This window comes from Magallana gigas, chromosome 5 (assembly GCF_963853765.1).
Source record: "Magallana gigas chromosome 5, xbMagGiga1.1, whole genome shotgun sequence".
NCBI classification, from domain to species: domain Eukaryota; kingdom Metazoa; phylum Mollusca; class Bivalvia; order Ostreida; family Ostreidae; genus Magallana; species Magallana gigas.
The window spans coordinates 35,158,017-35,230,105 of NC_088857.1; the positions used below are offsets into that span (position 1 = coordinate 35,158,017).

Genomic DNA, 72,089 nt, shown 5'->3' on the forward strand with positions numbered 1-72,089 from the left:
GTTTTTTGTTGCAGATTTGTGACGGATTTGGTTCCAAACTATATGTCCAGCCTGGAATAGTTGCTGCGTATCTTGTGATGCACATCCTTCTAGATGTAATAGCATAACAGAGGCCTTATGTATCGAATAAATCTTGCACCAACTCATCAGTAATCCATTTGACAATTAGTCTAAAATAGATAATGGCATATCTTTTTTATAAGTGTGCTTCTATTTGCATTATTATAGATTTGCCTACTAAATACGATGGATGCAATGCACCCTTACATCGTAAAATATGGCGACGGAAAACGATTTTCGGTTCTTTTATTTAACAAGGCAATCGTAGAGCTGTAAGTACATGCAATTTCATACCTTAATTTTTAAAAAAATTCTGTAATATCGATATCCTTTTAGCGTTCGATGTGTCTTCCCTTTTTCGTTGCAGGAAACAACAAAATATAATGCAAAGGGCTTTTTTTATAGTTCATGCTATATCGCTGGTATGTTTAATTCATGTCATCGTTTTTAATTTTACACATTTTTTTCATATACCCACATGACGAGTACTTTACAGAGCTTAGTACCTCTGTTTAACTTCTTTTTGATTCTTTTACTTATGTTTATAGGTTCTTAACCTTACCTTTTGGATAGGACTTCTACTAATGGGACTTATCCCAGGGTATATTCCCAATGAATTTCTTGACATTATATCCAGGATCCCTATCTCGTTTGGGTCTACTGATTTGGAAAGTGCCGTTCTTGGAGTAATGTATTCATTAATAGCAGTTGTTCCCTTGTTTGAAGCAAGTCATGTGGTTGGATTAGTTGGCCTTTTTAAACAAAATAAAGTTATTTTATGGATTGTAAGTATTTAATTCATCTTATTACAGTAACAATTTTCGACTAAGTGTTTTAGCTGAAAGATTACAAACATGTATACTAAGGAATGTTTAAATTTAAATATCTTTTTGTAGTTTATCATAAGTGTTTTCGCCTTTTGCATCAGCGATTTGGTTTACTTGTTATTTGCTTCGGAAATTGCACATTTCGTAAGTGTTTTTTTTTTTTTTTGCATTTTAACTTGTTAATTAAAATTAAATTAAAATTGAAAGTTTTTGAAACAATATTGGTTTTAGATTTTGCCCAAAAGTAGATATCATTTAAGGCACCATAGCGTCATTGTACCCAAGCTTCGTAATGAATTTGAATTTTTTTTTTTTTATGTAACATTAATACAGAGGACTTGTGTCTGTAAAAAAGGAAATAATTGCATCGAATACAACTTATTGACAACAGAACAAAACAGTACCGGATACAATTTAACGCTAACAAAAAATGAACAGAACATAGTAAGAATATCAGCAATACCGTGTTTATTTGTATTTTTTGATTACTTTTGTTTCCATTATTTTCAATTTCAAAGACATTTCTTTTATAATATTTACATGTTTTGCATTATTTTAGGTTTGTGGTGATTTGTTTTTAAACTCTTCGAGTGTGCTACTTGCATATATCTTACTAACAGTTATCATACATGTAAGTTTACTTTATAAGAAAATTAAAATACTGACTTCTAAATTTGAGTTTGTTACTATCAATATGCACTTTAAAAAGAATATAATATCAAAATTTGTTTTGCGTGTTAAATGCATCAACAGATATACGACACAATTTGTAAATAATAGCAATATTAAGAAAAAAATTTGACTTCTTGTTTGTTTTTATTATTATATGATACAGAATAATGATTTTGAAGGTTGTAGTGGAATTTCTAGCCATTAAAATATTAAAAGGATTTGGTAAAACGAGAGTCGGAATTGATGACGAAAACATAAATCTTCACAGAGGAACAAATCCACAGCCATCTTTCAAAATAGAACAAAATAAAGTTTCAAATGAAACTACGGAGGAAAATTTGAGCAACCAGAGCATTACTAAAAACGAAAACATTGTCCCCGAGTCTGAAATTAATGTGCCTTCAAACATAAGTGCCGAAGAAAATTTGAACAATCAACAACACGAAGTAAACTCTGAAAACAAGAAAAAGAAGAAAAAGAGGAAGAAGAAGAAGAAAAAAATAGTAACTGAAGAAGAACTGTAACACAATAACTGTAACATTTGAGCGGTACTTTTGTTATTTACTAAATCTGGCACATAGACTCGTTTTTGAAACTGGGAGGGGGCACACTTATCCCAAAAATTCTTGTGACAAAAAAATTCAAAATCCTAAAAATCATCCCTGCCACCCCCCCCCCCCCTACATGTTACGTGCCTTTAAATGTATTTTTTTTTGCAGTGTTTTCTCTTTCACTTATGGCATGCAGTTTTTTGTGAGTGTGACGGTTATTGTTTAATTATTCATATATTGTAGTACAGTAAACATGTAGAAAACATGGACATTGTCAACGAAAAAGCTTTAAATGAATCTTAAATTACTTGACATTTACAATTGAATCTTGATATCTTGAGTGATACATCAAATCATACCGCAGTTTTTTACTGCTATTTCATATTTTCGTAGCATTTATTTTAAAAAGATTTCTTTGTTTTATGCCAGCTATACTATTTCCAGGTATTGCTTATTATAGTTTTAAATGCGTTTGATATTTAGCACCACAAATGTAATTATCTGTTCTAATAAATGAAGACATTTCACCAATTAACTACAAAACGTCTGTACCAGGGTAACTGCTTACACCTAAGGTATATCAACACGTGTCATATGATGTCCGTTTGCTACTAATGAATTTTACCAGATAAATAATTATTGAGAAAAAAATTAAAAACCAACTTTCATTTTCGATAAACAAGATCAAAATCGCAAATATGAGAGTAAGGTGATGGACACGTTTTGGCGGATCAAAGTCAGTGTGAGTTTGCATCAAAATAAATGCTTGCAATGAACTATAATTGAATGATTGCTTAAAGAGTGAATATATGTACTGAAACATAATTATTTAAGGTTTATGTAGAAATTAAGATTTGACAAATGTTGACAAAATAAAATGAGTGAATTCGTTTCTTAAATGCGATATTTTAGTTTTGATGGATAGACGCTAGCGAAATGCGACCTCTGGTGAGAAAACGGGATAAAAGCTTCCAGAACGGGGTAACCAAAAACGCGGGTTGACAGGACGAGTTTGTTATGCATCGCAGGCAGATACCTTGGATGAGCAATTTAAAAAATTTAATACATGTTTTAGACATATCGTCCTGTTTGAAGGATTTGGCGTACTGTTTATGCACAGCAGGGGATATTGAATTTGGTTGATGGGAATTTAAATTGATCAAACGTTTTGGTAAAGCTGTCAAATTACTCCGTTAACATCAGAAAAAATATTTTATTCAGAGCAGAATAAGGAAGATGAAAGGCACCTGCAAATCCTTTAGAAAATATAGCAGAACATGTTTAAAGAGAATTTCACTGAACTCGGTGCTCTTGCATGGCATTGATAGGACTACTTACAAACTGAAACGGGACAACTGGCATTTTTGTTGGATTCGATAACAAGGAAGGACGTTTATCCTTTATCATAAATTGATGAAGAGATAATTTATCGAGATCCAATTGCTTGGTACTTTAGATCTTGCCAGTGGTATCTGCTTAGTTGATATGAATAAGTCTGCAAAACAAAAGACAACAATTGAAAGGTCGACCATGATGTCGTTTTAATAAGCCGATTACATTTGATCGACTCATGAATTTTGTTATTTTTTTTTTTTAAATGCCTAGACATAGAAATATTGGGATATTGTAAGAAGTTTTCATTTTAAAGCCAAATTTAGTGGTAATAAAAAAAAACACATTGGATTATGAATTGCAAACTACATTTGCCTAAATTGTTTTTAGTATTCTTAATTTCATGTTTGTATTATTTGGAGGAAATGGTGGACCAAAAATTAAAATCTAGTTTGGTACTTTTTGTCTAGGTAATTGATTAAATGACAAAAACCGAATAAAATCGAATTCATAAATGTCTTTTGAGAAAAAGTTGTTTAATATAACTTAACAGTTCTAATATCATAGCTTTTGAAACTGGCTTTTAATTGATTATCAAATTAAAACTAAAACATTCTTGATAATAAGTTGACTTGGCATATATTGCCAATCTTTGGCATATATAATTTATATATTTTTTTAATTGTATATTTGCCTCTTACTTTTTCATATAATACCCATCGATTAATAATGAAACCATTCTAAATTTACGAGATGGCTTTGTCTTTCAATTAATACATTTTATGCTAGTGTTTCGAATGCATTCGAAACACCTCTTATACAAGTAAATTTAGTGTTCAAGGGTATCAGGGATTTTACATGGGCGAACAGTCTTCAATCGATTTATTTAAAGATCTATATTGCATTTTGTGATATCATTTAGGTGACCCCATGTTACTGAAACTCTACAGAGGGAAATAGATTAGGTGAAATAGAAATTTTATCTAACAGTCATTATGGAAGTAGGGTCAATAAGTTGTTCACATTTTATAGCACTATTGTTATGAAGTTTAAAATGAGACATTGCGAATTTTCTAGTGTGTACAAACTTGAGTAGACACAATGGTAGCTAAACACAGTTTCGTATAAAATCCAGGGGGTTCTTCTCTGGGGAAAAGCATGATGGGTAGGGATTTTCCTGCTATTTTTATGCGGTATACATGAAAATCAAATTTTTAAACTGTCAGTTGCATAATATAGTGAATTATCTTTCGAATACATGAAAAAAGTATGTAGAAAAATTTTAAAAATTAATTTTGTGAGACTCTAAAATAAAGGGCGATAACTCCAAAAACATCCCGATTTTACACATGCAGAATTTCATGAATTTTTTAGCGGGAAACATAGCTCTTTAAAAAGCTGGCGAATGTACCCTGAAAATACTATGAAATGATGCCTAAGGACTTGTTCTTGAAAATGTACAGAAATAAAACTGGCTGGTTTGGTTGCATTCTGCTTTTAGGGGGAGCCTAAAATGCATGGGTGTACTGCATTTAGAGGCATCCTTTTGTCTATTTTCCGCATGTTTTGAGTGCCAAATAAATTCTAGCATTAAGTTACATGTGCATTATTTTTAAATATTTACAAAATTCACGATTTTATCTTTCTATTGATATATAAATATATATGTAACATATTTTAACAATTTATTTCTATAGGGGTCAGTTTTGCTTGCCCCTCATCTGAAAACGTCCTTATAACGTTACATATAAAACTGTGTTTTGCACCCAATACACTCATAATATAATAATATATATCATTAATATATTTATCATGCTATACAGTGAAGTTCGTTTAATGAAATTTAACTAAAACAGAGAATACAAAAGTGTGATTTTTCAACAACTTAAGGATATTTTTTTAATAAAACTTTGAAGAAATTTGAATATTCCGCAATAATAAATATAATGATTATAGTAGTAGCCTTTAACGTATAAGTACACTTTGTCATTGTATGAATCGTTTGGTCTATTTTTTTTGCATTGAGAGTAGATTGGTTGTATAAGGTCTTGTAGAAAAGTGTTTTTGTGTCCTTTTGATACAATTTCAGTCCAATCAGTTTTTATCAGTTTGTAAAAGGTTATTTCATTGTATTTAGTTTGTTCAGGAGTTATTGATTGGACCCCAGTGTAAGAGATTGTTTACAAGAGCTGTTGCCGGAAGAAAGATAAATACATTTAAACCTGAATACCGTTAGAGGATTTTTTTTTTTTAATTCTGTAAAATGCACATATCTATACCATGTTTATCAGTATTGCAGTTTTAACCTTTCATAGCAGTTTTGCTGTGAATAACACAATTAAGAAAGTGATGTCTTAAATAGTGTTGATTACAAATTCAAAACGGAAAAACACTTTTAAAAGGTATGTGCATTTATAGCAGATGTAAGAACTCTAAACATCTTTATTCTATTGAAGACATAGTTTTGATGTTTTGAAAAATGAATTTATGAAATAAATCATCTAAATAGAGATTTTAATCAAACGTGTCTTTAAGTGGAAAGAGTTAAGTTTACGATTTCCACATATGAAAACCTTATTTTGCATTCCAGGAGATATGCGCTTCATCAGAAATCCCTGGGCACGTTGTAAAAACTTGTCCATACTTATCGTATCCTGTACACTTATGATTCGGGTAAAAAAAATTAATAATAAATGTGTTTTTCCAATTTTCATCCTATCGTCTATATATCCATTGATTAATATTGACAGTTTCAATATGTATAAGGTATTAGTTGTGTATAAACCAATAATTTTCTTTTGCAGGTTTTATCAATCGGTTACGTTATTGGTAGTTTCTTGATAAGGTTTCAAGATCCTTTCCTAGGATACACCGGGATCAACCTTCTCAATTGGTGCAACCTGGGAGTTTTCCCTCTGGGGTCTTTTATCAACGCCCTATTATTCTCTCTGATACCTGCATTTATAGTCAATCTTTTCAATTCTGCGATCATACACATCGGCATTTACAAGAGACGGAAAAGTTTCTTACAAATAGTTAGTTTTTATTAGTTTTACACTGGCAAAATAACCTCTTTTTAAATCATAGTTTCTCATTGGAGAAAACTTTTAAGACCCGCCAAAAATATTTGAAACGTTATAAAAACTATCAGTTTAATATTGCGAGGGGCATATAATTTTCATAAAAAATTTTCATCCATACAGATACATTTACCCGGTATACTTAAGTGTCGGACGTTAGACCGTCGCTGTGGTGAATGTATCACAACCATGTCAATTGTTTTTTACGATTTTTTTGGTTGTCTATAATTTTATTTACCTTTAAGTGTTTGGTTCTCTCTCTCTCTCTCTCTCTCTCTCTCTCTCTCTCTCAATTTGGTTGTAAACCAATAATTACATTTTATTATGTTTGATATAGAGCACAACTATAAGCCTATTAATCCTGATATGGTATGTGGTGTTGATCGGGCTGTGGTCATGGCTTGTTGGTGAGGTAAGTTGGACTTTGAATAGTAAATATTTGTAGAGGCTAAATATTTGTGAATATCCCTCACTCAAATATGATAAATATAAAGCATGTGCAATTTCTTCATCTATAATACATAGAGTTAAATCCCAATAAACCTTTAGAAAATTTGTAATCTACAAAAAGTTGCTTCAATGTAATAAAAATGATTTTAAATTCTGATGTCATATATGTATTATTTTACAAATCATAAGTTGTCTCAAATTATATCATACTTTATTACATGCATAGGTGTATTATGGTATTAAAAGGTCCTTCGTAAGCGTATATTCACGTGACCAATATAACTGGAACACGTTCTGGCAAAGTGTGAGTTTTATCACTTAATTTGAACACACAGATACCACGATTTTTTAACTGATTTACAGACTGTTTCTTTTACCTAATTGTATGATATATGTTTAACTTCGGTCACAATTTTCATCTAACCAGATATATTTAGCAATTAATCTTGATTTACAATGACATGATTACTTTGCTCACCAAAAAATGCTTCAGCTAATCTGGGATGACCTTCCAAATCAGCTTTTCTGATTAGATTTTGTATATATGTTGTCTGTCTGCAATTAACATTAAAATTTGGGTTTCGGGGTGGGGATGGGGAGTTTTGTTGGGTTCTAGAATTACTTGGCCAATTTCAACCAAATGTACTTATCACCCATTTGTAAGGGCATTTAGATGTCGTTAAATCAAATCCCAATGCACATTCAAAGTGAAATTATTAAAACTTTGAATTGTCCTCTTTTGTCAAATTCGGGACATATATTTCAGGGAAAACGTCGCATTTTACATGAATATTATAATCAGTTTCTTTAACCACAGTGGTAATTAAACCCTTCAAAAATGAAGAGATGATATTTGATACACAATTCAATATACAATCTATATATAAAGTTAGTAAATAGAAAATTAAAAGTAATAGAATAGTAGAATTTAAAAGTCATACCATAGTTCTAAAGAATGCAAAATGGGTTCAAATGAAAATTGATGTTTATACTATGTATTGGCCGAGATCATCATTGCTTAGGTGAGCAATGTGACCAATGGTTTCTTATATTAAAGAAAAAAGAAAAGTTATGAAAAAATCGGGGAAAAGAAAACTAAAATGTTGGCGTGTATGTGTTATATATATATATATATATATATATATATATATATATATATATATATATATATATATAGTAGATCTACTAAAATGAGATTATAATGAAAATTGTGTTGAAGTTAAAATGTTGTGGCGCTGACGACAGAATAGCCTTTGGAAATTTAGGATGTTCCCTAGTTTCTGCTGATGCATGCTTTGATGTTTTTTCGAACACAATTAATACATACGGAAGCTCATTTATAGCAGTGCTCGTTGTCAACTGTTTGGCAGAGGTAAGTATATAAGAAAATTGTTGAGGAATTAATGTTGTCATGTATTTTACGGAACAAGTTGTTTACAGCGCATCTAATGCCATAGATACTTTATTATATGGAATGCAGTTGAAATACGTCAATATCTAGAAATTAATATATTATATAATAGTACCGATTTGTAAAAGTAATAAAAATAAAATCTATTTGCTTTTTAAATTTTTCATCTTAGTGTAGAATCCTCTAATATCTTGAGTTTTCCTTTGTTTCAATTCTATTAATTTGGTATATGGTAGCACAAGACATTTTTTGAAATAGATACTTATATCCACTTCTACCAAAGAACATGCCCGTCTCCTCAGAGTACTGTCACTAGAAATTAGTCGGTTCTCATTCAACACAAGTAGTTCTGATTCACTCCCTACAAGATCAAACACATATTTTTGAGCTTAATAATTTTTTATCGCAACTGACAATTGCTTCCATTGAGATAGCAAGGCTTAAACGTTTAACATATGAAGAGAAAATTAAACATTAGCTGTATGATTTGATATAGGTTTGAACATAGTTTGGGTAAATATTTGAAATCAAAATGCTCAAAGTAAAGATATCCGTCCTCATTTGATGTGTATTTAAAACTTTTCATGAACTTAGCGACATAACAGACACATTAAGCTATATTATTGAATAAACTGACGTTATAAGCATTTTTTTATTGATATCGTGGTAAAGTAATACTCTTAAAAGAACTCCCCGCAAAAATTTGTACTCTCAGTTTAATAATGGGATGAGTTAAGCTATAACTCATCCCAGCAACTTTACATTGCAAAATCTAAATATTTAGAATATTACAGAGAAAAGAGTACCATGTGATGTTTAAATTTATCAGATGTAAACTTAAAATGACCAAATGGCATGCCATACATTCTACGTTCTCTTTTAAGATTGAACTAAATTTTTGTGCTGAGAACGATTTCAACAGTTGTTCAGTAAACATCCGGTACCGTGCAACGTAACTATAGCTTGTCCATTGCTTACGCAATGAGCCCGGCTATAATAGTTTAAAGATTTCAAACAACATTAAGCTATACACTTTTAAGCTTTGTTTAGGTAATGAAAAGCCCCAGATAAAACTTCAGTTAAAACAAAGTGTCTTAAGTTAACATATAAATGCAAATTAGAATAGCAAAACATATCTTGAGGAAATAACTGCATTTAAAAGTTTTCACATTACATTACTGTCATATAGTATACAGAAATGAAGAGTTGAGCAATTCAATTCATGACATTCTTCATATAGAGAAACTGAAGAGGAAAAAGAAACAAATTTTCAGCGATTATGTCAAAGGACTTTTTCTAAGAAATGTTATTCATTACAAGTGAGATAGTTCCTAAATTTTTATAATCGATATTATATAAAATGTCATGTCTAAATGCATACATACTCATGAACAACAAGGTACATGCAGATGAACAAAATATAACTGACGATGCAAACCTGTAAAATGTAGTATCAAGTTAAAATGATAAATATAACATGCCCTTTTCAGATCATTATGATAGTAGGAATCAGTTCTCTTCACGGGTTTTACGCAGTTCTCTTCAAATCTACATCAGCAAAAAATATGGATTCTAAGGAAATACACAAACTAAAGAATTCGGCGATTGGTTCTGGGTGTTTGTCTCTAAAAGAAAAGTGGACAAGGTATCAAGCTAGATTTGATTAAGAAAACAGAACGAAATATATCAGTAAACTAAAAAAGACATTGATTTCTGTACGTTAAATCATACAATTATCTGTTCAAGCCTTAAGGACATCTTATTTTAGGTATCTAGCTTTTTAAGTTGTAATGAAATCATTTTTTACTTCAATTTCATTTCAGAAACAAAATGTCGACATGTTTTGGATATACGTCAGTGATTTTTTTGGTAAGTGTATTTAAGGGATTATACATGCAAGTTCCATGCTTTACTGTTCTATCAATCCTGTTTTACTCGAAAACTATACACAATACAACAAAACTCAATATAAAGATATGAAATATTTAAACCTAAGTAAATCATTTAATTTTAAATACATGCACTATGCCTTATTGAAGAAAAAGTGAAGTAATGCTCTTGTCAATTGCCAAATATATGCTACATTTGAAATTGTTTTTATTGATTATAGGTAATAGATGGTACAATGGCTATAGCTATTCTGCTATTACGATATAACTATTACGACATTACGCTAACAGGCGAATTCTATCAAGCCAGTGGAGGAAACAATATGAACATGGGTTACACAAAAGATGCCTTGTTAATTACAGCTATATGTGTCCTTTTATGGTCGGTATTAGCAAAAGCAATGTATTTTGGTGGAATGTATTTAAATAAAAGGTGGATGTTTGTTTTGGTAAGTAAAATTTAAAACATCTTCATAAAAGTTATCTCCTTTTTTTTAAATTGATCCAATTTTTACACAGTAACAGGTTTAAACGACTCATATTTGTTATTGTAGCATATCGCTTTTGAAATTACCGTATTGCTGGTGGAATGTATCATTTTTATATTTGCCGTTATTTTAATGAAAGCAGTGAGTATATTGGTCCATGTTTATAAAATTTGCGTTGCTTTATATTATATGTGTGATGATATGTTGATAAATTATAGATTAAAATGGTAATCATTAAAACTCATTTATGTTTACAGATGTATTGTTGTTTATGGAAAGATACGTCAGGATGCAGCGAATATACATACTTTACAACTGTATCTCCGGTAAGGCCTTGCTTTGCAAAGCCAGTTTCAAAGTGGAAAATTTTTAATGTTGATGCAAAATTTTACGGGTTTAAATAAACCTGGATTCTTCTAACTATCGAGATGATTTTAGTTCTCTTATAAGTATTTTTATAGATCATAGGTGTTTGTGAGTCTTGGGGAAATGCTGCACGCTTTCTTTGGACCTCAACTTTAATTTTAGTTGTCCACATTGTGCTAAAGGCAAGTTATCATGACATTCTCGTTTCTAGGATCTCTTTTACGCATGTTTAACCAAAATATTTTTGTTTAACATATATGTTTTCCAGGTCTTATTCATAATAGCATCAGACAAAGTGTATAAAAGGTCTTTTTCAACAACAAAAACATCTCTACCGGAATCGAAACTTTCCCAGAATGGTTCTGTTGGTCTGTTCAAGGAAGCACTCTTGAAGACTAAAAGGTAATGCCACAATTAAACATCCATCGTTATAACAGATAAATTAATCTACCAAGATAATATAACATCACGATGTCATATAATGTAACAAGTATCTTGTATTATTGTAGATACCCGGCGGTTGCAACTGTTGTGGTTATATCGATCGTCTTATGTGTAAGTTAAAATGAAAATGACATACATCTGTGTTTTAAGAGCCATTCACTGTAACGATTTAAACACTTGTATAGGAGGTTCGGCACGCATAGTCACCGATTTTTCTCAAATTTTAATATGATGCATATAATCATATACCTATCATAAAAACACCAAAAGTTGGTTGCTAGGCAACTCTGTTACCATGGATACACATACCCATCATTCTTAGCACAAAATGATCTTGATTTTTACTGAAGAACACACTTTTTCAGCTTAATTATTAATTTCAATTAGATTAGTTTGTGATAAATCTTCATCAAACTCTCAAAGCATCACATCTTAACTATTGAATAATACATTAATCAAATCAAAGTATTTATTTTTCTTTATTGTACCAAGGGCTTAAATGTACTTGGTTAACGACTTTGTAAAAAAAACCTAGAAATGAGGCATTTTTGGTGATGCCCTGTAAATTCTTGCGGACATGTTGATGCAAACCGACACCAATCCTGAATTGACTGGGTCCTCTGTTATCAGAAACAATCAAAACATGATGGGGAAGTTACCTCAAAATTGTTGTTTCCATGGAAACAAAAGTGTATATTTTACAACTTTCAAACTTCATAAAACCCTTACTATGGTTCATAAATATGTGTAAATTTTGTCCTTTTGAGAAAAAAATATGTGAATATTTAAATATGCAATAAATTGAGAGTATTTGTAATATTGGTTTACAAATTATCGAATATAGGTAAGATATATAAACAATCGTTACCATGGAAACATTATAAACAATTTCGTTCAATTTTATGTATAATAAACAGTTTATGTCTTTGTATCTCATTTCATTATGTAACGATTACCAAATTTTGATAAAAAAAGGAGAGCATATTTTAACAAACATATGTTTTTAGCTCACCTGAACTGAAAGCTTTTTGTAGGGCATATGTCTCTGTCTGTCCGTCCATCTGTGAACTTTCCACATTTTACCTTTTTCTCCAGAACCACTAAGCCAATTCTAACCAAACTTAGCACAAATAATCCAGAAGTTAAGGGGGGTTCAAATTTGTTAGAATACGGGTAACACCCTCTTCCAGGGGGGAGTGATAAAGGACTAAACATCTGCTATGATCTTAACATTTGACCTTGAAATTAATTCAAGGTCACTGCACATTTTTTACATAAAAAGTTCTGTTTATGAAAAGTATGAGCCAGACAGAGCTTAAAGGAGGGTGTATATGCTTGGAATTTTTTTTAGAGTAATCTGATATGACCGTCATTAGATTGACAGATGTTTGGATGGATGAATGTACAGACAAACAAATCACCATAGGTCAAATTCAGAGCACGACCCTTATTTATAATTATTAAAAATTTGTAAGCTTTCTTTAAAAAGCTTTTCAAAAATCATATGGCCAAAAAAGCTGAAACTTGTGTGGAAGCATCCTTGGGTAGCATAGACTCAAGTTTGTTCATATTATGATACCTAGGAGTAGGGTGAGCCCACAATCAGAGGCGGTGAATTTTTACATAGAAATAAAATGAAAACATTCAAAATGTTCTTTTCGAAGAAAAAAAATGACGTTTAACATGAGAATATGCGCAAAAAATTTTAAAGATCTTTTTAAAACATGATCGAATTACTTTACTAACTTGTCAAGATACAGTGTTCTAATTTCATCAGTTATGGCTACAGTTGATTAGGTGAGCCATGAGGCCCTCAGGCCTCTTGTTTGCATAACTGATTGGTATGGTAATACATGTATCTTATTTTATGGTAAGAAAGATCATAATGCTACATGTACATGTATTCATTTAGTGCGAAAAAAACAGTTGACCTCTTCCTTCATGTTAAATTTTCGTTCAAATAATTTAATGATTAAGGTATCGAAATACATTAGTTTGGTAATTATTACTCATACCAGTTATAGTTAAATGGTATTCGAATATAAAATTAAATGATCATGACATCCTTCGCCATCTTAATTCTTTTTCAATCCCTCAAGTTATTGTTGCAGCACTAATAAAATCATACATCTGTATTTTATTTAATTATAACTTTAATGAATTAAAAAAATGCATAAAGATGAGAATGCAGAAATTAATTAATTTTTAAAATCAAGTGTATATATATGTGTAAAAATATAATCATGCAAATGTACTTGTAAGTAATGATCCATGTGTTGATTAAGTATATACATGTACTATGTTTATGAATGCTTGCATTTTTCTTAGCTGCAAAATAAAAGTACTTCTAATTATAAATATGCTGGTCAGAATCCCAATTGTTGTAGTGTCTATTTCTCCATTGCTTAAAATGCCAATTCACTCACTCAAACAACTTGAGTTTTTAATTCATGAATGAACCCAGATGCTTATAACCATGCAGTTTGAAGAAAAGTTTAAAGAACTCTTAAAAATTCATCTGGAAACTGTTACTCAGCATAGAAGGTTATTTTTTAGTTACTAGATATACACTTTTAATACCAAATAAGTCATTGTAATAGAACTGTATTTGAAACACTCTATTCCCCTTAGATCAAAGTATTTGCATGGCTGCTAATTTCATTCCATATTTCCTGTTTAACTGCAATCAGGAATTTTCAAATTATCTTCTTTAAAACTTCACAATCTATATTATACAAGTACCTGATATAATGTTATAACTATTAATTTACATGCATTATTTACAAAAATACAATTCCTGCAATTTACCAATGCAGAGAATTTTCAAACATGTTCATCCAAATAGCAAGTTTGTATTTAAAGTTATGTTTACATTTCTAATGCATAATATTTCATTCCTTTCATTGTTTCATACCAATTAACAGTTTTGGCTGAATCAGAATGGCTCATTTATATAGAACTCAGCATAGAAGTTATGCATGAAATATAATTTCTCAGCAGATATCGTCTGTTCACTTGCCTCGGATAGTCTTTTTAAACACCATCACCAGTCCCGTAAATTCATGTGGTGCACTTTGTTTACATGTAAAAATGGCGACTCTCGATCTCGATGTAAATTCAACATACTCGATTTTCCGAGGTCGGTAGCGTGTTTCGGAGAAAGTCTGAGGCAATTAAGAGGCGATATCAGTAGTAAATTGCATGAAGAATTTAATGGTACTAGTTGTTTTCATAGAATTTGCGTATAAATAAGGTAAATCAGTCCAAAACTAGCGCACGTTTTTCTGCGCAATAAATATACAATTTTTTCAAAGGGTGGTCCTGTAGCTCTCCGGTCTGTCAATATTTTTTCCCCGGAGAGGTACAGTTCTGCAGCTATTTGTTGACATGCTGTTTCAACACTTCTCTTTTTGAACTCTCAGCACAAAAGAGTTCTAAATTGCAAAGGGAGATAATTCATTTTCCAAAAATGTAATCATTTTTGAACTTATTATTTCACAATAATAAGGATAGCTTCCCCATCATGTTTTTACATTTTAGATAGATGAAAGATTGATGATTTTAATTCTATGCTTGTTAAACATTGAGCTTGCCGCATTTTTTTAATAACACTGCAGTAAAAATGGCCTATTTTCATCAGTTCATAAAAAATGAAGTTTGGGTCGAGTTTCCATGGAAACTGGTCAGTATATAGACAATTTGGCATGTGCATTTTAGATAGTTTAATAAGGTCTACATTTTGGAAAATTTTCGGCAAAATCCCTTTCTATGCGTGCCGAAAAAGTTTAAATGCTTACAGAGAATGGCTCTTAGAGAATTGTCTTTTTATTTTTTGTAAACTTTGATTCGTTTGCATATGTAAATGAACCTAAATTTTCGTGGTTTAAGTCGAATTGATAAATAGTTGATTACTAAAGCCTAGGTCACATTTAAGCCGATGGGGCAAACAAAATGTCCTCGTATCGTCGGCTGAAGAAACATGACCGCCCTACACTTGTATCTGACGACGCGGAGCAGTCACATTAATTCACAGGAACACTGATATATTCAAAAGTTTAAATATTTATTAGTCAAGGAATCGTCGCTCGATCATCGAACAACGAGCCACCGTTTGATTAATTTGGTCGGTCGACTACAAAGTCAAAACAATTTTGCTATTGATAAATATTAACCTAAAACCACTTGGCCATCGCCTATATTAATTGACGAAAACAGTCTGAAACATGGCGCCATCCGCCTTGTCGCCACGGATCGACCGATAACCGGTAGATGTTTAACATAATTCGCATATAATCAGCTGTCCATTAGCCTATTTGACAAAATCGTCCAATAGACCATTCGACCCTCAATCGATCTTAGGCCGTCTATTGGTGTCTGCCGGTCAACATGGAAAAAATTCCAAATGCCTAAATGTCGACCGACCGACGACAGACATAACAAATTGTCTATCGATGGTCGGACAATGCTCTTGGGTTGTTCGATGGACTTTGAACCATCTACGCAGACAAAATATAACATACGCTTAATATAGGGCTAATTTTGCCTCTTCTATTTTCCTCCCTTCAACACTTGCAAACGGCGATATCCCGTCATTAATGCGTCCAGACGCAGCTTAAAATAGTTCATTTGAATTTACCCAATTTAAAAAAAAAATTGCCCGCTGACAACGAGGTTGAAAAAATTAAAACCGGGGTGAATATTTCCCTGATTGTAGTATCATATTTGATATTCTCTTAATATTTGATAAAACTGCAATCTATTTCTTTTTGGGAACCCTGAACTTTGATAACAATTTGTTTGGATTTAAGGGCTAATGAGCTTGCCACTTACATGCTTTAATTTTCTATTTTAGATCGTTAACTCTGTGTACCTTTGTGGACTTCTCGTTGTCCGATATGGATATTCTTCATATCCCTTTATAGAAGTAGCAGATGCCTTGAATGCTATAAACCTCGGATCTCTTAACATGTCAACTAATCGAGACAACGGATTCATAATATGTATTGCTTCTCTTTCATTTTCCTTTCTTCTCCAACTTGGAAAATTCGTCTCTATCACATGGAAATCACATAAATCGACATTACTGGTAAGTATACAGCTTTCTATAAGCTTTCTATAAGATATACATCTCACACATAATTTGTTTGACAGTTGATTTCTTAATAAACTTCTAATTTGGTCGTTGCGAATGTATGATATGTAAAGTAAACTCATGAGATTAATCCCCGCTATTCATAAAAAAAACTTAATAGGTTTTATAATTGTGTTTCAAAAAATTGTATCAAAATCGAACAATATTATTGAAAATATTTCAAGCTATAATTAACAAAATGACTAAGGAGAGTTTTAAAACATATCATATGAAACTTATGCAAGAGTAATTACATATAATTCAAATAGAAATGTTTGTATATATGGGGTTAGTCAACTAATGTGTAATGTGATCAATGAATATGAGCTTGCGTGCCGGGGGAGGGGATGATGTATATAAGATTATCGTAGATAGGGGTATATGTCTGTGTTGGTCCGTAGGTTATTTTATTAAATAATTTCATTTTATCGAAAAGCAAACCCATTAACAAAAAATTGGTATTGTATGTTATTAAGATAAATTCCCAAAGACTTCTCCAGATAAACTTTACCAACAAATTCTCCGTCAGCTATTCTCATTTTGAAAAAAATGCCCATGGCCCATGGACCACATTGCTAACCTGAATAATATTTCTTCTATCATTCTATTTCAGATATAGTTTAAATATGAGATACTAGATAAGATGTGAAAAGAAGCTATTTTTGATACCATATACTAAGATCCAATATGCATCAACCAGCCAAACTTATTTTCTTAGGCCTCAAATTATTAATTAAAACATTATAAAATGTGAAATGACTATTCATAATTATAAAAGGTGAAAAAATGTCAATGTGACCTTGATATGAGGATGTTACATGTAATACACAGTAAAATATCGTAACTAAATTTAGCAGTGTTTTTCTTGGCAAGATTTTTTTTAAATCCCTATATACATCCATGTTGAACTTTGAATTCATCCTGGGTACTCAGTATTGGTCTGAGGGTCACGGTTTAAATATTTTAGAATCTACCAGTACACTATCTTAAAATGTTTGCATAGTAATCTCTTAAATTGTATTCAGATATTTGAAGGGAGTTGACTTTATTGATTATTAGTTATTTTAAAATTAACGATAATATGTAATTTAGCATAATAAATAGTTTTTTTGGCTGTATTTGAATAATTTCGCATTTTTTTTTTCTATTATGATTTTTCGGGCTTTTCCGACAAGAGTTTTGGGCCATTATGATATTGGAAAAAAAACATATGAACTCTGTTGTGTTATTTTAAAAGATAGAATTAACGCCCTCAAACTCTACGATGCATTGTGTATCAATAGTCGAAACATTTCCGGAAAAAAATATAATCATAGAAATTTTTATTAAAACATTGTAAATAATAGTTAATGGTAAAGCCAGTTCTAGAACTGATTCTATTTTTAAAATGGAAAGGCTGCCCTTGATTCCAAACATTGTCGCTGCAGAAATGCCTCTATTGTAATCAATGACATCGTATCTATCCGGCCATTTCGCTAGGAAGACATAACATTATTTTTCGCCAGCGGAAATGGCAGACTAGTTTAAATTGTGACCGCAAATCAGTCTTTTTGAACTCTGGCGTAGGAATACACACGACTTCAAAAACATCAACATTTTCGTATCATTTAGAATCTGACTATTGTAAAGATTTTAACAAATATGTTTCATTGAAAATCAATGCTTTTGAATACATTACATCGAATTTATCGATTTTTTCCAAGTACGAAGTATTGACAGTTGTGATGATTTGTGCATAGGTCAAAACCTGTCAATTAATAATCTATCACCAACCTCTTTACACATATTTATCTTTTAGTGTAATTCATAGTTAATGTATGCCTTCATGATCTAAAAGGAATACTTTTATCTTGTAGATTCTTTGGCTGGAACTTCTCGTAATAATTCTGCAACTTATTTGCCTTTCTTTGGTTGCTGTATCCTTGAAACTGGTAATTATGAAATAAATCTTACAGTCATAATATGTATGAAAACACGTTTATTTAATACTAAAAGAGCATGAGCGATTGACAGCTATGACGTCACACAAGGTGGCCGCGCATCTAAAGCTTTCAAAATATGCATATCGAAAAATTTCAAACTTTGATGTTCAAAATAAATGCAAAATCGGCTTCAATAGCAATTATTGTTATGGCATCTTAGCTACTAGTATATAAGTACTAAGAAATGTTGCTTAAGTGATAAAACGGTTTTAAGCAATACATTATATTGATTGCAGGTATATTGCTGTTTGGACATGTCAAATTGTGTCTTTTCATTTGATAACCAGTTGGTAAGCAACATTGTATTTTATCATTAAATGCGATTTCTCGATACAAAATATTAACGTGTTACATTTTCTATGTTCTGTTGGAAAATTTTTAGTGTACCTGAAACGAAATGTTACATCGTGCATGAAAAATATTGTTTTGTTTTCTCCATGAAATTTTCACTGAATATGTAAAGTCAATGTTTTACAGTTGTGTGACAATGAACAGAATTTATGGGGACGCTTTACACTACAGTCATGGTTGATGTTTGGATTCAGTATATTGTGTACAGATCTTCAGGTATAACATTCAATGTATTGTTTACAGAATCGCTAAACAGTTACTACGTAAGAATCCTGTCGTCTCAGAGGAAAAAAACTAGACATAAGAATGAAAAATTAATTTATTCAGAATTTTAGTTTAGCTAATGCAATGTATTCCATTGGTTTATTTTCTGATATAGATCTCACAGAGATTTTAAAAGAAAGAATATAAATATAATATAAGACTTAAACATATTGCTATATTATTTACAACAATTTTTTAAAAATTTAAATCATATAACTTTACAACACCCCATTTTATTAAAAAACCTCATAGAAATCACAATCCATCAGATGCTCTTTCATCATATAATAAATTATTTTTATCAATTTCCTCACCTACGTTGTAGACTCGTGTGTGCTATCTTGGTCAATTTGCCTATTGTTATTAGTTAAAACGTTATTAATTGAAAAAGAGCCGAGAAACAAATTATAAATTTTATTAGGAGTTTCGCTATATTTATTAATACATGTACTATATTCCTGAAAATTCCCATAGAAAAGGACTATATATGGTTTGAGCCTAAAATGGCCCCCTTAAATGAACATTGTCATTTTACTTTAATTCTTTGTTTTATTTGAACAAATATACATTTGAAGTTTTTTCACAATTTTCATTTTGATTTTAGTGCCCACAATTTAAAGATATGACATCATAAAGTTGACCTTTTCCCGCCATTTTTGCATTTTTCGCATAAAACGGCTTGTTTTGAAGCAGTTTTTCTTTAAGGAAACATTGAGCGACTGCTTGAACAAACAAAATAATTCCACCAAAGATGTATCTCTCCAGTACTTATGAGTGACAAAAAGTTGGTTCTTGTTCAAAGAGTCGCTCTATATTTCCGATTCAAAAAAAGATTTAAAAAATGTCTATTTTTGACTGTTTTTGATTGAATTATAAAAATAGCGTCATTTCTGACGTCATTTACTGCCAGTGAGTGCGTATTTAATCAAATAAATAGATGAAACACATATTTTATGTCAACTCTTTAAGAAAAATACACAACAAATCAATGTATCTGAATCACTTTAAAATTAGCAAATTATGGGGGCCAAATTTGACTAAAATCATGTATAGTTCTTTGAAGAATTTTTCTTGGCATTTTTTTCCTTTGGGTCATAAGAAATCCAAGCGTACAAATATGTCAAGAAATTGTTTTTAAGCAGAGCTTCAAAAGCGAGCTACTTGATTTGTATCAAATAAATTTTTAGGTAATAAAAAAATGTCTATTTTTTTTTTTTTACAGATATCGTCTATTATATCCGGATACAGATATTTCAAACAGTCTGATGATGGACATTTGGGAATTTTTAAAGGAATTTCAGAACTCTTTAAAAATATTATACATACGTTTTCAAATAACAGGTGTGAAGTCAGTTTAATATATATTAAAGATAAAAACATAATTATCCCATCATCCTTCGATTATTGATTTTTATTTAGCTGATGTCTGCAGTACATGGTTTCTAATACCAGTATATATTATATTACAAGTATTTAATCAAGCTTCCTGAAATCAGAACATATCCGGAAAAAGCGGTGACTGACTATGAAAAATATAAAATTAATAGATTGAGCTGATATTGCAAAGACATTGGGAGTTGAGACAAACAATGATGAAAGATAAATGTTTTGTAGATACATAAACGAGAAGAAGATGCCTAACTACAATAAGACTTATGCATTTTATTGCATTTTATCAACAACCAGTTTGGTAATACATGTGGTTCAATATTTTAGATACGTGAAAAATCAGAAAGTAAACGTTTATTTACTCTCATTTCACAAATTCATAATCTTTTTGCATGTAATATATTCTAAGTCTGATTTTTACAGGCATTGGAATTGGTATTTGTCGTGAGTGTGTACGCGTACTACTTTACTGAGGGAGATTCCAGTTATTTAATTGATGGCCTCAATCGCTTCACATACTATCGCTATTACATGGGTTCATTATATAAAGGTGTCATCATAACCACTCTTACCATAATTCCATTAGCTGCAAGTCTTCGCATAGCTGCCTTTATTTGGTTTGGATTCCGAAAATCGAAGATTCCGTTATATACGGTTAAGTATATTTTTAAAAAAAAGTATTTGACACGATTTGTGCATTGACCTTTACCTTTAGAAATACAAATATTGCAAATAAATCCAATTAATATTACTTAATATTACAGATAGTGGTTTTCATTTCAATCTGGACACTCGGAGAAGTTACGGTGTTAAGTTATGTGTCGTATTTATTACGATTGGTAGGTACTGAGTTATTATTTAAAAACCAAATCATCTTTAGATCATGCAGTTTTTATTTACAAATGTTCAAACAACGGGAAAAAAAATTGGCAAGAATATTGTAATTTGCAAGAAGTTTTTTTGTGCTTCAAATGCACGTTATATTAAACGTAATAAGATTTTAGAGTTAATTTTAGAAGAAGTATCTTTAAAAAATTAAACCAACTGCTAAAAAGTTTATCATACGCTTTAGGCCTACGGATGCATTGATTCCGATTCCTTTACGTTTTCCAACGTTTTCTGGAGACCCGATCGGAACAATGTAATGTATCACATACTTTGTCTTACAAAATGATAAATGACTTGAAGTGAAATACACGTACATTTACATGTAATGTATCTAATTTCTAAGCGTATCTACATGTAAGATCTAAGCTACATAGCATTTTTCCAACATTACACGTATTTGTAATTCTGATTCCAGGTGTGTGCCAGCTTTAATCCCAAAATCTTTGTACAATCTGGATTGACTGTTGCCTATCTTGTGACACACGTCATCCTTGATGTAAGATATAATACAAGATTAGTCACATACATATAAATTTAAATTCAATTTACAGCCAACTACTTCGTTCCCATTTCCCATTGGTTTGAAATTAAACCTTTGAGACTCCCTGAAAAAAAAACACGTATAGAAAATGATATTCTATAGCGACAGATGTTTCACTGGATCGGAAATCATCTATTTCATATTACTTTTTGTATATTTCAGATTTGCATTCTTATTACATTAGATGGCATGCATCCTTACATTGTGGGATACGAAGACGGAAGACGATTTTCAGCTCGTTTATTTTATAAAACAATTACAGAACTGTAAAACCTTCTAAGTCATTTTCTTATCGTTTTTTTTAAATATCTATAACATATATTTTATGTCCATCGTTTGTTCATTTTCCAGGAAAAAGCAAACACACTTACAACGTTTCTACTTCGCCCTACTCAATATATCTCTGGTATTTTTGGTTTATTTCACCATTTATGTCAATAATTCTCATGTTGGGTAAACCTGAAAGAACAGAAGATTAATTAATTAACATTCTCTTTTTTACCCATAAAGGTTCTGAACTTCGCCTTTTGGATAGGACTTATACTGATGGGGCTTATTCCAGGGTATATTCACACCCCCACTGGGTTTCTTAATATTATCTCTAGGATCGCAATCTCGTTTGGATCTATTGATATGGAAAGTGCAGTTCTTGGAGTAATGTATTCATTAATAGCAGTTGTTCCTCTCTTTGGGGCAAACCATGTCGTTGGAATAATTGCTTCCTTAAAACAAAATGGAATTATGTTATGGGTGGTAGGTACCGAATTAAGCGACTTGTAATTTTGATTCAACACAGGGACTGAATATTTGATCAAAAAATTATTTTCTCTTTTTCTCTTTTTTGTAGTTTATCATCAGCTTACTTCTCTGTTGCATTGCTGATATGGTGTATCTAGCGTTTTCTAGCGATATAGTAAACTTCGTAAGTTTGTTGCATCAGTTTTACTTTACAATGTTTTTTCCAAAATAACGAGAATGTTTGTTATGAGAATGTGCTATGAAAAACATTTTTAATTACAGAGACTATGTTTTTGTGAAAAAGGGACGCACTGCACCGAATACAACTTAACAGCAATAGAAAACGAACACCAAAACGTAATAAACAGAATAGCTTCTATTTAGCAAAATTTATTCTTATTGATATCGGATACGTTTCCCTGTTCGTTTTACATGCTGTTTTTTTTTTTAAATACAGGTTTGTGGTGATTTGTTTTCGAACTCATCGAGTGTGTTACTAGCATATATAGTGTTAACATTGATCGTACATGTAAGTACACTGTACGTCATTTTAGATGATAATTTTGTATATCGAAAAGATGAGTATTCATTTTCGTTTATCGTCCTACTGCTCTTAAATATAAGAGTTTGTGGTATTATACAAGTTTTAACAATGATTTGACATGAGAATAATTTTGATACATATAAAGTTTATATTTTGAAGTAAAAAACACCCCTAACAGTATATCTAGAAACAAAGTGGTAGATTAGATTCAATCTTTTTTGTAGATTATAGGATTGTGTTTGGGAATAAAATTTCTGAGAGGAATCCGTAGAACAAGAGTTGGAATTGATGAAGAAGACAACAATTCTTTAAAAGAAACACAGTTAGAACTCTCTATCAACCAAGAACACGGCGGTGTTCCAAACCAAAGAATAGGAGAACATTTAAGCACTCAAAGCCATGCAGAAAACCAGGGAAATGCGTCAGGGTCTGAAAATGCCGGTCCCACAAACGAAAGTATCAAAGAAATGTCTAGCAGTCAAAACATAAAAGAGAGTGAAGAAAGTGTGGCCGAGTATGGAAATACAGTGCCACCAAACAAAATGACCGAGGATAATTTAAGCAGTCTCAATATAACAGGAAGTAACCAAGCTGAAAATACCATGCAAAACGTCGAAACAATAGTTCAATATGAATCAAGTTCTGAAGTAACAGAAAATAACGAAGCAGTAATGGATAAAGGAGATGTTAACAATACAGGACAAGGTATTATTTTGTGTAAAAATATTATTCATAGTTTCAAGCAATACTTATCTCTGTATAACCAAAAATATATATTTTCTTTTATTTTCAGATCAGCCATTGATAATGGATTGATTAGCAACAAGGGGAAATCAAATCGTGATTGTATAATGTAGCTTACATACACTGAAACCATTGGTGAACCGTTTTTATCGCTAGATGCAAAACTACAGATGATATATAGAAACTTTGCAACATTTGATAATCGTTTTGGATGTCATAGAGGATTTCTGGGTGTTTCAGAGCAAACTCTCACTGAAATCAGTAATACCACATTTTATTTCAAGAATTTTTCTTCCAAATGATCAACATTGATAAATATTGCAAGACTTTTTCCAACCATACGTTAGGGCGCAAAGAGGTCTTGTTGTTAAATGAAAATAAGTTCAACAGTTGTATTAAACACGGTCATTTGATGCATGTAATTGCTTTTTTCTCATTTTTAGCCGAGCTCTGCTAAAAGCAGAGTCCTGGCTTACTATAAATAGCACAACTTCAAAAGTAAACAAAAAACCTAACAGCGTCAAGGTAAAAGCTTCCGCTATACTAAATAGTTACACAAAGAGCCTCGTTTTGTCAAAAGTGTTGGCATTTTGTTTCTTTTATTTTAATTTCGAGAGAATTGTCCATCTTTTTTAGTTTTCTTATTAATAACTTGTTTTAAAAACAAGACTATGCATTTTGGATACATACAATGCGCATGAATTTTTATGAACTACTTTGCTGCGCGTTGAAGAAATGGGGATTGAATATACATGTATAACGCTTGTTGCAAAATTCAAGGCAGCAACTGTTGAACTTTTTTCCTACTAGACTTTGCTGTGCGTTGAAGAAATGGGGATTGAATATACATGTATAACGCTTGTTGCACAATTCAAGGCAGCAACTGTTGAACTTTTTTTCTACTAGACAGATATATTTTTGTTTGTAGCCGCTTACAAAATTTGGTCGCTCTCGGACACTTTGCCGACATTAAAAGCACAATAATGAAAGAGAGAGAGAGAGAGAGAGAGAGAGAGAGAGATTAATTTTCAGTCTTTACCACACAATATGCATAAAGACACACCAAAAGAGCCCGGCTTTCAGTACTTCAGTACTTTGACTTAGATAGTTCCTATACGCTTGAAAATATTATAATTGCGTTAGCTAGCAAAATATACAATATTTTTACCTTTAAGATTTGTTCTTTTCATTGGTGTATATTATAAACTGTTTTCTACTTTCTAGCGATTTATAATCAGAATTTTGATACTTTAGTTTAGAACCAAGAAACCTTTGACATGAATTTGTCATGGATAGAGAAACAAGGTTGGATTGTCTTGCATATAAACTATATACCTAAAATATAATGATATGATCTGTCAAGCTATAAACTATTCTTTAGCGAATCCATATATTTTAACTTTAAAATTTGAGTATGTTCCTATATTTTTACATAGAACTCTTATAGAGATCAATACAGTTCAAAACTGGCCATGACCATTGAGCACTCTTAGCCTACTTTTCTGTGATTATTTACATTTTACTACTCGGGCAATTTAAATTTTTTTTAAGATAAGCCTGTTTAATACACACGAATAAAATGAAATAAAAGGTTTTGTTGGCAATTAAACAAAACAGCATTCAACATTTAGCGTTACAGGAGGACATTATAGTATAAATGTCTTTTGAGGTGAATAAATATCGTCATTTACACTATCGATATAAATTTGCTGGCCTTAAAGTATACAAACATGTTGTGACAATTAAAAGTATTCTAAGAATGATAAAAACAATATTGATTTAATTTTGTTGATTTAATCAACAAGAAACCAATAAGTATTTTATAATTGTTGGAAATAATATGATTTTCTTAAATGTACCGGTAACTACGACTACCTTTAACTGCCTTTGTCTGTTTTCTTATCAGTCATGTTCAATATATGCTTTAAATGTGTATGGCATTGTGTGAGTGTTTATATTGTGTGTTTTTTCTTTGCATTTGAGGATCTTGTATTAGTAAATACATAGTGAATTGAAATTGAATGAAAGCTGTTGTTGTTTTAATAAATGATAAATACATTTAACGTTGATAATTTTTTAAATTATATTTTCGGATTCTCTGTAAAAAGATTATTATGCACCTTTGAGAACATGAATTCTGAGGTATCATACAATCAGTTCAAACATATCTTTTACAACATACACCATAGCATACATGTAGCATAGTATTGAAATCTTACAGCATAGCATTGAAATCTCATAGCAAAGCATTGGAATCTCATACCATAGCATAGAATCTCTTTCGTCATATCATACCATAGCATACCGAAGCATAGCATACAACATGATTTCAACTGGGGTTTAAATGGTTTTATTTGGAAGAATAAATGCTCACATTGCAGATTAGTGGTGAATTTTGTCTTTTTATCATTTAACTTCCAAACGTGTGGAACTCTTCTGTGAATGGAGGCGTTTTTGTTCAAATCTCATAGCATACCATACCATAGCATAGCATACCATATCATTAAGCCCTTCATGTCAATTTCTCATAGCATAGCATACAAATCTCATATCATTGCATTGGAATCTCATAACATATCATAAAAATCGCATACCATAGCATTAATTAGTAAAAGATGTGCATGAAATGACTGTACTCCCTATGGGCCCTTGAAACAGGGCCAACATTACTAAAATCTGACCTTTTTCAAACTTTACAACTGAAGGATAATCTTAAGTCATAGTTTTTATAAACCAAGAAACCCTCTACCAGTTTGGGAAAGAATTCTGACTTAAGGACGTGAGCACAGTTGTATGCAGAAACTTTATCGTTTATAACAGAGGAGAATAGGTTCCTTCTTCAGGTTCGGGTCTACACGTTCATATTGTATTGAGAATATAATGTTTAAAAGTTCTTTACTTCCACTGACACTTATTAAAAATTATCTTTAAATGACCATAAGGCTCTTTAAAAAGATTAAATATCATGAAAACCACATGTTAGGGGTTCTTTCTGTAGAGTATGGGAAAAAAAGTTATATAGATCATGTATAATTACATGTACGTGTGAAGTTTAAAAATCTTTTCTTCATATTGAATAAAACTGAATAGAAACTAAATGCATATTCAGAAAGACCATAAAACTGTCTACTTAAATTGTAGATAGGGTAATAAATGAACTCTAAATGTATTCTTATGGAGAATAATAAGTTGTTTTGGAGTTTTATGTATATCCAGAGGATCATAAAATTTCGCGCAAAAATTGTAGATTTCATAGTCCTTATCGCAAAATTTCAGTAAAGGAAGAGGGAACATTACCATATTTTGGACTTTTTTGGAGCTCCTTGGGCGATAGATTATTCATCAATGAATCTTAAATGCATATTAATATAAAAGATTCCCTCAAAGTTCTATTGTACTCACGAGCCAGTTAGAGCTTGTGGGCCTCTTATTTCTTATACACGTAAGTAACTCAACTTATGCATTCAAATGGTATATATCATAAATATCGCTAAATTGAAGAACCACAACTACATAAAATATTTAGAAATATACGTAAGATGTTGATATGATTTAAGTGCAGTATGAGTCCATGTTTTTATATAATTTTTATACTTTTTCTTTATTTTTTTTAATGTTCTGCAAGAAACAAACTTCCTCAATTATTGAAATAGAAATTTTAGCGCATAATTTCACTACATACTTAAATTTTAAGTTACTGATATGCAAAACGTTTAGTATACCATGAAATGAACCAACGCAACACTTTATTTTTTTTTTTGGTCATGTTTGACTGCAAAAAAGAAATAATCAACCCTGAACTAAATAATCCACACACTTTCAATCCTTTTGTTATCGAAAATACGGTAGACTCTAATCAGAAATCGTTCCTGTTGGCAAGTGCACGATTAGAGCAATGTGTTTTACTTTATTGTCTACAATAAATCACATCTGCCACTTTTTCAAACGTTTAAACACATGATCTTAAGCAATACATGCAGCTAGGAGGTTTAACAATCGATAAAACATTTCGAACCACTTGGACAATAAAAGGCATATTTTTTCGATACCGACACAATATTTAACTTTTTTGGACGATAGCTATATCGATGAGGTTAGGACAAATACCTTTGTAGATAATACTTCGTTCACTCTTGTGAGTATATTTGCGTAACTGAATACCATATTGATTTAAATATGGACTTTCGTTTTTTCTGTTATAGTACTGATTTATTCTTTAGCTAAAATGATTTTTTACCGATTTCATCTCCCTTAAACATTCCAGTGGAGGATGAGAGTATACGGATCTTCACACACTTTCTGCATCGACGTAGTCGTCCTCCTTGTTTCAAGTTGTTTGATCTTAAGGGTAATGCTGTTTAAATTTGTCTTTCAATATATTTTTAAAGTATTCCAAATTCTGCATTTCAATAAAATTTAGACTGCTGTGCAGCAATTGTCTAGAATACCAGTCTAGCTTTGCTTTAAATTTTGATTATGGGCAATCAAAGCAAAACTATCCCCGTAAGGAACTCGGATGCATGAAAATAAATTTTGAGGTCCCTACTTTACCTTTGCATAAAGACGATTCTAAAGAATTTATTTTATTAGTATTTCGTATCTAGTTGAATTAAACCAAAGCTGGTCATAAAAGTCATGATTTTTAACTAAAAGGCTAAAGGCTTAAGGTATTTGATGTAGTATTTTTTTACATATCACAAATACCACAATTATGATTAGCTACAAAGAATTTTGCCACATGAAATTGTTCATAATGGGTTTATTTATTTAATTTCTAATGGGGCATTGATAACTATGCACATTGTCAAGCTTAATATGAGAAACAGAGCTCCGGATTTTTTTTTTTTAAATAAAGACTTGTGTATGGTTTTGTTCACAAAAAATTGCTAAGTAAAAATGATACATCTAGAAAAAAATGAACATTGTCGAACCCAAGAAACTAAATAAAGAGTACATTGGGTAATTTAAGGAATATGTTAAACTGTACTATCATACTGATTCCAACAAGACAATTAACACCAAACTATCAAATTGAATCAACGATATATTCTCAATTACCGGCCGCCAGAAAACGAAAGGCTATATGATGTGAAGTAAAAAGTAGCTGGGTTTAATCTGCGGGGCTACATGTATTTGAAATTACTGTTCAGTTCAATTAGACACTTTGTAATACGCAAAGCAGCTTTGCTCATAGAAAGAAAGTTGTTAAAGAGACAAGTTATAAAAAAAAATATTTAAAAAAAAATAGAAATGGCTGATGTTTAAGTAATAAAATATATGTGAAATTATATATATCAGACTGATGTACCCAAATTTGTCTTCTTTTTTTAAGATAAACAATTTCTTTTTGCGACTGTTCTTTTGCCACTTGCTTAAATAATTTCTTGTTTAATTTTGTCAACAGTTTTTCTCCATCGGGTGCACAATCGGCGGATTGGTGATGAAATTTTCCGAGCCGTTGCTCAGCTTAGACGGTATTGTTTTGTTAAACAATGTGTCCTTGGGTTCCTTGCCATTTGGGTCCTTACTTTATACTCTGGATATGTGTATTGTGTCATCATTTGTTTTGGACACAGTCTATGTCGTACTTATATTCTGTGGAATAAGTAAGAGAAGTAAAGGATGGCTTATTGCAGTAAGTATTTTTCTTTCTATATAAATTTCTTGTATATTCAGCTAAATATATTTGTATTAAACAATGAATGATAACATCACATTGTTTTTACCTTTTTGCTCTTCTCTTTTTTACATTGTACGCCTGCTAACAGATCAATAGCATATTATTCTCTGGTCATTTATTGAAAACAAAAGAGGTTGTTTATAGTAATTAAAACTGCAATTAAAACCAACATTTTGAATACGAAGTCGATAAGTTGACTCGATTCAGGCAATTGTAAACACTCTTATGGAATAACAAATAAAAGACTGTCATTCAATGTACCCTACACAACCACTTTATCATCGTGGCATGTCTTTATTTTACTTCCATTAATAATTTATTTGGTCTAGTATATATGTTCAACGTACAACCTTTGCTTTGCCCCGGACATCAGGACAGTCTCTTTGAGCTTCCATAATAATCAACTGTTGGGGTTTTTTAACTCGTCGTTGAACACTTTTCACATTAATGATGTTGTAACGTTTTTCCTGACAATAGAATTGAAATTATTATGATTGAATTTTGTGGAATGATCAGACGTGTTTCTTCCATAAACTTTTAAGAAAACATTTTCAGTCACCATATGTAATTTATATAGGCGTTGTCTCTGTGGTGATTTTTTAACCCACAAAGCAATAAATATCATGAAATAAAGATACCTACCGTACTGTGGGGTCTTTTGCAAATTTCAGTGATTGAGTTTTATTTGAAAAAAAATAGTAAATGGGATTCATTTTCTCCCAAATCCCTTGTTTCGGTATTGTAAACATGCGTTGCACCATCGTCTGATACCCACGGGAGAAAACATCTTTCACCCCTGTGTATCTGTATCTGATAATGACGATGCACTGATATTAACAAAAACGGTTGGCCTGTACACTTAGCAGGTGCACGTGGCCTGTATTTAAGTTAATATGTTTCAGCTCTATTTAAAAAAAATTATACTCAAATTATACAGTGACTGAATACAAAACTAACGACGCTTTTTGAAGGAATACTTTTTATGACTGTATTCTTTGTCTCTTGTTTGGTTCGTATTTAGAGTTCCGCAGCAATTTTCCTTGGGATCAATTTCAATATCTTCATTGTGGCCTTTTACTCATGGATCCTGGACAAGGTAAGATCTTTAGATATCGTACATGCATAAGATTTATCACTTTTTTCTAAGTACATTAAAAAATACGACATATTTTCAATTTTTAGATTCACACATTGATATTTACATCGTTGAAGGCGAGATATGATGAAAATCAAGAAAAATTTGAAACAACCGTAAGTATGAATTCAAAAGAAATCTCCAAAACGAAATCCTAAAAATGGAACTAAAAATGGAGCTTGGAGTTGCTGTTCATGTTGCAAGGAGAAAATGGAAAAAGTTTGTTATAAACCTATAAGCCTCTCCGACTGTCTCAGTGACCCGTATATTAGAGCCTAAGCTGTTCCGTTATAGAGAAACAATAAATAACAATAAATAACAAAACTGACAATACGCCATGTAGGATAGGGTTAGAATAAGAGAATATCTTTTAAAAGTTTTACCGGTCTAAGTTTGCTCTCATACTGCCAAACATACTTTTTTATTTCATTCTTGATCATGATATATACAAATGTTTATGTTTTTATTTTACCCTAGTGAGATAGTTCTGGTTATCGCTATGAATTTAATCAGTGATTGAAAAAAAATTCTTAGCACTTTATAAGGACAAACAAAAAAAAGTTTGATTTAATTTATACAGTAAATGATACTATGATAAATGATAATATATATTATCCAATTCTCTGCAGTCTCTTATTTTGAACATTGAGCTTCGTAGACTATATTGAAAATTTAACTAAATTGATTCGTAGAAAGATTAGACGAAGCAAGCACGCGCGCACATTGGGATTAAATAGTTTATACTTATACATGTATAGATAAGTTTTTTAACATCTTTCATCTTGAAGATTAATATTTCATTTCAGTGATCATTGCATATTAAAGGGGCACTGTCACGATTTTGGTAAAATTTTATTTTTTGTTTTTATATTTACAATCTTAAGGAATGCATTTCTAATGATCAAATGAAATTTGAGAGACAGTTGTAGAGTTATAAGCAAGATACATGGTAACAATTCTCTGTCATGTAAACAAAGCTCGTGCCCTGTTTTTGTTTATATAGGTTCATTGTACCTATTAAAAATCTTTTTCAAGATGATTTGTCTATCTATTTACTCATTTCAAGCATAAATAAACAGTTCCTTACGTTCAACCAATTCGTTTTAGGTCTAAAACTGGAAGTGGAATTTTTACTTAAACATTTAAAATGTAAACAAAAGCTTTGATTACATAGCAAAGAAATGAGAGCTCCGTAACTTGCTTACAACTCAACGAATGTCACTCTAATTTTGGTTGCCTATTAGAAATGCCTTACAGAAGAATTATAAACATTAAAATCGGAAAAAAAAAAATTTTACAAAAATTGTGACCATGTCCCTTTAAGTTTTCTTTTTAGTCAATGCCACTATTTTCTTTTTAGCTGAAATGTCGTGGATACATGGTTTGGAATGGTTCTAGTGCTATTACATGCTCTGATTATATCAAGAGTACTGTCTACACATACGGGAGCACTTTCATTGCTATGCTTGTCTCTAACATAGTTTTGTCAGTAAGTGTTCAGTAATTGTACATGTGATAGAATACACATGTTAACGTATTTCTGCGATTTTTAAAAATGTTGGACGGTCGCTTTGTCAATAATGAATATATGTTTGCATCAGTTTTAAATCATCTCCACTTTTCTTTGCAGATAGTAATACTCGTCGGAATTGAATGTCTGTTTAGGTATAAAAATGTCAGAGAAAGATTGAAGCATAAGTCTAATATGTGGACAGTTACTGTAAAGTTAGAGCTAGTGAATTCGGAGAACGGGATGTGGAATCAGTCGTGCTTATTTTTAAAGAATAGTTGGGCTCGGTATGTAAATCATAGTGCTTTATACACAGAGAGATGACTAAATGATTGTATATACATGTATTTGAAAAGTTATACATTTATTAATAAATCAGTTTTTCTTTCTTCTTTTCTTCTTCTTTTTCAAGGAATCCCACTGTGTCAAAGTTTGGATACCTCAGTGCAGGATACATAGTATTTTCTTTTAATTTAAATCTCATTAGTATGAAATTACATTCCAGACAGATGACTTAAATGTATAAACTTAACTTTGAACATATTTGTATTTAAAGGTGGTTGATTTCGGATTTTTACTTGTCCTTTTGTTAGTACGGTATGATTTAAACGATTTAACATCTGCTGAAAAACTATACGCAAAAACCATTGACTATTTCAACGAGGGTTATCTTCAAGATGGATTACTTATAACGATGATTTGTCTGTTTGTATGGTCTTTTATAGCAAAGACGTTTTACTTTGTTGGAATTTATTCGAACAGAAAATACTACTTTGCAGCCGTAAGTAGTTATTGAAACTTCAGTATATATGCACAGTTAATAAATGGCAATCTAAATACCCAAAAGTTAAAAAAACAAAAACATATCAAGGATTAGTAATTTTATTTTATTTCGATTTTTACATTATATTTATAAAATGAACATTCTATATTTTGCAAACAATAACTCTAAATAGCTGTTTTTAAATTTTTTTTTTTATTTTTTTTTATTTTTTTTTTAATCTTTCTTTTAGTTCTTTTGTTCTGAATTGCTCTGTCTCATAATTCATTTCGTTGTTGTTGGATTCAGTGGTAAACTATTTGTGAATGTAAGTATACAGCAAATTACTTAATATTAATTTTAAGAAAACTTGATAATTAGTTTTTTTTTATGATTAAATATTAAATTCATGTATATTTTCTTTTCATTTAATTAGGAATGGACTGCTTTTCTTGCCATTTTCCTATCAGTTTCCATCATTTATATTATTTTTAAAGTAAGTTATCAATGCTTTTTAAAAATATAACTGTTCGCATTACATTATCATTTAATTAAATCTTTTATACGAATCATGTTACATGACACATCATTTTGTTTAAACTTGTAGATAATTTATATATACAAAGCTGACCGTGTGTACCGATACACAATGCACAGTACGAGATTCTCTGATTACCCTTTACTACCAGGAAGATATGGTTTTGTTCGCTATGTAAAGCATCTGATAAAAGAGTAAGCATTATTCAAATATATTTTTAAATTTAATTGAACGTTATCTTGATATAAAACATAACAACAAAATTCTTAATTCATAAAAACAAACAAGGAAAAGAATAGATGCAGTATATTGCTGTGTATTTAGTTGGCCATGAATGAGTATCAAAATACCAAATCCAAATACAAGACAATTATCTATAGAGACTAGAAACCGTATCTCAAAAACATGCCTTTGACTATTTCAGGCACAACTTGACTGCCTCTTTAATAATCGTCTCTGTTATGATGTGCGTGAGTATTCATTTTTATGGTGTGGTTTTTTTTATCTTAATTTTAGACTTTTTAAATTATTCTGTAAAATCTAGTGTGCTTTATAATGACCATTATCGGACAGTTACCGTTATTGTATAGAAAATTTAATTTTAATTTCATAAAATTTTAGATATTAATGCAGATAAAAATTTCACATCAGAATATATAATATTTCAGATTGTTGACTGCATACAAATCAGTGGGCTCCTGATCATACGATATGGCTATTCATCCCGCCATTTTGTAAATCAAATACTAAATGGAATAAAATTGGGGACTCTGAAAATGTCTGTAAACCGCGATAGTGTGGCATTCATCAGTCTTGTTTCGTGCATTCTTTCATTTCTTCTGCAATGTGCAAAATGGATCTCCGTCGGAACAAAAAAACCAAGAATTGCTCTGTTTGTAAGGAACATTTTTATTACGCTTCTGTTTGATATTTTTACTATAATGAAAAAAAATATGTAAATTTGCAGGGGTAGTAATATTAATTTTGCATACTTTTATTTATTTATCGAACTGAATCTGTAACTTTTTTTGAAATTTTGCATGCATGAGGAACACACTTTTATGTCAAGAAATGTTTGGTATTTAATGAATTTTTAAATGAGAGCATTTTTTCAATAAATGTTATTATTTTCATTTTCACAGATCACCTGGACTGAGGTACCATTGCTAATACTGCAAGCATGCGGTGTGTCAATGGACATCATATTAATCAAATTGGTAATAACTCAAACTGTAAATTACACGTACTTTCAAACTAAACTTATCATAAACGATTTGGCCATTCGATTTTTACCCACTCCATCCCGTATAAAAATTAAATTGTTATTAATCAACTACAGTTTTTGAATGACCTTAATGTTCGAGTAAATCATTTCTTTATAAATTTTGTGTTTTAGATGACTAATATACAAAACACACAAATCTATAATATACAATTACCTATACATATACTATATCTGAAACAAATATCACCCTTATAAAGAAGACAAATGACTGTTTAAAACTTACGTTTGTAGAAAGTTTTAAAATTGTCAAGTTAAAAAACAATATATCGTAAAATACAATTGAAATACTGAAAAGAGTATAGAATACATTTTACTCAGATATCAAACTATCCATTTAACGAATTGTAACCTTCACTGTTAATTAATTCAATTACGCGAATACTGAAAAATATTTTTTGGAAGACGAATATAAGACGTTCAGTACTATCAATAATTTGATTATATACATGTTAATTACTACATGTACTGTACTATCATTACCTTTGTTCATCTCACAACTTAAACACATATACATGCAGGACAATTCTAATATTGATGTATCTGTAAGGGGTTTTTTTCAATGGTTAAGTTTCAGACAAAAGTATAATGATTTTCTTCGAAAATAATCTAATAACACTTTACATTTGATTTTTTTCCAGTTATACTGCTGTGATGATAACGACGGGTGTTTCTTTAGCTATGGCTCTAAATACAGGGTAAGCCTGATGCTGGCATTTGGAAGAAATACAATTATTGAACAGTAACTATCCCACATTACATTATACATTGTAGGTTATTAATTACGTGGTATTGATTTGAATTTGTTTTAGTTCTGTTATGGAGACGTTAATGATCATATGAAGATATTTGCATGGTTTGCGTTGGTAACTGGAGTTCTAAATATTTTCTTGCAAGTAAGTTCACGAAATCAACTGTCATTCATACATTAAAACAAACGCCATTTTCGGTTTCATTTGAATAACTCTAAGAAGTCTCGCTCAAAGAATTCATCTTTGATATCAATTAACTCTAATTTCTTAATCTTAAATCTTAATTTAAGTACGTTACCTTTTTATAACGTTAACTTACAAGATTATAATGTTTCGATAACTTTCTTGCATGTGTACCATGTTGTAGAAGCGACTTTCATTCTTTGCGAATGAGTACATTTTGTTACAATCATTACGAAATTTTGTAGGTGTCGTCGGTGTATTTTGGGTTTAGATATTTCAAGCAATCTGAAGATGGCCATTTAGGTATATTGAAAGGTTTAACCGAACTTTTTCTTGATGCTTGGAAAAAAATCAGAAAGGACAGGTTTGTTTTTATCTCAATACTCTTTTTTCATATTAAATTGATTCTATTTGCAATCATGAAGTTTCCTTACCAATCAAAAGGAGTTTTAAAGCCCGTATGAATATTGCAAAGTCATAATGATCCTGATATTGAAAATCAATAATGCATATTAATTGTATAACAATGAGATATATAATGTATGATTCTATGTCTTTGCAGAACATTGGAGTTCATATTACAAAGAATATTTTATGGATTGCAATTATTTTCTTTGGTAAAACAATTCAATGCTTACCTTTTTGTGTATTAACTATTATTTGTACATGAATGTTTGTAACAGTAAAAGAAAAATTTAAAGTTGTTTAGAGAAATAAGAGATGTTGAATTCTAAAGAAGTAAGTGTCTACTCAAAAGCTTTATACTCAGTGCAAATTAGCGTTACTTGAAACGGTAAAAACGATATCTTTTGAAGATGGCTATAAAATACACGAAGTTGTAATGTCTACTTAACGATTAACTAATGGCTTATAATAATCACCTTTGAAACGTCTAATGACTTCTATGAATGAACAATTTCAGTTTTCTTCTTGAATTTTCTAAGTACGATAACAATTTCTAGGATACAATCTTATATATAATGAAGACAGTTTGTTGTCAACGTAAAATGTGAGGTGGGAGGGCAAATTTTTTTTTTTCATTTGCATGTATTGAATGTTACATAATTTCAGTAAATATAATCTTATTTTGAAAATTAGGATAAAAGGATGAATCCACCTGTATCAGAATTATGAGTATATTTACTAATGTAAATCATACTAGATTAGATCTTCTTTCTTCTTGCTTTTTAACGATTGTTTTAAAAAAAATAACTATACATGTCGGTACAGTACAGGATAATTTGATGTAAAATATCGTACATGTAGGTGAAATGTCTTTTTCTAAATCAGGATAAAGATAAGAATGGCAGCTCATGTCGTGCGGGGTTTAATTTTTATTAGAAGTATTCTCAATTGGTATTATCAATTTTTCTTTTATTCGAAACTCATCAAAAACATTGTATAAACATTATTATCCGAGTATTTTTAACCCGTCAAAGCCTAATTTCAGGCGATTATTTCTTAGTAGTATACTACATCACGATTAAATTACGTTGCAAAACACAAATAGGAAATTTTTTATGCTTTTAAATGAATATAGTTATGACAAGAAAAATATTGAAATTTCTGTTTTATTTCCAATGTTTAGAATTAAATAAAAGTGTGATATTCTTAATTTTCAAGGTCCTGAATGGTGCATTTTGGATAGGAATAGTACTAATGATCTTTGTACCGGGATATATATATGGCAACGGCCTTCTTAAAAAACTATCGGATCAGCCATTATCTCTTAGTTTTAACAATGCAGAATCTACTATCATTGGGATCCTGGGATCATTAATGGCTTTCATTTACATCAACGTGTTTAACCAAATCTTTGGGATGCGTTTTTTGTATCAACGAAAAGCGACTTTTTTCCGAATGGTAAGTTTGCAAAACTCAGTATTTACGTTATATTTTTCAACATGTACGTTCTTTCAACTACAGTTTTAACTATTTAAAATCTTGTCGCACTTTTTTATTTCTTACTATCAAAATTACTTTCTATATTGCATTTATATCTTTTTTAGCTCACCTGACCTGAAAGCTCAAGTGAGCTATTCTGATCACATTTTGTCTGTCGTCCGTCCGTCCGTCCGTCTGTCCGTCTGTCCGTAAACTTTTCACATTTTTAACATCTTCTCAAGAACTACTAGGCCAATTTAACCAAACTTGACACAAATCATCCTTAGGCAAAGGGGATTTAAAGTTGTGAAAATTAAGGGCCACACCTGTTTTCAAGGGGAGATAATTAGAAATTAATGAAAAATTTCGAGAAATTTTCAAAAATCTTCTTCTCAAGAACCAGAAAGCCAGGAAAGCTGAAACTTGTGTGGAAGCATCCTCAGGTAGTGTAGATTCAAAGTTGTGAAATTCATGACCCCCGGGGGAAGGATGGGGCCACAATGGGGGGTCGAAATTTTACATAGGAATATATAGAGTAAATCTTTAAAAATCTTCTTCTCAGAAACTAAACAACCAGGAAAGCTGAAACTTGTGTGGAAGCATCCTCAGGTAGTGTAAATTCAAAGTTGTGAAATTCATGACCCCCGGGGTAGGGTGGGGCCACAATGGAGGGGGGGTCGAAATTTTACATAGGAAAATATAGAGTAAATCTTTAAAAATCTTCTTCTCAGAAACTAATCAGCCAGGAAAGCTGAAACTTGTGTGGAAGCATTCTCAGGTAGTGTAGATTTAAAGTTGTGAAAATCATGATCCCTGGGGGTAGGGTGAGGCCACATGGGGGGGGGGGGTGTTAAAATTTTACATAGAAATATATAGAGTAAATCTTTAAAAATCTTCTTCTCAGAAACTAATTAGCCAGGAAAGCTGAAACTTGTGTGGAAGCATCCTCAGGCAGTGTAGATTCAAAGTTGTGAAAATCATGATCCCTGGGGGTAGGGTGGGGCACAATGGGGGGTCGAAGTTTTACATAGGAATATATAGAGTAAATCTTTAAAAATCTTCTTCTCAGAAACTAATCAGCCAGGAAAGCTGAAACTTGTGTGGAAGTATCTTCAGGTAGTGTAGATTCAAAGTTGTGAAAATCATGATCCCAGGGGGTAGGGTGAGGCCACATGGGGGGGGGGGGGGTGTTAAAGTTTTACATAGGAACATATAGAGTAAATCTTTAAAAATCTTCTTCTCAGAAACTAATCAGCAAGATTATTCTTTATAATTGTTAAAACTTTGGCTCCAGGACAATTCTTCGGCCTCACAAGTAGTTTCAGAGTTTGATGTAGCTAAATATCCCATTTAAAACAATTGTAAATGATCTTTTTGAGAACTGCAATACTCAACATGTGATATGACTATAAAATTGAAGCAGGCAGCTATTTTTTCATTAGAATCTTTTTGTATTACTGTATTGAGTTATTGCCCTTGATTTATTGATTCTTGATTATTTTAATTAATGCATCCACTGTTAACCAATTATTGTGATGATTATATTTATACAATAATAAATATTCAATGTATATAAGTTGTTCTGCATAAGAAGTTTTGGGTTAGGCCGGATTAGTTTGTTTATTTTTGATTTCCAATTTTTAGATACTATGAATTATTTTAGGCCGGCACATATATAGGGACAGTGTCTCTTGCATTACGTTGAGTGACTGTTTGGGGTTAAACTTGAGCAGATATGAATAGATTGACTGTCTGAACATCCCTGCTCTATTTAATCTTCGTGTTTTCTAACCTTCGATACAAAGTGTGCGGTCTTACCTGCCCTGTACTGCATTAATGCAAGTGTGCAGTCATACCTGCTTGTATTGGTGGTGGTTGCGGCGGAGCACTAGTGTATGGTCATCCCTGCTGGTGTTCAGGCCTTTCTTCCGCAAGTGTGCGGCACTCCCTGCTTGCGTTAGGTTGAGCTGTTGAGTTGCGTAGGTGTGCGGTCATCCCTGCCTGCGTAACGTTGAGTCCCTATATGTGCAGGAGCGGTGATTAAAGTCTGCTCTTGTAAATATTGGCAGCGATCAGGGCTATCCGAGTTCCAAGGGGGAAAATGAATTTTATTTTTACAGGATCTGCATGTATTATTGTACATTGTCCAGATTGTTTGTATTATGACTCCATTAAGCTGACTTTATCATACCTATTGTTCTTCAGGTGAGCGATGTGGCCCATGGGCCTCTTGTTTTTGTAAAGGTCACCTGAATCAATCGGGTGATATAAATATAAGTCTTGCATCGTAAGTGAAGTCTTCATATCGGTCGAATTGTGTGTGTTTGTGTGTGTGTTTGTGTGAAATTAATAACGTGCATCACAAAAATTTTGACTGACTGTATAGTACGCCTTGATTTTTAATGCTGACGCTAGTCAATTCAATTGGTTGCAATTGGACAGTGCGCTTGAATTCGTAAGTATTCAAGTTTATACAAAAGACGATTGTGAAATTCACTATCTCCTCCATCAGGGCTCATACTTTTGGATCAAATACTACAGTTTGAAATACTCTTTATTCCAGCTTATCTACTAGATGAAAGAATGTTTCTTCTAAAAAAAAAAATTATGACCTCATTGTCAGAGTTCTATTGCTGAGGGTGATACTATGTTGTTTGAATTGTACATATGCGGTTATCCTTTTAAAATAAATCTTCTCTACATATACGCATGCACACATGTGAGTAAACTGAGTTCATTGTGTGGTTGAACATGGAATCTTCCTCCAATCTTGAGAAAATGTCCTTCTGATCCAGGGGTTATGTGGATCAGTTGGAACTCTCTTTGTCATATTAAGAACATGTATCTAACAGTAATCTGATGAAATTGTCAAAAAAAAAGAAAAAAAAAAAAGGAACCATCTTCCTCTTAAGTTCTGAATTAGTTTAGCCTTTGATCAAGTGTTCTAATATTGGCTTGGATGGCCCTCTTTAATAAAGGAGTTTACTCTTTTTTAAAAAAGTAATCTCCTTTTGTTTAACTGCTGTCATATTACTTAATCGTTCCTCTGGTTTACGTCTTAATATTGCAAAGTTAATCTTATATATTTTAAATAGTTGTAAGATGTACTTATGTTTAAATGACATTTTTACAATTATACATTACAATTATACATTACAATTACATGTACAATTATACATAATGACCATATATGATTCCCCTTAAGTTTCTAATATTAAATAGAGTTGAATATTTTTATGTCAACTTTGCAGATGACCAGATCATACTGTACTGTTTATCATCGCTCTTGTAAAATCTTGCATTTAAGCAATTTATTTTATTTTATCCATTTATTATACTTAATAGTTAATGATTATGAATGAGCCATCAATTGAATCAATATAATTTGCAGTTCATCTTGATTGAAGTTGGTTTTTGTATGGTAGACGTAATATATTTAATCTTCTCGTCTGATGTTCTCCATGCGGTAAGTGAGACTTTGTTTAATTTTACAAGTACATGTAGCCAAAGCTTCGTTTGCAAATTTTAAATGAAAACTACATAGATTTTGCATTTCAATACGGTATTTCTACTCAGAGAATTATTTATTATTCCTAAGCACAAATTATCAAATGTTAAGGGGTTTTTTTCAAACTTTCTTCTCTCAAACATTCTGCAAAGGGATGTATTTCAATTAATAACAAGTACTTCTAAGATGTTGCCGATGTTCCGAATGGCTAAACAACGACAAACCACAAACCATGTAACAATTTAGTTTAATCTTGCTGAAAATAATGTGTATATTCATTAAAGAATGCCGTAATACGTCGCAAAATATGAAAAATACGTCGAGGTGTTTTCATGTTTAATGTCTTGTCTATGATATAGCCGAGAACCCCGAGTAGACTTATTAACATTTGTAAATTCGTATTTATCATTTTGATTTTGAAAATATCTACATACATAAATATTCCAAATGGAAATATTTACATTTTCATCTGTCTTTGTCTGTGATAACATTACGAATCAATTTCGAACCCTAAAATCCAATAACTTTATAAAACATGAGTGACACAAAATGGGCGTGTCTTATAGCATAACCGAGAAAAAGTATTGGCTTCGCCGCGTATTCATACATAGCATGTGCTACATAGAAAATAGCGGTTTTAAAATAATGTTGTTTTAAAGATTACAAATTGGGAATAATATAAATATAAGTAATAAGGAATCATTTTTTGAATATTATGAGGTTATAATTTCGGTCGGAGCGTAGTCAAATCTATCATAAAGTCCTATTGGATTTGACCACCACCACCCCCCCCCCCCCCCCCGACCAAAATTATCACCTCATAATACTCAAAGAGTGATTCCTCATTCCTAATATATGTACATTATAGAATTATCTTTATTATAATACATGTACATGTATCTGCTTTTGCAGGCGTATTGTTTTTGCAATTATGGTTCATATTGCAAAAACAGCTTTAATTCAACAGAAATCGAACGGAATGAGGTGAGTTCTTCTTGCAAATACAAAATAATAATACATTGTATGTTTGAAAATAACACACAAATAGATGCAGATACTAATACTATTTTTAATTTACAAAAGAATTGTAGAGGGTCATCGATTGGATTAATTGGTTTGTTGATCGCTTTCATCGTTTTGACACTTGGACTGCGTGTACGTATCAATCAGTTATCCAATCATTTTCCTATTATTAATTAGATTTATTTTTGAATTGGGATCTATTTCTATTGTAATAAAGATGAACACTGCTCGTAAAAGGCATTTTCCGCCATATTTATCTTTCATAGCCGCTACCCCTACAACCCCTATATTAGCCGCAGACCTCTTAAGAGTTTGGAGTATATATTTTCCTGTAGAGGTCTCACCTTTGCAGACGTACATCGTGATACTCGGTCGCAATAACATTATCAAATTTTACGCACTTTTTCCAAGCCAGGGTAATACTAACATGAAATAAACAGGTAAAAAAAACAATATATGCACATGAGATAAGAATTAAATGCACAAAATTTAAGACCTCGAAAGGAATATTACACATCAGCCACGAGTTTCAGGTGTACAATCGGTGTAACGATATCGAAGCATTAATATACCTGTGTGACGGTGCCTATTTACGAGAGGTGTTCAGCTTTGAAATATATCATACTTATTTTATCTTCTTCTTTTAGATCATATCCCTAGTAATCTCAAAATCACTTTCAAAACAACTACCGCTACGGATCAGACCAAAAGACGATTCACCAAATTATAAAGATGGAGTACGTCAACAATCCACAATCCAGGAAGTCCCTCCGACATCCTATTCACAAAGCCTAGATGATGTGATTAGGAACGCTGAAGAAACTCTTGGAATGCTCCAGTTATCGGAATCTTTAGCAAGCAATTCTAAGCAACTAATGAATGAAAGTGAAGAAGAGTCATTGGAAAAAAGAAATAATGCGCATATTGAAACATTGCAAACCGATGATGATAATGATGATGATATTGATGATAAGAATGATGATAAAGAGGAGGAGGATTTATTCAAAACAGCTTATGAAATGGGCTTTTTGTCAAAAGAGGAATATTCAGAAGTTGAATAATGCTGAGAGAATACAATTATATTACATGAAAATCCGAATATGAACTATATGAAATTAAATTGATTTGCATACATCATTTTTTATGCAGCACAAGACTTAACCGATATAAACTTGTAAAATGTAGAGCCATCTCTGCTTGTGGTGGCTGTCTTAATGTAACTCATGCATATCTGTGTCCAATAAATGCTTATCTAATTTTATAAACTGGATATTAGTACTTGCGTACAAAAAGGTAATCCTCTAACTCCAAAGTAACCCGTGAAATAGGGTAAACATGAACAGGTAAATTTTACTGCTCACGAACATTGACAGCAAGAATTAAGATGATTGAATGGTAAATAGTGCACTGCCACACATGCTTAATGAATTTCTTTTCAAGGTTTTAATAATGGAGCCAGATGAATGTATCAACTCGTAAACTAATTAAAACAAGCATTCTGAGAATATTGCATAAGCAATACACGTCCCCTACCGGTTTGTATTATTTTATGAAAGCTTCGAAGCATACATCTATTTCAAAACTATTATAAACGAGATGTTATGCTTTAATCAGAGATAAAAGAACCGGAAATTCAAACTACATGATAGTTGATGTAGAAATTAAATAAAAATGGGTAAAAAAAAATACTCTTTATTTTATCTCCTGTATTTTCGCCAAGTCCATTTAGTATTTGCTGGTAGAAATTTGTGAAAACTGCACTGTTATGCAGAATATCATTTCTTACCGTCTTCTGTACCCGCAATCAACAGGAGGATAAAACGTACGCTCAACTAGGACCCCAGGTTACCTGCTCATCCGATTGTCATAATACAAAAAACCCTGTCGATTAGATTTACAACAATGCTGACACTATTTTAGAGAACTTATTTGTTTGTTAGAAACAATAAAAGGAATGGTACAAGTAATGGACGATAATATTTCTGACTACATACGAGGGTCAATCAAAAAATACGAAGACTTTTGTCATAGCTATGTTTCTTAACGTCATACCACTACTAAATTTGGTAGACATACTTTAACAATAGTTTCAAATAAAAGTTAATAAATTCCTTTATTTCTAAGAATTATTTAGAATCTAATCCTGCGAAAACGAGGTCACGGCGCACGGTCAACATTTGTGTTATGTCAACAATAAACCATATAATGTTGAAAGTAATATCTCTATAAATTGGGCTTAAAACCAAATAATATTGAAACCTCAAATTAAGTTTTGTCTTGGTATTCTATGTTCCAAATAATGACGGGATATATTGTTTTGTCGAACAGATATTAGTAACTAAAGAAAGATAGTCCTCTTTAGAATCGACTAAAAACATCGACGTCGCCGGACGTCACGGCGCAACGAGAGGTACAAACAAAATGGATTTAATCCAGGAAAAAGCCGACACAAGCTGTAAAAATGCTCAATGGTGCAAAAAATAAGTCAACAGTTATTTGCAATTTTGTGTTTAACTGTAATAAATTTTGTTGGGGTGGTGGTAATTGTATTTTGAAAATAAAACAATCCGAAAGAGAGTAGAATATCTGTAAATATTTGGTCAAAAAATAAGTAGCGTCAACCGACGTTCAGGGTTATCCTTACTGTAAACAAAGAGAAAGACGGTTAGAAAATGAAAACTTTGAAGAACTAACTTATGATTCTCGAACAAATTTGTGCAAATAAGATGTTAAGTGGTTCAGAGCAATTTTAAATTGTAAGGAGAAAGGCACAAGAGACTAAGCGTGATATAAAGATGGGGTTTATCTATAAACTGTGTGTGTTTAATATTGACGTCATGTTTTGAACGTTACCGTGCGCCGTGGTGACAAAACATGTTGTTTTTAAAAAGGGGTAACAAAAATACCGTTTCATCAAATGGACTAAAACTTCGCATATCAATAACATAAGTGTTGGTGCACAGATTAATCTGTTAAGTATGACTTTCATGAAAAATATATGATATATAGCCACATTGTCTTCGTATATTTTGATTGACCCTCGTACTTTCCTCGTTTATTCAATACACACCGAACCCGATAACAAAACAGAACATTAAAAAAATGGAATATAAAAAATTAATTTTCTCGAAAATATGTCAACCAGACGCTATGAAAGTGTAAACTTGATCTGTAGTTTGACATTTTGAAGCTGTTCAGCTAATTTCATATTATTCCACAAACGCATAAAGAAAATAAAGTGTGGAAACTGAAGTGGGACAGACAGACGGACGGACGGACGGACAGACGGACGGACTGACGGACGCAGAGGAAAGCTAAAGTCCCCTCCGGTAAAACCGGTAGGGGACTAATAACATGCTTTTTTAAAGAAAACTACTGTGCAATCTATAGAATTCACTATGGCTCAATTTTTGTGGCATTCATGGGTAGCCCTTACCCAAATTCCCCAAGAACACAAATTATTGCCTGACATCATGACGTCAGGCATATCTAAGGTTTAAAAGTTGCAATCTCCGAAACAGTGCAGACAATAGGACAAACAATATCATTAAATTTCACAAAAAAGATTAACCAATGCATGTTTAAGATGTCAGCATTTACATTCACAATTGATGAAAATGTTATATGTCATGTAATAACAACTGCGAGCAAGAGTTTTCAAGTAAAAGGGACCTTCACCATGCAGTGCACGTGTGTAATCCTGATTTAAAAATAGATCAGCATTCCACTAAATTTTAACGGGGGAGGGGGTCATCACAACAAGTTGTAACATATTGTCTATTACGGTACAATGTAAGTAATAATTGGTGTTGGATTATCATTATTACAAGAGAGTCATCAGTTTGGATTTAAATCAAATATATTTTTATACAGCTGGAATGATTACTGCAGGAACTAAATCCCCGAAGCGGGGTGTGACCCGATTTTCGTTCAGCTGTGCGATTTCATTAATCTTGAAAAGGGGTCATAACTCCCGTGTCTTACTAAATTTAACAATTATTAATCAGGTGTGTTTCTTTATTTGTTAGATTTCTTCAAAAACATCCGATCCAAAGTATAATACATGTATGTAGCTGTTAAAAAAAATTTATCTGACCCCCTCCCCATGGATCTTCTGCCAATGGATGAGTTCATTCGTTGCGTGAACGGTAATAGCAGGATTTTGCGCCATAATGTCTCATTCATACTCTTTGCGCACCGATTAGTTGACGAGTCGATCATGCGAATACCCCAGAGCACACCATATGTTTACATCACAGGCACGTAGCATCGGGGGTTGGGGTGAAGGGGGCTGCTTCCCCCTCCCCACTTTTTTGGCAGCTGGCACTTTTCTCAACTTTATATGATAAATGGAAATATCATGGATTGCTCCCCCCTCCACTTTTGAAGCGGCATGCAATAAATGAAACTGCAAATAAGGAATTCTAATTGAATTGAAGTTACAGTTGGGTTTTTTCATGAATTTGAGAATTCATCCTTTTTAAATCGCTTATCAAGATGATTTTGATGAAGCTGCTCACACACATTCAAAAACAATGCGTGTTTGTATACCCTTTCATATTTCATATGGTTGGAAATTTTTAAAATTGCCTTTCAGCATAGGCGTCAGAACCGGGGGAGGGGGGGGGGACTGCTACTTTTTTTGCTAAGTTAAACCTAACCATTAGGCACATTGTTTCGGAAGTATAGGATTTCCCCCCCCCCCCCCCCTCACGGATAAGGATTTTCATGACAAAAGAAAGATTATTTACTCTCCAGCTTTCTAGCTTACATGCACTTATGGTTTGAACATATTTTATTGTATATATAATATACAAAGGGTTCGAACACAAGTTCTTGCAACTTACTAGGTTCTCACCTGCACTTATATGATATGTGTACATTCCTAAAAAAAAAATTGAATCAATAGAATAAATGAATTTCAAGTGATATATATGTACATGTTCTATATCGAAGAAAAGACTGACATTTCGCCTTAAATTTGCACGTTCCATTTATAAATTTATGATCAGCAGCGAAAATTAAAATTCATTTCTAATAAGATAGCCTAATTGATACATGCATGCTTTCATTGAATAATTTTGTTTAGTCAGGCAAGCTTTTTGGAAAGCTATTACTTGTGAAAGATAAAGTTTTCCTACTGAAACTGAACACCGACGCATCAACGAAATTAAAACCCCACAAATAAGCAAAACTCCCACAATCCACGATAATTGGCCCTCACAAAATGAAATGATTTCACAATATTCAAAATTTGAAAATCGCTTGTTATTTGTTATTTTTAGAATTCAAATTTTTTCTCTGTTACTTAATTAAAATAAATTATTTTTATTAAACATTCCTACAATAAAACAGTATTCCACAAAACTCAAACTTGAAGTCAGAAAATATCATGCAGTTGTTATGTTTAATTCAAATATTATTTTTTTTATAATAAAGCTATATAAAAATTTATATATATGTACATTGTAATATGCTTAATGTATATAATCGCTACATAAACATATTCTAATAAAAAGTCATCTTTATTATTCAGTCTTTAAAAAGTTTATAATACATGGAAAAGTTCGAATGCATTCATTCCCTTTGCTACATGTTAATCATATTGCTTGTCGTGTTGAGTTCTGTGCGGTTAAATCCCGACGGCAGAACGCTTAGTTTGAAGTAGGCCTCTCCCCACAGGTTTGTTGCCAGTGCCAGGACCCCAATACAAATAAAATTCAACGGAAAACCAGCCAACGCCTGAAAGGAAGAGGAAATACATCAGTACAAGGGGTGTTACAATTTTGATCACAGTCATACATTTTAATCATAGAGGTGTAAATGATAACAAGGCATAAAATTCACCAAATAATTTTAAAACGTAATGAAAATGAAAACATTATTTCATTCTTATATCACACCAGCTTTATAGGGATTGTCGCGGTATATTGTCGTTCTAACTCACTAAGGAACTAAATTTGAAGATTTATAATTAAAAAATTACTGCATACCATATCTTTTACTGACAAATGACCCGTTGCAAAAACAATGGCGTTGGGAGGTGTCGCTACCGGAAGCATGAAGGCAAAGGAAGCGGCTATCACACAAGGAAACATCAGATACAACGGATTCAAATTCAGTCTGAGGGCCTAGAACAGAAAATTGAGCATCTGTTTATATTTAAAAGAGTAAACGTATCGATGTACAAGTAAATCTCACTGTTAAGGAAATGAAACCTCTTATATGAAATGCTTATTTGCTTTCAATTTCATAAACTTACCAAGTTTGCGAGAATAGGAAGGATGAGTGTTGTAGTCGCCGAATTACTTGTGACCTCTGTTAGCATTGCTATAATCAATGTTAGTAGAAGATTCATGGCCCATGGGGGCATGCTACTAAACACCTCTAACTGCTCACCAATGAATGCTGATAATCCGGATTTCTGTGAAAAAAATATTTTTCTTCGATTTCTTTATCTGCCTCACTCTGCACAAATTAGTGTTTGTTGTTAAGATGGTACATGTACTGGTTTATATTTTTGATTTATTTAAAGATAACTTATTTGCCTTCCTTAGAGGTCACATCATTGCAAGAAATTAATTTTTAAATCATGAACTATTCATCATTTACGAAAAAAAACTTTTATTTAAGAAGACCTTTTCTTTACCTCACATGCATCAGCGAGGGCAAATCCTCCTCCAATCAACAACAAAACGCCCCATGGAAACTTCTTTTCGACTGTGGGCCAGTCTAAAATAGCGGGTACTGATTTGTGTGGTCGATTGTCTCCAGGAAAAGCTTAAAAACCGAATAAATTGAATAATAACATGCATCTTTAAGTTCCACAAAGCTATGCTCAATAGGGATTTTAAAAATACTTCTCGAATAATCGAATAAACTAAAACATAAATGTCTGAAAAAAAGACGTACGATTTTTCCTTCGAAAACAAAGAACTGCCGGACGTTCAGATGGAAAGGAAAATAATGATAGCACTATCAAAAGAGCTGCAGCGGAATCACCGACAAATCTAAATAAATCAAAGTACTGATAGTACTGAAAAGCGCTCACCCAGCTTCTGTATGTATATAACAAATATATGTATATAACAGTTCAGCTTCTGTATACGCACTGTATTTCCTCATCACTGCATGACAGTCCCTGCAATTATGTATGTAAGCCCCGTACATTAAATTCACAATAACCCGAACATTAGATTCACTACAGCCCGTGCAGTTATGTGCATAAACCCCCGAAACTGGTTCCCTTATTAGTTAAAATGATGTACATACTTCTGCTCATAGGGGGCGGTTATTCGATGCACCGGAAGTAGAAGTCTAACAACAATACAGTGGTGAGCTATGCTTAGCGCTTTAAAAACAACCGGTAGGTGAAAAGTTGAATTCCAACAAAATATAATGGTTAAAGTTAAATATTTTAAAACATTACCCAGGTTTGAAAAGAGCTCCCCATCCATCGATATAAGGTGGTTGCCGGAAAAACCACAAAATGACAAGAACGATGAAGTGGATCAAAACAACGATTTCTGGAAAACTGTAATTTTAATGATTTTTTTAACTGTAAATTTTTTAATATCAAACAGATTCACCGCCTTTTTTACATAGTCAGTACTTATTATGAATGTTTAATTTCATGTAATACATGACAGTACGCAGCTTAAACAATCAATTATAAATATATCATGATAGCGTCGTAAGAGATAAGAATCTCTTGCATCTAAAACACTTTCAAATGCAATCGGAACAATTACTTTATGAGTAGAATTTGGATTTACAATGAATGTTAAAAAATTGTGAATCAACCAACAAACTATAAACTATTATAAATTGAATATATACGGATACGTGTAGTTCATGTTTACAATGGCTGATCATATAAGTACTTACGACATAGATCCCAACTCGTCATAGGACTTGCGGATTGTAGCTTGCACTCTATCATTACTTTTATTGTGGCGCTTGCAAACTAATCCTCTAAAAGAAGAAAACGACCACTTTTACACACCTGGAAAGGGGTGTTTACAATTGTTAATTGGAGAAAGCATCTTAGTCTAGTGTAAATTGATAGTGATGTTCAAAAAATGTATACCAATCCTAGATAATGACGTACCATTAACAGATATGATTTACTTTATATTGTTTGGGTTTCCTGCCGTTATAACACATATCAGGTATTTTCGCGACTTAAGACTAATAAACTGTCTACCTCATGCTTCACCTAGCTGTCTGTGACAATGATTAACCCGATATACGTACGTTAACTATAAGTAATTAGATATCTTGAGGACCACAGAATGAGAAAAATATGCAAAAAAATGATATTCTTAGGCGACGCGTCGGTCATAAATCCTCATCTACTGAACACAAAAATAGATAAGCCTGGTTCATAACATCTTTTATAAAAATGACAGACTTGTTACTACAATCCGGGGGAAAAATCAAACGATTGGGCTACTCGTCTATGAAAACATTACCGTGAATAAATTGTGTTGCATTGCTTGTATGGTATCAAAAAGTGCTTCCTATGGTCAAAGAAGAAAGTAACAGATTTATAGTGTACATTTTGAAAGGGGGTATGCTGTATAGCTATTGGATATTCTGTAACGCTGAAAATGCATTGTATTTTGAGTAAAGGCTCAGTCACATCGTACCGGATAACTCCACCTCATTGAAAGATGTTCAATTTGTTAGTCATCCTTTGCATTTGTCCTCATCGTATTCGTTGAATTCGTTCATTGTCAGGTGTAACCCGGTTAAATCCGATAAAATGCTTGTGTATGTTTCAAAATTTTAACGGCAGTACCGTTCTTAGCAGTATTGTGTACAGAACTCGTATGTTTATGTGTACATAACATGTCTGTTTCCGATAAATTACACATAATTCATTACTACATATATTTTTAAAAAATGCATTTTATAAAAGAATATGATTCTGGATAATTTCCAGGCATGGAGATCTCCCAAAACGGCAGAAAAACAAGCAAACCTCCATCCCAGGAAATAGAAGGACAGCCACAGCCACGCTAACAGAACACAGATGATTGAACCTGGTAATGCAAACACCATCCAACTGGCGAAATTAACCCCGGAATTCTCCATTCCATATGCTTGGAAAATTCTGCATAAAATGAGAAAATGGTACCACATTTGCAGTTATATATTGGTATTAAAAAAGGGGAAATTTGTCTGGATACAAAAAAGTAATTTGATATTGTAAGAATTCGGATGTTGATCTATGGAAATTAGATGTTTTATTGATAATTTCCTTCAATTTTCTTAACACTAGGAGGAGATAAGTCCGACATTGACATTGTTACGATATATATTTCATTATTAATGTATGATTTATTCCCCGTGTTACGATTAAATTTTTCACAGATGTTCCATTTTTCCTTCTATTAATTCATGGTAGAGCATGTTGTATGTTGTTCAGAATGTACTTGTAATTATCAAAAACTGCATAATTATTTGTTCCTTGTTATGTAAATAACATATTATTAACCGTCTGTGAGCTAGATATTAACATTGGTTGTCCAAGGTACATGTATTTGAATTTGAACCTCATTAAATCCAGAAACATGTAGAAAGATACTGTATATGGCAAAAATAGTCATTATGCCTATTACCATTGAAATACACACAATATTATAATCAAAGTGATGCCAATTCTAAAAACAGACCTCAATGCATCAAGATTAGCTCCCTCCCACCCTACTACCTACTGGTCAGCTTGTCCCTGCATGATGAGGTTTGGGCCTGTTCCTGACAGTGACCCCGTGCCCCCAATGTTGGCAGCGTACGCCACACACAGGGACATTCCCTTACACATCCTGATGTAGCTCTCACTATTCTCCTCGCCGTCAAAGATATTCTCCATGTTGTTGGGTTTTGTGCTATTCTTGTCATTTGGTCGATTAATCTCGTCTTGTTTTGGCGCCTCTTCTTTCCTTTTTTATGGCAATACATATTGATAAGTGTAAAGTAGTACACAAAAGTTCAGTGAATTATACCAAATTAATTTGATGGAAACTGTAATATTTTGTTTGTAAATACATTTCTTTTTGTGTCACTGTAAATCACAAAAAACATTTGAGTGAAATTTGATTTAAAAAGGAACATATAAAGACTTGCAAAGTTCAATTCGTTTGTAAATATAATCGCTTACATTTACTAAATAGTTAATGCACACTTCACAGACCAACGAATAAAATAACAACAGTTAATGTAGCTATAAATAAATTAAAAAACTAATTGGATGCTACAAAATTAGTTAAACCTAATTTTTTTTTTTAAAGAATTATAAAAAAGTTTAAGGGCAAAGCAAATTCATATTTCGCTATAAAACAAACTACTCACTTATTCCCATTAACGGTGATTGTAACGTCAGTTGTTTTCACAACTCCATTAGTTGTCTCTGTCAATACTATCTCATCTAGTCAAAAAGAACGAAATTTCTTTAATGGTAAATATTTGACAATGTACTTCTACAGTCTGCAATTTAAATTCCTTACAAAAATTGATATTCCTTTCAAAAACAAGCGTAAGTGAAATACCATAACTGTTTATTAAGTGTCTGAATGTGTTCTTAAAAGGTTTTGTTTTTACCAGCATGTGAAGCTTTTTTAACAAGTTTGAATTCATCCAGAACCGCCCCCACAATTGGAATCATCATGGCGGTGGTCGCTGTGTTGCTCACCCACATAGACAGAAACCAAGTAGGTAACATAAAACCGAACATCAACCTATAAATGGAAAAATTAAAGATTGACTTTAAAGATTGATTTTCAATAGTAAATGTTACTGTAACATTCAGTTCACTATATTACCCTGTTAAAATATAATGTTACAGCTTGCGTGTATACGAACCATTTTGGTTCAGATCCAACCATAAGCAATGCTCGTAGAGCTATTCTTTTGTGTAGATTCCATTTCTCAACAGCTATGGCAATCATCAGTCCTCCAAGACCAAATATGGAAGATTCCTAAAACCCATACAGTTGATAACATCGGCAATTTTTTAGTCACCTACATGTATTTTAGTCGCATAATACACCTTTTTTAGGTAATTTAACCACTAGTATGCCTGATTTTAATTATTCAATAGCCCTAAAATTTAAATGTCCGGTGCTGCACGTTCGGACCATTACTAAAGTAACGAAATGGTAACCAGAAATGAAGCCAATCATACATTGCTGTCTCTCATCAAAAATACTGGTATGCTTCTTACCATTAATAACGACCTTTGTTCATAGGGTTTTTAAAGTCTTTTAAAAGCAAAGGGAAAGTCTTAATGCATTAGGATCAACAACAATCCATTTCGGATCATTTCATTGACAAACTCATTTAGTGAAATAATAAAACCAGTATACATATATGACTGTGAAGAGTTATCAACCATTTCTCAATAAAGAAAAACCCACCAAAATCTAGGTAGTCAATAAATGAAGAAACAAATTATACTACAAAACATTACATTTAAAATAATCGAAAATTAGCAGGACTTGTTGGTTAAACGGTGATCATTCTCAATGTTACCGATAACAATTTCCTTCAACGGAATAATTCACGTCAAATTACCATAATTACAAATCAAAATATCGTAAAACAATCCTTTAGCCTGTGACATCATATTTCCGTCAGAATATTACAAATGACAAATAACACGGATGATATCCCGTTCTCCATTTAAAGTTTCATTGACTGTGGTTCCTCGCAACGGCATAGATTTATAACTTTTAAAGGGACAAATAGTCGCCTTGTCTCAAAGTTTCGGGTTTGATAAAAAAAAAACCGCAAAAAGCTGAATTCAGAAGACGCAGTGATCAATGCCAAAACATTTTTTTAAAAATTAAAATTTATAGGTCTAGATACCATAATTGCAATCCTTTCTCTGCACATTAGAGGAAACCAGATGTATTACCGCGCTTAGATTATGCAATGCTTGTTCAAAAAACGACAGGTACCGATTTACGACATCGATCCATTTAAAACATGATATATCTTATATTTTATGTCCGATTCAAATCATTCTTATGAACATACATGTATATCGAGTAACTTCACTGTTTAAAGCTATTTTTTGTTTTATCTATAATTTTTTTATTTAAATGAACCGGAATCCCATTACTACGAAAGCCGAGAAGGATCATTCGATATTCGAGATTCAAAATACGAGATTCGAAATACGAGATTCAAGATTCGAAATTCGAGATTCAATATCTAAATTAACCAATCAAATCATGGATCGGAATCCTGTATCCTAGCAACATCAAACTGTTCTAAATAAAGATCATTCGTACATGCTCTTTCCTACAAATAAATGTCTTAATAGCTCTTATATAGTGACTATAAAATGGTTAAATTAACATCGATGAATTAACCCCACACAGAATAAACAATTAAATTTGTGATAACACGGTTGGCTTTGCGAATCTCAGAGGTTTTGTTTGCCCTGTATGTATTTTCCCCCGAACAATTTTAACCGGAAGTATATTCGCCTTAACTGTGTAAAAATCGGCTCGCGAAGAAAGATCTGTTTAATCTAAATAATTAAAACTGAGTGTGGTTTTAGCTATGAAACGGAATTCAATGAAATAATCGACATGTCAAAATATAGGTTATGATAAAGTTTTAAACCATAGAAGATATAATGATTTACAACCTCAACGACAACAATCCAGATAGGAATAGTGTATTGTAGGGTATGGCAATGCCATTGTCGATATGAGAGAGACAGAGAGAGACAGAGAAAGAAAGAGAGAGTTTTGTACTGTCAAATTCAATTTTGCTTTAGAATTTGAAATTGATTTGATTTGACACAAGCATATATAGACAATAATTAAGCCTCTAAAAGGAGAAAAGAGAGGAGGTAGCTAGGGTAGGGCAGACCAACTAGCAAGCTTTAATTTTAACGATGTTAGCGCAGCTGTGATTTACATCCCCTCTCTCTCTCTCTCTCTCTCGTTCTCTCGTTCTCTCTCTCTCTCTCTCTCTCTCTCTCTCTCTCTCTCTCTCTCTCTCTCTCTCTCTCTCTCTCTCTCTCTCTCTCTCTCTCTCTCTCTCTCTCTCTCTCTCACCACCTAGCATTTCCTTTTCCGTAAGGGGGTTTGGGGTGTTCGTGATGTCTTACATTAACTAGCGAAAATGATAAAAAAAAAAACCATGAAAATTTCTTTAAATTGTGTTCGGATGTTGTATTCGATAATCTGTTTTCAGTATATACTTTTCAAGGGGGGGGGGGCTATATAGTCCTAATTAATTTGTCAGTTATTCTGCCCCCACTTTGTTTTCTCTTCGTTTTCCAGGCTTTTTTTTAATTGGCTCGGCAAATTATTATATAACTTTCTGTGTAGCTCCTTAACGATGCACTGTAGATAAATTATGAGTAGTTTTACTTTTGATAAACAGGTACATATCCGTACTTGATTTTTAATTTGACTCTTATAATCGGATTTAATTTTCCAAAAAAATATAGGGTAGGAAAGAGTAGACGGGACTTTTTTGCGCATATCCTACTGTACCATTCATTCAACACAGGTATTAGCACTCATCGAGTTCGACTTGCTTTCCTTTTTTGATCCACTGGATTTAAAGCTATTAATTTTTGAAAATATTTTGAATTTATGGCCAGATTAAATATATATTAGAGCTGCGCTGGTGCATCTATGTACCCAAATGGACTAAAATATAACCAAATGAATCTATACATTTTGACAAAATTAGTTTTAAACGTACGACTCATTTTTCGGGTATGATTTATATGTAATTATTGTCAATTTTGGTGCGGGGAAGGGGGGGGGGGGGGGGGGGTAGGAAACTACAGAGAATCTTAACTTGGCTGTGATACATATGCTTGTCTATACCTCTTATTTATTCTTGTTGATATATCAATGAATGAATTATAACAAAATACAACAATTAATTTTGAAATATTCATGTACAATCAAATTTTTAAAAAGTTTTACTGTTCTCTGCACAAGAAATCGGCAATGTGAACAAATTGGCACCATATCATCCCTATCTTTAATTGTAGAGAGTAGGTATCCTTCTATATTGAAAACAATTCCAAAGGTAAGACTCATTAAAAAAAAAATACGTTGTTTACTGAGGAAAAGGAAAAAAAATTGTATTAATTAATAATTCCGTATGATGTGATAATATCTCAATGATTTGTTTATAATCATAGTACTAGTGTATGACTGTATGCATACATAAAAAAAGATAAGTAATGCTTATATTTATTTGTGAAACCGGACTGATTATTTATATTTAGATTATTTTGATACATGTACTAATCTTCATGCGCGGATCTAGAAAGGAGGGGGTCAGGGGACCTGGACCCCCTCGTCGGGAAAATTGGAGCTTAATAAATTTACATAGTAAAATTATTTAAAATGGCCTAGGACCCCCCTACAGAAAAAAATTAGCTACGCTTATGAAGTTCTCTACCATAACCGAATTTTTACACAAAAGGGGTGAATAAACCCGGGGTTTAAACTATTACTGGTGGTGAAATACCCCAGGGTTCAAACACATCAGGTGGAAATGCACCAGGGCAAACAAAATCACTTAGATCCGCGAAGCACACTGCATTATTACTAGTCTACTTAGATATTCTGTGTAAAAGTAAATACGAATAATTATTAAGTTAGGTAGGGAGAAGTGAACATAGCATTTATTTGTATATAAGAGCATGTACGGATGATCTTTATTTAGAACAGTTTGATGTCGCTAGGATACATATTTTCAGATCCTTGATTTGATTGGTTAATTTAGATATTGAATCTCGAATTTCGAATCTCGGATCTCGTATTTCGAATCTCGTATTTTGAATCTCGAATCTCGAATGATCCTTCTCGGCTTTCGTACATTACATGTTTCCTGTATTTGCTTTAACCTTTAGGTCTACCTTAGATTGCCACGACCATCCAGCCCCTTTATGAACGGATCACAACACGTTAACAAAGTTAAATGAAATATGAAATTAATAAAGATCTGATATACTGAACACTAAAACTTTTCACAGCCATCATAGCTTCATGCTAAAAAAAAAATACATGTACATGTACAAGATAATACTTGTACTTTTGATCGTCAAAAATCTCACGTTTTGTAAAGGACAGTATTGCTATTCATCATACAATGTACATTTATCTATAGTTTCTAATATTTGTCAACATAGGTTGTGGGATGGTAGAAGTTTTTTTTTATTTTGAATTAAACCGACTATGAGTTACTAGAATTAATAAATTTGAGCAATGATATTTTCTATTTAACCATAAGCTTGTTTAAACAAAACAAAAATAGGACACGAGCTTATTCATGTTTCGAAAATTTTGAGCTGGCATTCAAAATTTGGTTCACTTTTACTCATTTTCTTGTCGATAATTTGAAACATTAAAAAAATTAAAAAAGCAAAAAAAACGGAAAATTTCGCTTGCATCATGACGATTTTCTATTAAAAAAAGAATGACGTATTTAATACATTTACAGCTATGGTAGTAGCTACAATGTAGCATGAAAAGAGTCTTGACATGATTTAAGGAACTCTGGATAAAAAATCAACTAATTTGCAAAATAAATGTAAAGTTATCATACGCTGGTATTTTTATTTTATTTATTCAAAGAAATTTAAAAAAAAAAAAAAAAAAAACTCCGACACACAAGAATTGCTGATCAGAAGAGTACATACATGTAACGTGTATTACGGTCTTCACTAGCTCAATAGTAAAATTGGGGGGTGGGTAATTTTTCTATAGCAACTAGTTGCATTAATTACATGTATATCATATAATTATAAAATGTGTTTATGTTATCGGTTTTGTAAACCTTTATATAGTTGCTGCTCAATTCGGATGCTTTCATCACACCCAACAAAGGAAATACGAGGACCGGAAGCAGCGCCGTCGCCGCTAGAGGGAGCGCTTCTGTCACCCAGTACACAGCCATAAGTAGTAGTCCATAAGCACATTTTCCCTCCTGAAATTAGAGAAACTTATATCAATAAAAGTGTAAGAGCATAGCATTTCTTTAACTTTCTCCTTTTAGAACATCTTTATTCCCTGAATAAACATGTTTTAATTGAGCCTTTGACCATGAATCTTAAATACATTCATCAATCAACCGTTGCCCATTTTTTGTATGTCAATGGCACCGTTGCTGGGGTATGTATTTACATCACCCACTTGTTGTAACTCTGACAGCACTTTAAAAAAAGGTCAGACACACATTTTTGAAGACCCTGGTTTGAGCTAATGTTAAAAAAAAAAATCGCGATTTTTTTCTTCAAAATATTGTATTGTTTTAAGAATGAATTATTTTTTCATTATTCAGTATAAAATCACATTAACTTTATTACTACTGAGATATCTTGTTTGTTGAATAAGTTGTACAGCGTTTTTTAAAGGAGTTCAAGAGATAATTACACCAAAAACTACCCCCCCCCCCCCCCATTATAATTTTTGATGAATTCTTGTATAGTGTGATAGTAAAAACGAAATAACAGTTACGATAGTTCATTATCCAACAGAAGTACGTTAATAACTTTTATGACATAAGACTTTATTATGCATTACTTAAGAAACAGCCCTATCTAATTAGTAGAGTTTACACAATCCCAACTATTTTGAAATTTCTGTAGAGAACATTTATACACACCTGCACTTGCTGTTGATTTCTACTCGACCACGATACAATTTTAAATAAAATGTTACGACAGCGCTCTAAAGGGCAACGGAAAGGTTGTTGGTTTTTTTTATTCATGCATCAAAATAAGACAAGCAAGAAATTACAAAGCAATACAAAAAACAAAGGTTGCGTCTGAATGAGATCTGAATTTCCCAAGACTCCTATAAATTACAGGGAATTTATTTCCACTCACCGTTGTATTCCATGACAGCGGTACCACAATTAGTATTAATGGTGTAATCAACACGATGAGAGTTTTGTAGACTGCTAACAAATCCCGCAGTGTGTTTCTGAGGGATGACATTATGATGTCAACAACACAAGGTAAATCTTTCTCTTTTTTTCGTATCGCTGTGCCATGGGCTGTCAAGTATGCACTTAACCAGTTTATGAGAGCTTCAGTACAATTTAGATTTACCTACATATACTGCAACCTGGATCAGGAAGACGCCAACTTTCTTGGCTATTAACTTCATTTATGGTTTTATATATTTTATATCATTTTATAAGCATCTATAGATAACTATTGGTGGGAAAGAAATATTGCACATATTTTCACCATATCAAATAAATACTACATGCAGTATCAATTTTTTGTCGCTAGCACATGTACACATGACAATCGGAAAAAAATAACCTTCGGAGACCAATATGATTATTTGTTTTTGTTTGAGGAACGAATTAGACAGAAATCGATTTCGACTTAGTGTAATAACGAATAATTTGTCCGGAAATATTAGGTATTAATTTGAATACCTTTTTGAGACTCATGGTTCTTTAAAACCGGTGTCTTAGCAAGGCAATATGAAGAAATGCATAGGTGTTACATTGTAAATACCAAATTAGGAAGACACATACAGCGAATAAGTTCAAATTCTAGGAAATGTTTTATTAAAGTAAAATCAAACTTAAGTTCATACAATAATGTATTTGTAGATCTTATGTGTCAAATATCAAATAGCTGCAGCATATCAACTCTTTTTTTACACAGTGTTTTGTTATTTACTGAATTTATTTAAAGTATGAGGTGATTGGCCTCTTAAGTACATTCATTGGTAAATAAATTTTTTAGAAGTTCAAATTGATTAAGTAAATGAGACTAATCTTCATTAACTGTTCTTCGGATACTGTAATAACTCAATAAGAAGAGGGAAGCTGTTCACCCTTCAATTCAAAAAGCGTGCGATAGCTGCTTTACACGTTGCCTTGATACAGTTTGGATTGAGACTCGTATTCCTACAACGTATGTTTTAATATCAATATACAAGTTCTGACCAGCAAATCTAAGAAGGAGGTAGAGGACATCGGGTTCTACAACAAAGGAATTCAGCATCATCTTAACCCCACTTTTCGGCCCTTGATGGGGTTAAATAACCAATACAAACTGCCGTATACATGACGAACTGACTGTTATATCTTTTAAGAAATAGGTTGTGCTGAAATGAGGATTTTTTTTTTCAAAACAAGGAATGGTCTTAGAAGAGGTACAACATTGTACATGTAATATTTAAGTCTTTGCACAAAATATCCATATATTGAAAGTTTTTTTAAACTCCAACAGTGATCACACGTAATTTAAATTAAAAAAAAAAACTTGCAGGATTGTATATTTAGCCTTTCAGAAAACATGAACGATTTATAAAAAAGGTTTTTTTTTAATATACTTTTATGTTGAATACGTACTGAAATCTGATTGGTTTAGTGGCATTTTGTAATCCGTTTTATTACCTTCAGCGTTAGCAACACTTGGCAACGGGTAACACTATATAAATAGTGCCTGTTTGGGAGGGTAACAGTTGAAATTGACACCCCGAGAAAACCATTGTCAACCGACGCGAAGCGGAGGTTGACAATGGTTTTCGAGGGGTGTCAATTTCAACTGTTATCCTCCCAAACAGGCACTATTTATTTTGTTATACTGAATGTCTTTTTTAAATTTTTTAAGAAAATTTAACTGCTTTTATATAGGAATAACGTGAATTCTACAGCGAACCGTACGCGCATTTTTTTTCGCGCATGTAACATTTTTTAATGTTACCCGTTGCCAAGTGCGTTGCTAACGCTGAGGGTAATAGTAAATATTATTAACTGCGTCTTAACCAATCAGATTTCAGTATTTAACATGAAAGTATAACAATATATAAATAGTGCCTGTTTGGGAGGGTAACAGATGAAATTGACACCTCCGAAAAAACAATTGTCAACCTCCGCTTCGCGTCGGTTGACAATAGTTTTCGAGGGATGTCAATTTTAACTGGTACCCTCGAACAGGCACTATTTATTTAATTATACTGAATGCCTTAATTTACAAACAAAAACTTTACTGCTTTTATTTTATTTATTCGCATTATTGGAAATGCATAATCATAATTTATATATATATCTGACTTCTTTAGGAATAACGTGTGTTCTACGATGAACCGTAGGCGCATTATCTACGCGCATGTAATAATATATAAATAGTGCCTGTTTGGGAGGGTAACAGTTGAAATTGACACCCCGAGAAAACCATTGTCAACCGACGCGAAGCGGAGGTTGACAATGGTTTTCGAGGGGTGTCAATTTCAACTGTTATCCTCCCAAACAGGCACTATTTATTTTGTTATACTGAATGTCTTTTTTAAGATTTTTAAGAAAATTTTACTGCTTTTATATAGGAATAACGTGAATTCTACAGCGAACCGTACGCGCATAATTTTCGCGCATGTAACATTTTTTAATGTTACCCGTTGCCAAGTGCGTTGCTAACGCTGAGGGTAATAGTAAATATTATTAACTGCGTCTTAACCAATCAGATTTCAGTATTTAACATGAAAGTATAACAATTCGTTTTATTATACTTTCATGTTAAATACTGAAATCTGATTGGTTTAGACGCAGTTGATAATATATAAATAGTGCCTGTTTGGGAGGGTAACAGTTGAAATTGACATCCCGAGAAAACCATTGTCAACCGACGCGAAGCGGAGGTTGACAATGGTTTTCGAGGGGTGTCAATTTCAACTGTTATCCTCCCAAACAGGCACTATTTATTTTGTTATACTGAATGTCTTTTTTAAATTTTTAAGAAAACTTTACTGCTTTTATATAGGAATATCGTGAATTCTACAGCGAACCGTACGCGCATAATTTTCGCGCATGTAACATTTTTTAATGTTAGCCGTTGCCAAGTGCGTTGCTTACGCTGAGGGTAATATAAAATATTATTAACTGCGTCTTAACCAATCAGATTTCAGTATTTCACATGAAAGTATAACAATCAGTTCTATTACCCTCAGAGTTAGCAACACACTTGGCAACGGGTAACACAACGAATTGTTACATGCGCGTAAATTATGCGCGTACGGTTCGCCGTAGAATTCCCTTCATTTCTATATTAAAGCAGTAAATTTTTTTCTAAAATTAAGACATTCGGTATAATAAAATAAATAGTGCCTGTTTGTGAGGGTAACTGTTGAAATTGACACCCCTCAAAAACCATTGTCAACCTCCGCTTTGCGTCGGTTGACAATGGTTTTCTCGGGGTGTCAATTTCAACAGTTAGTCAGTTACCCTCACAAACAGGCACTATTTATATATTGGTACATTTACAGTGTATATATTTAATTTCAGTCTTGATGTTATGTTAATGCTTTTGTTTACTAAACCTGTTCTACATATTACATTGAAATACATATAATCCTTTAATGCCCATAAACCAACCAACTGAAATTAACTAACGATATTGCATCCGATACGGGTGTCCTGATTCAAGATAACCTTGGGACAAACATCAATAAAACATCAATAAATCTTTATTACATATACTCGCTTTATGACTCTTGTAGGAACAGTGGCCTGTTGGAGATTTTGACAGTAAACTGATGTACATTATGTTTACTGGACTCATTCACCACACGCTACATCGGAATATTTACAATTCGAATGTTGACCTAAGTTTATGTTTATTTTACAGGATCATATTTTTTCAACTGTTTAATGTTTATTCTTAATCCACTCGATTTATGTTTTGCTCACTTTCACCGAAGACCAACTTTTAGGGCTGATTGTTATTCATTGTGAAAAAGATGGCGGTGTAAAGCAGAATAATGACCCCCGTAGAATAATGACCTGGAGACATTTTCGACGAAGAATAATGACCCCCCCCCCCCCCCAGGGTATTATTTTACGTAGAGGAATGACACTTTACTCTGAAGAATAAGTGTCATTTTCATAAAAATTAGCACAGTCTACATGGTGAAAGATGAAGTAACCCCTGTAGAATGATGACCCCTTATAAATTTAAGTTTTTTCAGTATCATTTCTTGTTATTTGTGAAATGGTCTTTTCAATATTGTAACTTTTACTGCAGTTTACAGAAAGCAACAGAAAGTATCATTCATATTCAAATAAACTTAATGTGATAGATGGGGTACTGTAGATTCCTTATTTTACGCGAGTACTTAATTCCGCGATTCAACGGTTTTCAATCAAATCGCGAGAACATAAAATCGCGAATGCCGAAATTTTATCATAGTTTCATGTAGTTTACATATGTCTGAAAATTAAAAGCGATATTTTAAAATTCGCGTGACATGCTTCTCGCGATTTTACGCGGATATTTATTCCTCGCGTTTAATTAGGAATTTACAGTATATCTTATAAAATGAAAACCATTCTGTTACATCGAGATACTAGTACTGACGAATTGTACCGGGGAATAGTTCTCATCTTAACGAATTACATCTACATGTATCTCATTAGTACGAGTGACAACACATTAAAATTATTTCGAGATAATTATTGGCGATGAAATGTAGACTCTATATTGTTCATGAATCATTTCAGCTTAGTGGAAATGTCTTTATAAGGAACCACCTTTCATCAATTGCCTTAACTGATCAAATTAGCAGTACAGTATCAAAATATCTTGACAACTAAGTACAGTAGATCTTGCTAAAAAAAATCAAAATCTGGCAATTTTTATCCACATCTTTTTTTTTTTGGTAAATACCAAGCCCCTTTTGTTGTTGTACCTGTAAGAAGATTTTTCTCTATTCCTATATACCCCCCCCCCCCCAATTTCGTGGCCCAACTTTTCTCTAGGGAATCATGGTTTCATCAAACTTAAATCTGCATAACCTGTGCTTTCAAACTAAGTACTGAGTTTTGGACCGAAAACTTTCACAGAATATTTTTCAAGATTTTCTCTATATATTCCTATGTAGAAATTCAAACTGCCATCGCGGCCCCGCCCTACCGCTAGGGACTGTGATTTTGCAAACTTGAATTTACACTACCCGAGAATGCCTCTACAAAAGTTTAAGCTTTTCTGGCCAAATAGACTTTATAAAGAAGATTTTTAAAGATTTCCTCTATATATTCCTATGTAAAAATCTATCCCCCAATGTGGCCTCACCCTACCCCCAGGGACTTTTTTTTAAAACAAACTTAAATCTATACGATCTGGGGATGCTTCCACTCAAATTTGGGCTTTCCTGGCCTAATAGTTCTTGAGAAGAAGATTTTTAAAGATTTTCTCTATATTTAAAAATTTATCCCCATTCTGGCCCCGCCCTACCTCCAGGAACATGTACCATGATATGAACAAACTTGAATTTACATTAACTGAGGATGGTTACACGCCAATTTGAGCTTTCTTTGCCTAATAGTTTTTTAGAAGAAGATTTTCTCTATATATTCCTATGTAAAAATCTATCCCCCCCCCCCCCCATTGTGGCCCCACCATACCCTTAGGGACCATGATTTGAACAAACTTGAATCTACACTACCTGAGGATGCTTCCATTTTAATTTGAGCTTTTCTGGCCTATAAATTTTGAAAAGATTTTTAAAGATTTCCTCTATATATTCCTTTGTAAAACTTGATCCCCCAATTGTGGCCCCACCCTACCCCCGGGGACCATGATTTGAACAAACTTGAATCTACACTACCTGAGGATGCTTCCATTTTAATTTGAGCTTTTCTGGCCTGATAGTTTTCCAGAAGAAGATTTTTAAAGATGTTCTCTATATATTCCTATGTAAAACTTGATCCCCCAAGTGTGGCCCCACCCTACCCCCGGGGACCATGATTTGAACAAACTTGAATCTACACTACCTGAGGATGCTTCCATTTTAATTTGAACTTTTCTGGCCTGATAGCTTTTGAGAAGAAGATTTTTTAAAGATTTTCTCTATATATTCCTATGTAAAACTTGATCCCCGAATTGTGGCCCCACCCTACCCCCGGGGACCATAATTTGAACAAACTTGAATCTACACTACCTGAGGATGCTTCCACACAAGTTTAAGCTTTTCTTGGCAAACAGTTTTTGAGAAGAAGATTTTTGAAAAATACCAACAAATTTCAATAATTCTCAATTATCTCCCCTTTAAAGAGGACGTGGCCCTTCATTTGAACAAACTTAAATCCCCTTCACCTAGTGATGCTTTGTGCCAAATTTGGTTGAAATCTGCCCAGTTGTTCTGGAGAAGAAGAAGAAAATGTGAAAAGTTTACAACGACAACGCCGCCAACGACAACGCCGACGACAGACAACGGACAAATTTTGATCAGAAAAGCTCACTTGAGCTTTCAGCTCAGGTGAGCTAGCCTAATAATTATGTATTTTCAGTACTTTGATTTGTTTTTGCATTTATATTTAAGTGTTACTAGGTACGTCAAGTGTTTCAAGAAGACAAGGAAGAAGGAGGACGCATCTTCCAGCAAATCAAACACACGCAAAAAATCGTATGAGTACAAACAATTCCCCAGTTATAACATTTATTATGTTTCTTTAGACATTATCAAGTAAAATATAAAACATGTATCTTATTTTTTAGAAAGTATAACCTTATCCTTTTCGACTCTGAGCATTCTTTTTCTGACTCATGCGAAGAGAAAACATCTTATTTTTCCAACGTCTGCCTACTTCGTTAATACTCTTCGTGATTTGTTAATTGGAAAAATGACATTATGAAAAATGCTATTAGACTAAAAATTAATTTGTTTCTTTTGTTTTTCCATTTTTAACCAAATTTCAAATATGTTTCGATTGAACCTGTCAGTTGCAGCGCTCGTACATCGGTAAATCTAGCTGGCCTGGATGCAAAAGTACGATAACTCCTGATATGTGTACTGCCTTCGTGTCCTTTAAATTTTCTTTATCCCGAAATTCAAAATTTGTTTTTACAAATTGTAATTACCTTTTAAATATGATTGTGTTTCATAATGAAGTTTTCCTTTATATAGATTTTGTATAGAATATCAGCGCCGAGGTTTCGGACATACGTCATTGTATGCGTAATGTCCATCGGAACAACATTTTGTGTTTTATCGGGCTAATACATACGTACATGCTCTCTCTCTTCGATTTAGTAAGTGTTGTCGAAAAATTTTATTCTTTAGAAAAAGCTTTAAAAGACGAATGTGTCGCATTGCTAATAAAATGTAATAAATAACTAAAACAAGAAATTAGTGCGAGTTGGCGTCATATTTTGATTCTTTTTTTTTCAATACCAAAAAGGGGATCTGTGCCCAAAGAGTTCAATACTTCGGTTTTGAAACGCCCTTTCTATCTAGTATATGCAAAAAATAAACTAGCTTCCTGCAAAAAAAATAAGTTTTAACTCAAACACATTTAATGGTAGTCAATATAACTTTCAAATGGTTGATTGATTGATTGATTGATTGATTGATTGATTGATTGATTGATTGATTGATTGATAGTTCACCACGGGCCCTTGTCCTTCTGCTCTGACTTGTTTTTCTCTCTGTGTGTTTCTATATGGGACAGGAATATCCGAGTGTTAATGGCCACCTAGTCATTTGACATCGATCTAAAGATGCGTCGTTATGATTCATAAGTTTCTTATTTCACCTCGCCCAAGGTTTATTTTAAGTCACAATTGCCTAATAAATTATGAATATTGTTCAATTAAGTGTTGTCTCTATCCAAAAACGAAATAAACTTTTAATCAAATCACATTTCCCACCTTTGATTTTCGTCTTAAAATGTATGGAAAATTGACAGTTATATTAAATAATAAATGGGCCTATATAGAAAAACAATCACTGATTTTCCAGCTAATTTATTATTTAAATTAGGGTTTGCTGTGTATAAAATTGATGTTGTTGACAAAGTGAATTATTTCACTATGGTAATAAAGCTCAATACAGAGAATACATACGGGTAGGCAAAAAACCACAAATCCCCTCATCCATTAAACAGTTAAACACGATTTGAGCTCAACATTTTCAAATTTTATTTTTCTATTTTAAATGTCTTAATGGTTCATATGCATATTTCCAATGCATTGTCAGAATTTAGAAGTTAAATATCGACTTATAAGCAAGCTTCAAACTTTGGAATTCTTTGCTTTGTAAACAAAGTTCGAGTCTTGTTATTGTTAACATGTTGTTTAATTAGTATAACTTGCCTTCTTTTGTTGTTTATAATGTTTATACAAACACATTAAACACTGTGTCGGATAAGTATGCCTGTGCCAAGGTGGATTTTTTTGCGCTGCAGTTTTAAAAAATCTATCTAATTATACCAATTGATAGATCTTTGTCTAGAGAGTATATAATCACTATTCTTTTTAGTGTGTTTCACCTGACAGGTGATATACATTTATTTACCTTCAAACAATAATATCCCATAGGAAAATTATAATTCCCATAAAAGAAGTAACTTTCCTACAGTTAATATTGAAAATTTTCAAAAAATTCTATAGGAATTAAATTTCCTATAGGAGAAAAATATTTCCTGCAAGAATTTTATTTTTTATTTCCTTAGGGAAATTATTAATAAGATTTCCTACCCGATTTTAAAATCCTATTGGAATTTTGTTAAAATCTGAAGAATTTGAGTTTTCATAGGACATTCCTTTATTCTGGTAGGAAATTCCGAATATCCTGTAGGAAAATTGTTTTTCCTTAGGGAAACATTATTTTCTTGTAGGAATTTATTTTTACATGTAAATATTTCCCTGACAGGTGAGATACATTAATAACAAAGGTGGTTATAAACTCCTTAAGCAATGGTCTATCATATGTCATACATGTATCCTTAATTTTTCGATACATGCAGCTTAGTCGGGTGAAAAAATGCCAACGGTTATTTCTTTGCAATATTTGAAAACAGATATATATACATTGTAAGACTTGAGCTTTGTTCGCATTACAATGATTTCTGACATCTGCATCTCAATTGTAACTTGATTTCAAGCATTCAAATTTAGGTCAATTATTAAAATTAAACAAGTTTATCATTTTATACACAGCAATAAAAAAATAAAATTTTCAACTTAAATCGTAGGTCCCTTTAAAGGAAAAATGGGTTGAAACTAAAAATGCAATTCTTTTTCTGAATCTTCAAACATTAACAATTATAGTGATTTTCTAACTCAAATAGAATATCCCAGTGGACAACTTTGACAGCAAAAATAGTTTAACTATACGATCATAATTTTATAGTAAACACACTTATTGTTAAAAGGCCGTCCGTAAAAAAAAAAACTGTACCGGATAGTAATGAATTGATCGGGATTTTTTTTTTTGATTAAAGCAATTCTTTAACTGCATAAAACATCAAAAAATGATTCGTTTCATAGCAGATGTGATAAAAGCCTTGCTAAATAAATATGACTATATTATAAATCAATTTCTTTTATCTCTATTTTCATCAAAATGTTTATACATTTTTTTTAAAGAAAAGACACTACATCTAAAGTTATTTTTCTTCATTAAATTCCTAATTTATATCATTGATCTTTCACTTAAATGTCATTATACTGCATCTGTGATGTTTTCTCAAATGTTTTATGTCTCAGAGGCAAAGCTTTTTCAAATGTCGTCTTTTCGATACCAAAAATGGTCTTCCATTAAAATAAACAAAGAATAATTACTTCGACCCGACTCTATTCAGCTAATATTTGAATACTTTTGAAAATGCCAATACGTCAACGAGGGTAATCTCTTTTCTCGTAAAACCTTTAAACCATCTTGATTATATATTTGATACTATCTATAAAAACCGAAGAACTTAAGTTTTAAATCTAAGGTCTTTCAATTAACCTTACTTGCCTTTGGACAGAACGAAGTAAATTGCGACGTCATAAAGTGCTACAAAATACAATTCACATTCCAACACACTTTTTGTACGGAAATCCAAATAGTTTAATATTCTATGTATGCAAATATGTATTTGTGTTTTATGATTTCGGTATTCTTCAAATGTAAACGGAGGAATTTTAATTTTTAACTCTAGCTGTTATTGAGTTTTCAAAAATTGTATATAACCATTTGTAAATCGTCATTTATAAGCAAAATCGGGTGTCGGTAAATTTTGGCTTTACATATTTTTGTGGCTCATTGGAGTGTAATTGCGTGGTTTTCTTGTGTTTTATTATTTTTTTTTTTATTATTTTAACAAGTCCGACTCATCAAATGGATTTACATATCAGCTATACATATATACATATTCCTTGTAAGAGAGCATAATTTCTTTATTACGTGTATGGATTTAAGGGTATTGCCCAAAATGGTAGTAGCTATACAATTAATTTCTTCACTGAAAGAGGAAGAGTGATTAGATGTAAGATTCAATGGAACATGCAAGTTGTAAGAACTTGTTTCCAATCCTCTTAATGTGTAATTTACACAATAAAATGTATTCAATTCAAATCAGATGTAAGATGAATTTAATCTTACCACTATAATCAATAATCAACCACTTCTCTTTGCGTATGACAAAAAATTGTACGTAGCTTGTTGAAATGACTGTCCCAATAGTGGTTGTCCAGACGCAGTTATGCTGGCCCAGCTTGACGCTGCTTGTAATACTCGCTACCTTCATGCCCACTTTCCTTTCCTGAATGATTCTATTTTCGCAGAGGGTCGAGATTAGAATTATATTTAAACCTACAAATTAGAATCAATTAAGTCTTAATGCAGCACGGAGTAACTGTTGATATTCTTTGCATTGTAAAATTACAGGAATACAGAGGCGAATTTGTTAACGAAATTCGTATGAAAACCTAGTAAATGGGGGGAAAAAATAAAAATCCTATGGTAAATCTAAGAAATGTATTTTATTTATAAAAACCTCACAATTGTACCAATATCGTCTGATACAATTCTTTAACAATTAAAAATGAAATGTACTCGTTTTTCATGGCATGTCTTGGTGGCTATCTAAAAATGTAACTGCACTTGAAAAATCGTGTTCGAGTCATTGTCCTTGCGAACAATATAATTGGAATTTTCTGCAAGATGCTATTTTAAGCAAAATTTGTAATGATATTTCAAGTGAATGTTATTGATATTATTTCATATTATACATGTAAGATCATCTTAATAATGAGTTTTCTACCGAGACTTTAAAAACTACCGAGGTATTGTATGACAGTAGGCGGCAGCACGATAAAGAACAGTACATCCAATTACTTGGTAGCAACAAATTCAATTTATTACTTACTACATATCAGAGATATAAATCTCTGTACATAGGTATTATGAGTAAAGGATTAAGACAGAAATTCTTGATATCTAAGAATCAATTGTCTGTCATGTTTACCGGGTGGCAGCAAATAGAAAATTTTAGAACATGACAATATTTTTGTATTAATTCTACTGCCTCCTGGTAAATTTAAAATTTACAACATTTCAATTAAATTTAATAAACAATTGCTTTTTATCCTTGTCGAAAAGTCAGACCTGGTCATAGACATTTTACAGGTCAGACCAAACAATATTCAACACCTGATTTGTATTTTCCTTATCCATATGTAAATGTCTCTAGGGTTATAGGTTAACACATTTTATTCCTTTTGTAAAAGATCTAGCTGTTTTATTGGTGCATCAACAGAAATAAACAGGAAAATGAAACAAAAATTGGACGAGTTTTGATGGTTGTTTTATGTTGTCAAAAATGCCTGGTTTGGAATTTACAAATTCACATTTACAATTGAGCAAGTTTACATTTTGCGATGCTTCACTTTGATAGTCATATCAATTCATACCTTAAATTAAGGATTTTGTTCTAAGACTTATCAAAATAACATTTATACAATAAAGAACAGCATTATGCTGTGTTGGATATCCTTATAGATAGATGCATAATGATCAGTGTCAGATTTAGTCAGTGTCAGATTAAGTCATCTGGCACAGCTACGATGAAAATTCAATGCGATTTGGTTTCATTTAGATTTAATAGAGCAACGCATAGAAGATGAAAATTATCACTTCCTACCACAGACTTTCAGAAGTAAATGTTAAAAAGGTAGAACAATCTGTGAAATCAACAGTTTCAAAATATGTAATGGTAATCTCTATATAGTTAAGTAGTTTGATGTACAATATCTTCTGTGATCATGAGAATTCAATTAGGCTTGTTGCATACGATAATTGAATGATGATAAATCCTATACACAAACACCTGATTCTCTTAGATTTCGGTCGACCCCTGTCAGATGTAAGTGTTGGAAGCAATTCTGTCCGCGCATTGTACCATTGTACTTGTGTCAGAACACAACAGAGACAATAGGTAAACGTTGTCCGATTTCAAAACAGTCCTTTTCCCAATATTCCGAAAGTCGACTCCAAGACGTTTTCCAATATTTCGGAAATCAACTGCATATCCCCTCTTTCCTTTTTGTCTCAAATCGGCAGCATTCATTCTTTTCCCAATGTTCCGAAAGTCTGCACCGAGGTACCTCTTTCCGATGTTTCTGAAGTCGGCACCAAAGCTCCGTCGCCCTATACTTCTAAAATCCACCGCCGCTCGTTTGTCGTCGGAACCTTGAAAGTCACTAGATGTAGCTTTCAGCAGATCATCGTACACATCATGGAGGTTGTCTACGCGCGATTCCTGTTGGTCTTCCCTCCTGTCTTGGTAAGAGGTTGCTACTTGATTACGTTTTCCTATGTTGCGATATTCCACAGGATCTTGTACCGCACGATGCCTTAGTCTAAATCTGTTCGAAAAGTATGCACGGATGCATTGAATCAAATTGGGATGTCCT

General features: G+C 32.2%; 4 protein-coding genes and 3 long non-coding RNA genes across 8 annotated transcripts in view; 6 read left to right on the top strand and 1 right to left on the bottom strand.

Annotated features, from left to right (window-relative positions):
• LOC105340078 (uncharacterized) overlaps nucleotides 1-3,230 on the top strand; it is an 11,396-nt gene extending 8,166 nt beyond the window's left edge. The window contains exons 10-17 of the mRNA XM_066085792.1: nucleotides 15-95; nucleotides 229-332; nucleotides 428-482; nucleotides 609-845; nucleotides 957-1,031; nucleotides 1,221-1,331; nucleotides 1,447-1,518; nucleotides 1,739-3,230. Of these exons, the coding sequence (XP_065941864.1) occupies nucleotides 15-95; nucleotides 229-332; nucleotides 428-482; nucleotides 609-845; nucleotides 957-1,031; nucleotides 1,221-1,331; nucleotides 1,447-1,518; nucleotides 1,739-2,083 (1,080 nt within the window). The 3' untranslated portion in view covers nucleotides 2,084-3,230. The remainder of the gene's footprint in view (nucleotides 1-14; nucleotides 96-228; nucleotides 333-427; nucleotides 483-608; nucleotides 846-956; nucleotides 1,032-1,220; nucleotides 1,332-1,446; nucleotides 1,519-1,738) is intronic.
• Nucleotides 3,231-5,708: 2,478 nt separating this feature from the next.
• LOC105332055 (uncharacterized) lies at nucleotides 5,709-24,609 on the top strand. Its single transcript, XM_011434495.4, has 32 exons — nucleotides 5,709-5,844; nucleotides 6,033-6,115; nucleotides 6,247-6,477; nucleotides 6,860-6,934; nucleotides 7,199-7,276; nucleotides 8,192-8,344; nucleotides 9,874-10,028; nucleotides 10,207-10,252; nucleotides 10,494-10,721; nucleotides 10,827-10,901; nucleotides 11,018-11,086; nucleotides 11,222-11,308; nucleotides 11,395-11,528; nucleotides 11,636-11,681; nucleotides 16,423-16,656; nucleotides 18,558-18,632; nucleotides 18,920-18,973; nucleotides 19,161-19,250; nucleotides 20,521-20,639; nucleotides 20,913-20,988; nucleotides 21,111-21,341; nucleotides 21,452-21,526; nucleotides 21,760-21,828; nucleotides 21,991-22,071; nucleotides 22,279-22,382; nucleotides 22,468-22,522; nucleotides 22,627-22,869; nucleotides 22,964-23,038; nucleotides 23,137-23,211; nucleotides 23,312-23,383; nucleotides 23,623-24,103; nucleotides 24,192-24,609. The coding sequence occupies exons 2-32, from the start codon at nucleotides 6,038-6,040 to the stop codon at nucleotides 24,212-24,214; spliced, it is 3,687 nt and encodes a 1,228-aa protein (XP_011432797.3). The 5' UTR covers nucleotides 5,709-5,844; nucleotides 6,033-6,037; the 3' UTR covers nucleotides 24,215-24,609.
• Nucleotides 24,610-28,397: 3,788 nt separating this feature from the next.
• Nucleotides 28,398-32,449, top strand: LOC136275475 (uncharacterized). Its single transcript, XR_010714057.1, has 5 exons — nucleotides 28,398-28,490; nucleotides 29,547-29,777; nucleotides 30,844-30,918; nucleotides 31,005-31,073; nucleotides 32,318-32,449. It is a non-coding gene; the product is annotated as an uncharacterized lncRNA (long non-coding RNA).
• A 144-nt stretch (nucleotides 32,450-32,593) lies between these two features.
• On the top strand, nucleotides 32,594-33,559 carry LOC136275476 (uncharacterized). The gene is made up of 3 exons (XR_010714058.1): nucleotides 32,594-32,754; nucleotides 32,880-33,248; nucleotides 33,481-33,559. It is a non-coding gene; the product is annotated as an uncharacterized lncRNA (long non-coding RNA).
• A 629-nt stretch (nucleotides 33,560-34,188) lies between these two features.
• On the top strand, nucleotides 34,189-35,945 carry LOC136275477 (uncharacterized). The gene is made up of 5 exons (XR_010714059.1): nucleotides 34,189-34,235; nucleotides 34,434-34,661; nucleotides 34,908-34,982; nucleotides 35,689-35,745; nucleotides 35,860-35,945. It is a non-coding gene; the product is annotated as an uncharacterized lncRNA (long non-coding RNA).
• Nucleotides 35,946-37,308: 1,363 nt separating this feature from the next.
• On the top strand, nucleotides 37,309-43,651 carry LOC105324380 (uncharacterized). Of its 2 annotated transcripts, XR_010714060.1 has the most exons (6): nucleotides 37,309-37,845; nucleotides 40,111-40,153; nucleotides 41,258-41,332; nucleotides 42,287-42,358; nucleotides 42,458-42,529; nucleotides 43,045-43,418. XR_010714060.1 is itself a non-coding variant. In XM_066084817.1 (5 exons), exons 1-5 carry the CDS (start codon nucleotides 37,513-37,515, stop codon nucleotides 43,456-43,458), a joined length of 966 nt encoding a protein of 321 aa, XP_065940889.1. In that variant the 5' UTR covers nucleotides 37,338-37,512; the 3' UTR covers nucleotides 43,459-43,651. The 2 variants fall into 2 exon arrangements, 1 of the variants encoding a protein (XP_065940889.1); XM_066084817.1 differs by lacking the exon at nucleotides 40,111-40,153 and having other exon boundaries at nucleotides 37,338-37,845; nucleotides 43,045-43,651.
• A 4,123-nt stretch (nucleotides 43,652-47,774) lies between these two features.
• Nucleotides 47,775-59,477, bottom strand: LOC105344070 (Na(+)/citrate cotransporter). Its single transcript, XM_020073620.3, has 14 exons — nucleotides 59,277-59,477; nucleotides 58,226-58,375; nucleotides 53,264-53,379; nucleotides 53,003-53,139; nucleotides 52,754-52,829; nucleotides 52,120-52,344; nucleotides 51,384-51,515; nucleotides 50,285-50,371; nucleotides 49,827-49,931; nucleotides 49,310-49,407; nucleotides 49,047-49,177; nucleotides 48,660-48,821; nucleotides 48,391-48,528; nucleotides 47,775-48,139 (listed from the first exon to the last, which is right to left on the bottom strand). Exons 1-14 carry the CDS (start codon nucleotides 59,385-59,387, stop codon nucleotides 47,987-47,989), a joined length of 1,821 nt encoding a protein of 606 aa, XP_019929179.3. The 5' UTR covers nucleotides 59,388-59,477; the 3' UTR covers nucleotides 47,775-47,986.
• Nucleotides 59,478-72,089: the final 12,612 nt, after the last annotated feature.

Coding starts and splice junctions, on each gene's coding strand:
- LOC105332055 (XM_011434495.4), top strand. CDS start 6,038: ATGCGCTTCATCAGAAATCCCTGGGCACGTTGTAAAAACTTGTCCATA. Junction 11,087..11,221: donor ACTTTACAACTGTATCTCCG/GTAAGGCCTTGC, acceptor GTATTTTTATAG/ATCATAGGTGTTTGTGAGTC. Junction 18,633..18,919: donor TTGCTGTATCCTTGAAACTG/GTAATTATGAAA, acceptor TATTGATTGCAG/GTATATTGCTGTTTGGACAT.
- LOC105324380 (XM_066084817.1), top strand. CDS start 37,513: ATGAATATAGTTATGACAAGAAAAATATTGAAATTTCTGTTTTATTTC. Junction 41,333..42,286: donor CGTCTGATGTTCTCCATGCG/GTAAGTGAGACT, acceptor CTGCTTTTGCAG/GCGTATTGTTTTTGCAATTA. Junction 42,530..43,044: donor TTTTGACACTTGGACTGCGT/GTACGTATCAAT, acceptor TTCTTCTTTTAG/ATCATATCCCTAGTAATCTC.
- LOC105344070 (XM_020073620.3), bottom strand. CDS start 59,387: ATGTCATCCCTCAGAAACACACTGCGGGATTTGTTAGCAGTCTACAAA. Junction 52,345..52,753: donor ATCACCGTTAATGGGAATAA/GTGAGTAGTTTG, acceptor GCCATAAAAAAG/GAAAGAAGAGGCGCCAAAAC. Junction 49,408..49,826: donor GGAGCTCTTTTCAAACCTGG/GTAATGTTTTAA, acceptor TGATTTATTTAG/ATTTGTCGGTGATTCCGCTG.